The 72,089-nt window shown below is 35.4% G+C and overlaps 4 protein-coding genes and 1 long non-coding RNA gene across 5 annotated transcripts; 4 read left to right on the top strand and 1 right to left on the bottom strand.

The window, feature by feature from the left end:
* The first annotated feature begins 32,939 nt into the window (after positions 1-32,939).
* Positions 32,940-38,769, top strand: LOC127103706 (uncharacterized). The gene is made up of 2 exons (XR_007794793.1): positions 32,940-33,061; positions 38,662-38,769. It is a non-coding gene; the product is annotated as an uncharacterized LOC127103706 (long non-coding RNA).
* Positions 38,770-40,499: 1,730 nt separating this feature from the next.
* On the bottom strand, positions 40,500-42,411 carry LOC127104814 (uncharacterized). Its single transcript, XM_051041968.1, has 2 exons — positions 41,982-42,411; positions 40,500-41,812 (listed from the first exon to the last, which is right to left on the bottom strand). Exons 1-2 carry the CDS (start codon positions 42,145-42,147, stop codon positions 40,500-40,502), a joined length of 1,479 nt encoding a protein of 492 aa, XP_050897925.1. The 5' UTR covers positions 42,148-42,411.
* A 12,302-nt stretch (positions 42,412-54,713) lies between these two features.
* On the top strand, positions 54,714-55,049 carry LOC127104813 (cysteine proteinase inhibitor 5). Its single transcript, XM_051041966.1, has one exon. It carries the CDS (start codon positions 54,714-54,716, stop codon positions 55,047-55,049), a length of 336 nt encoding a protein of 111 aa, XP_050897923.1.
* A 12,613-nt stretch (positions 55,050-67,662) lies between these two features.
* On the top strand, positions 67,663-67,998 carry LOC127104812 (cysteine proteinase inhibitor 1). Its single transcript, XM_051041965.1, has one exon. The coding sequence runs from the start codon at positions 67,663-67,665 to the stop codon at positions 67,996-67,998; it is 336 nt and encodes a 111-aa protein (XP_050897922.1).
* Positions 67,999-70,830: 2,832 nt separating this feature from the next.
* LOC127104811 (cysteine proteinase inhibitor 1-like) lies at positions 70,831-71,166 on the top strand. Its single transcript, XM_051041964.1, has one exon. The coding sequence runs from the start codon at positions 70,831-70,833 to the stop codon at positions 71,164-71,166; it is 336 nt and encodes a 111-aa protein (XP_050897921.1).
* The last annotated feature ends 923 nt before the right edge of the window (positions 71,167-72,089 follow it).

The raw sequence follows: 72,089 nt of genomic DNA, 5'->3' as shown, positions 1-72,089 counted from the left end.
ATTGAGGGGCTAAGGTGAAGCTGATGAAAGGTGATGAGGGGCGTGCCTCATTGCTTCTATCTCTGGTCAGAGAGAGCATCAGACAAGGGAGCGTGGGTCCAGAATGGGGGGACCCTTCTACGCTCAAGACATAGACTCGACTGTACAATGTACAAGATCTTGGGTTGGGATCTCAATGCTACAACCATGTAATGGGAGCAATGAGAAGACTCACAGAATAGTGGGGGGTAGACTGCATACCCCTACCTTCCACCAATTGCCTTATGTAAAGGACTTTCACCTGCTTGGCACGAAAAATAAACAACCACAATCATTGCCTCTTAAGGAGGACTTCAGACAGTTGCCCGGCCCGGGTAACAGCCGGGTCTCCAGACTACATGAAGTTAAGAAAGTTATACCTCAGTGCAAATTGCTTATCAAGCAAAGCAATGCAAGTTCTTAAGAGAACTGAGCAACTAGGGGTACCTGGAAACAGTCAAACAGAATCAGCATCCCAACATAAACAAAACAACAACATTATGATCAATTAACAATCCCAATGATGTGCAATCAAACAACAAGGTGCATAGCACAAAGCTCAATGTGAACCAACATCCTACAAAACAGCCACATTAGTTTACAAGTCAAGTAAAATATCCCAAATGTGAAACAATTCCTTTAACCATTAACTTCTTAACCTGAAAAGCCAAAAACAAGTTCAAATGTAAGTGACAAGACCACTAGGAGTAGCCTAGGGTCCAAAAGAAGTAAAAATCCTAAAACAGCAACCAATTAATGATCAAAGTCAAGCTATTTCAATAACAAAGGGATCCCAATTGGTCCCACACCCTAACTATGCACACATTTCAATTTATGCAACATATAAGGCAAAAGATGCAATGTTAAGTCATATATGAATGGCCAGCAAGATCACATACAAATAAATGCCAAAAAGGATCAATAAAATCCACAAAAATCATGTCATAAACAGGGGACATCCAACAAGCTTCACGTCAATTTTCAAGTCATTTGGACTAGTGGATCAATAGGAATTAATTAAACATGACAAAGCATGCAAAAACAACATCAGATGAGGCCCAATAATATGCATCAACTTCAATCTAATGGTAAACAGTAATGGTACATTGGAAATGGATGGGACCAAAGCTAAATGATAGCTACACATGTCAAGGACTACCCTATCGAATTTCATGGTCATTGGATTAAGTATGTGCATTTGGCGACATGTAGACTAAAGGTTACACAAGTGAAGCTCTAAAAGGCTAGGCAGCAAGGAAAAATATTAATCAAATTGAAAATGGATTGTAAAAATCCACAAAATTCACAGGGAATTCTAACATGTTAAAGATATCATATGCAAAAAATTAGGGCCATTGGCCAGAGGGAAGCATGGCAAAAAATTTGGTGAACATGGCATATCAAATGGTGTCACATATTTCCACATCCAATTTCATTAATTCATATCTAAAAAACCAGAAGGCCAAAAAATACAAACTATATCTCAAAAATTCCAGAAATGAGTCAGGAATCAATATCTAAAATTTCAATTAGTTTGGATTAAGCATGTTGATTCTATAATTAAAATGGTAAATCATGTGAATTTGGCATACATCATGGATATCTCTATGGCAATTTATTTTTCTACCAAGCACAATCTTATTTCTGATTTTTATAAAATAATAGAGAAAAAAAGATGATTAACAAAAAAATCCTGAAATTATTTGGATTATTATTGGTGAGTTTATGATTTTTTGAAGTTTTTAAATAATTATTTAATATTTATTTAGATTTAATAAGGATTTAATTTAATTAAATTGTGACAACAATGGCAATGCTGTAATAACAGATGCAGAAGCCAAAACGGTGCCGTCCTCACTAAATGACGTGTCAGCTTATGATTTGTTCTGGCGATCCAAAAACGCGAAACCAAATTGAAACGGACGGCAAACAGGATCAAAGCAGGGAAATCTCCAGAAAATATGAACATTCATAGCGTGTTCGTCGTGTTCGTCCGTTCCAGATGAGGTCATGGCCAAATCTTGATGAAAATGCATAAATCGTATACCGATCGAACCAGTTTTTCATCAGGAATACAATTATACAAACGATTTCGTCTATAAATCAACATACAGCATGAATCGATGGAAAGAAAGAATGGGGACGAAACTCAAATCGCGGATTTCTCAATCATCTCTCAACGAATTTACAATCCAAAAGCTTCAGATTACTCTACAATCAATACTCTACCAAATCCCTAACATAATTTAAGCTATTGTGAAATTCGATTCCCAACCTTGGTGAAGTGCAGTACCGGTTCCGCGCGATCTGGAGCTTAGCGATGCGAAACAGATAAAGAGGATCGTCCAAGAATGCTTGCCGTCACGTTCTTGCAGCTCGAGGTGCTTGGATCAACACGAATTCGTGGACTATTATGGAAGAAGCAGCTTTTTGCAACAGCTCGATACGGTCACGATTTTGCTTTGATCTTGATCAACAGAAACTCAGTGTTACCTGCAAAATGAAGATCAACAGAAAAGTTCCACAAAAGTTTATAGGATTGGATGAATTAGTGCACAAGGTTCTTGGTGAAAAGTGGAGAAAATGAGAGAATGTGTGAATTTCGCTTTTTTGATTTTCTGTTATGATTCTGAAAATGTGATTGTGAAGTTGTGATTAACCCCTTTTTTCTGTTATGGTTTAAGTTTATATATGGAAGCACTAATCCAACTATAATCATAATTAAGCAAAAAAAAAGGTGATTAGTGAATGAAGCTTATGTGCATTTTGCTCTTTCACATTATGCAGGTTAATTCTTATTTATGCAGTGAATTGGTCATTGAAATGCAGAATTTTGTTTTCAATTATAATGCAGAATTTTTATGTGGAATTTTTATAATGCAGAATTTTAATTTAATGCAGAATTTTAATTGTATTTGATGCAGAATTTTTGGTGGTACAGAATTTTGTTCATGGCTGGCTCACGTTTGGAGCTTGGTTAACGGCGTCGGCATTGGCTTGTGCGTACTAGCTGCGTTTTGCTTGTGGCTTACCGGCTTGGCTTGTGCGCTTGCGTTTAGATAGCATGAAGTGCGTTTGGAGCTGCTGTACTTTATTATTATTTTCTTCTTTTTCTTTGCAAGTTAACATTGGATTTGGACTTGTGGTTCTCTTGTGAATTTTGGATGAACAACATTGGAAGTGGATAATTGTTTTATGAATGGACCAAATGACTTGGGTTAAGAAATGTATTAAAATTGGAAAATGGTTTCGAAAAAGGGATCAAGTTGAAATGGGTTGTCTTAATAAAATGGATTATAGTAAAAAATGGATATGAAATTGGATAATGATTAAATTGGAATAAAAGTGGTTTTGAGGGATATGGAATTTGGATAGCCGTTAAAAAATGGTTAAATGGATTTGGTTAGTTAGAAATGGATATGGTAATGAATGGGTTCTAAAAATAAAAGTGGATTTAGATTTTGATTAAATGGATATGGGTTAAATCAAATGGATACAAATGGATTAATGAACTTGGATTAAAATTGGATAAATGGGCTTAATGGGCTTATGAGATTTTCAAGATGAGATATGGATATAAAAAAAATGGTTAATGGGATAAACTTGTGGGCTTAACAAAAGGAAATGAATGGGCTTAATGCAACCACAGTTAAATCCCCAAAACCGATTCAACTTTTCAGTAATCAACTCAGAGCATCCAACTCAACTTGAATTTCCAATATTAGTTCGGAGAAAGGACGAAATGATTTCTTCTTCAAGATAAGTATTTGCAATGACAAATGACCTTCTTTGGGACATGAAGGAAGCGTCTCAAACCATCTCTCCACCTCCTAGCCCTCAGTCGACTCACAATTGACTTTTATAGGCCTCAGATTACTTGATCATGCACTGTGGACTTTGAGCCTTCAACACTTGGCCAAGTTGCATCAAAATGAACCTTGGATCATGTAAGCTCTCTAGAACACCCCCAGAGCCTTTATCTTAAAAAAACCCTCGCTCTCTTGCACAGATGGATTCTCCCGTTCAATTTTGAGTGATGAAACGCAATGCACTATGCAATGTGAATGCAATGTTTATGCAATGTTAATGTGATGTTAATGACCCAAAAAAATGAAATGAATGTACAAAATGGTAGGGTGCAAATTTGAGGTGCTACAGCTGCCCCTATTCAATCAGCTGGGAACCCGAACGGATGAGAGCAACGGCTGTCAGACTCTCAGGGTAAACAGGGATTGAATACCAAGAACCGTAGAAATTTGCACACTGCTGGGAATTATTTTTCTTGTTTTTGTTGTTTTTTTTTTCAGAGGTACAAGCACATCCAAGCATCGACACACGATGAATGGGAACAGAAATCATCTCAACTAGACGCCAACGGACAACTAGGAAAAACTCAACGTTTACCGAGACCAACGGAGAGGTAACCAATCATCATCGGATGAATGGAAAGAGATATACAACCATACGTCAGCGGACGGAATGGGAAAAACTCAACGTTTACCAAGACCAACGGAGAGGTAAATCAACTCTACTGGGGATAACCAGGAAAGGATACAACCATACGTCAGCGGACGGAATGGGAAAAACTCAACGTTTACCAAGACCAACGGAGAGGTAAATCAACTCTACTGGGGATAACCAGGAAAGGATACAACCATACGTCAGCGGACGCAGTGGGAAAAACTCAACGTTTACCAAGACCAACGGAGAGGTAAATCAACTCTACTGGGGATAACCAGGAAAGGATACAACCATACGTCAGCGGACGCAGTGGGAAAAACTCAACGTTTACCAAGACCAACGGAGAGGTAACCAGACATCATAGGATGCATGGAAAGAGATATACAACCATACGTCAGCGGACGTAATGGGGAAAACTCAACGTTTACCAAGACCAACGGAGAGGTAACCAGACATCATAGGACGAATGGGAAGACTCGACCAGACGTCATAGGACGAAAGGGAGAAGCTCGACGTTTATCGACACCAACGGAGAAGGAGAAAACTCAACCAGACGTCATAGGACGAAAGGGAGACTCAACGTTTATCGACACCAACGGAGAAGGAGAAAACTCAGCCAGACGTCATAGGACGAAAGGGAGACTCAACGTTTATCGACACCAACGGAGAAGTAGATCCACTTGGGGAAAGGTACAACTAGACGTCATAGGACGAATAGGAAAAACTCGACGTTTATCGACACCAACGGAGAGGAGGAATATTCTGAGGGGAATCATCTGGTATTACCAAATGATCTGCGGGGGACAATCAACTATACGTCATAGGACGCACAGGAAAAACTCGACGTTTATCGACACCAACGGAGAGGAGAAAACTTTTGGGGACGACCCTGTGGGGAAAGATATCAACTATACGCCAACGGACGCGTAGGAAAAACTCGACGTTTATCGACACCAACAGAGAGGAGAAAACTTCACTAGGGAAGGGATAGCGACGTTATGAACATCGAAAGAGGATGTTTACCGACATCAAAAGAAGACCAGACACTACGCATGACTGGGAAATCACCGAAAGATGGTGTTTACCGACACCAAAGAAACGACACACGCGGGTGCTGACAGGATACTGACGTCTCTGGGCAAGGCCACATACTGGCAGGGGGTCTCACTGGGGGGACACGTGCTTTCCTTTCACCAACGGATGAGGAAATAAACCTCTGTGGGGATCATTAATCCTGAATGCTGTCAGGAGCAACTGTAGCAAACGTGCTGTACAAGTTAAACGAACATCCGCCTCTGCCGGGGATACGGTCTGACAGGTTTCGGAACACATGAATGCATATGTTTGAATTTTTCTATGGCGTAATGCTCCACATTGAATGGAAGTGCTACGCGTTTTGAGGATGCAATGATTACTACATGCAAAATGCAAATGCACCTGGCTATGGAGCCAAAAGATCAGGTACTCCAACCTGGCGGAGAGACTCTGACTGAGGAATACTCTGCAGGGAGAGCCTTCATCTGGGAATGCTTTGCGGAGAAAGCACCGACTTCTCACCCATGCTAGAGAACCAAAACTGTTGCCGAGAATAAGATAGACTTCGCTGGGGATATCCTTCACAGGATCCAATCCACTCGGGGACTCCACTTGGGAAGCACTCAATACTCCGCTGGGGAAGTAGACCAAGCAACTCTTCAGGGATAGTACTCGCCAGGGAGTAACAAGACATCTTTACCGGAGATTGATATACCACTTCGCTGGGGGAAGACTTAACCAAACCTCAGGTAGGACCACTCTGCCTTGGGGAATAACTTCTACTCCCCTGGGGACGATCCACACAACCCACAGGTAGACTAAACTCAGCTAGGGATGCAAATACCGATCCGCCACGAAAACTCGTCCCATCCACAAGTAGGATGAACTCTGCTGGAGAAATATTTCTTTGAAACCCGCTCCACTCGGGGAACACTGAGGAAAAACCACACCATTCTGCTGAGGAGAACAACTCTGGTGGGGATGATAACACATCATATCATACTGGAGATAGACCTTCACAACCCTGCTGGGAGAAGCTCTCACGGCCGTGCTGGGGATAACACATCACAAACCCAACTGCTGGAGAACAACATTCTCATGACCAACTCCGCCGGGGGAACTCCTGGGGAAACGTCTGCCAGGCACTCAGTGGGGATCTCAACTGGGGGAAATCTGCCAACACAGGCCTGCTGGGGAAATGCAGTCCTTACATCTGCTGAGGAAAGAAGATACCATCCACAGACACCTCTGCAGGGGAATACAGCTCGGACAGATATCAAACTTGCTCCGAGAATAACTTGCTGGGGAGATGATCACAGAAGGCGACCTGTAAAACAGCAGAACACAATGCCCCAGGGGGACATGGACAAGATATGCTCAAGTGTCCTCAACATTCAAAATGATTTTCAAATGTTTTATCCTTCTGCAGGTTATTGTTAAGCCTTCATGTTTTATTATATGCAATGTTTATCAAAAATTCGGACGTTTTTGCAAACAAAACAGTAAAAATAAAAACAAGAGAGCTATTTATCTGAATAACAACTTTTATTGATTGAAAATGTGCCCGAAAAGGCAAATACATTGGGAAGCAATCCCTAGAAAGAGGTAATTGCGCACAAAAGGAAAATAAACTATCCTAATGGCAATGTGAATACGGCATCCACCATTTCCCAATTCTGTTATAACCCACAGATCATCAGTTTTCCTCCCAACTCCTTGCTTTCTGAGAAGAATGACTGGACCGATCACATCTTTCAAGATGGCAGCTGACGAAGCGCTATGAGGTACAGATACCTCAGACTGTAGTCTTCGCCTTGATCCCTCTCTTGGCTGGATCGCCCTTTCGGGTTTTCAATCCACCGGGATACCCATTTTTGCCTAAGCCTCCCTTGCGGGTTTTCGACTTATCGGGTGTACAAATTCTTTTCATTTATATCCCTAATTTTTGCCCGAACCTTTTCTTTCTGTTTTTGGTTCGCCGGGATGCCCTTTTTTGCCTGGACTCTTTTGTTCTTTTTATCCAGCGGGTCTATTTACGCGAAGTATTTTTTGACTACATCTGAGTTAACAGGGGATGGAAAATCTTCACCGTCCATTGTTGTAAGCATCAAGGCTCCACCGGAGAAAACCTTCTTCACAACATATGGACCTTCGTAATTAGGAGTCCACTTGCCCCTGTTGTCGGTACCGGGAGGAAGGATCCTCTTCAAAACTAGATCTCCAGTTTGAAATGTCCGAGGACGCACCTTCTGATCAAAGGCTCGCTTCATCCTTCTCTGATATAACTGCCCATGGCACACAGCTGCTAGCCGTCTCTCTTCGATAAGGCTTAACTCATTAAACCGTGTACGAATCCACTCGGCTTCGTCAAGCTTGACATCCAATAATACCCTCAGAGAAGGGATCTCCACTTCAACTGGTAGGACTGCTTCCATACCATACACAAGGGAGTACGGGGTTGCCCCGGTCGACGTACGCGCTGAGGTACGGTACCCATGCAAAGCGAAAGGCAGCATCTCGTGCCAATCCTTGTACGTGACGACCATCTTCTGCACAATCTTCTTGATATTCTTGTTAGCTGCCTCTACAGCACCATTCATCTTTGGTCTGTAAGGAGAAGAATTGTGATGTTCGATCTTGAAATCTCTGCAAAGCTCTTTCATCATCTTGTTATTGAGATTTGAACCATTGTCAGTGATGATTCTCTCGGGAACCCCATAACGACAGATGATTTCCTTCTTGATGAACCGGGCAACCACTTGTTTGGTAACGTTAGCATAGGAAGCTGCTTCCACCCACTTGGTGAAGTAATCAATCGCAACCAAGATGAAGCGATGTCCATTCGAAGCAGTAGGCTCAATCCTCCCAATCATGTCAATGCCCCACATGGCAAACGGCCAAGGCGAGTTCATGACATTCAACGGGCTTGGTGGTACATGCACCTTATCAGCATATATTTGACACTTATGACATTTCCGAGCATATTTGAAGCAATCAGATTCCATAGTCATCCAGTAATATCCGACTCTCAACAATTTCTTGGACATTGCATGACCACCAGCGTGGGTACCAAACGAACCCTCGTGCACTTCCTGCATCAACATGTCTGCTTCGTGTCTATCCACGCATCTGAGCAAGACCATGTCAAAGTTCCGCTTGTACAGCACATCATCCTGATTCAGATAAAAGCTTCCAGCCAGCCTTCTCAGGGTTTTCTTGTCATTCTTCGATGCACCCTCAGGATACTCCCGTGTTTTGAGGAAGTTCTTGATGTCATAATACCACGGTTTCTCATCAATCGCAACAACAAACTCGGCTGCGAACACATACGCAGGCCTCTCGAGTCGATTCACAGCAATATGTGGCACATGATTCCACCAATGAACTTTTATCATGGAAGATAAAGTAGCCAAAGCGTCAGCCATCTGATTCTCATCCCGAGGGACATGATACAACTTCACCTTCTTGAAGAACGTCAGTATTCTTCTGGTGTAATCTCTATACGGAATCAAATGCGGCTGGTTCGTATTCCAATCTCCATTGACCTGATTGATCACTAGAGCAGAATCTCCAAATATGTCAAGCGTTTTGATCCTCAGATCAATGGCTTCTTCTATCCCCATGATACAAGCCTCATACTCAGCTTCGTTGTTGGTGACATCAAAAGTCAATCTGGCAGAAAAAGGCATATGAGCACCTTTAGGATTGATCAGCACTGCACCAACACCATTACCATTCACATTCACAGCCCCATCAAACATCAGTGTCCACTTGTCATCAGGATCCGGTCCTTCCTCGACAAGCGGCTCGTCACAATCTTTCATCTTTAGATACATGATGTCTTCATCAGGGAATTCAAACATCATAGGCTGATAGTCGTCGATCGGTTGTTCGGCGAGATAGTCTGACAAAACACTACCTTTGATAGCCTTCTGAGACGTGTACTGGATATCATACTCAGTTAAGATCATCTGCCAACGGGTAACACGTCCGGTGAGAGCCGGCTTCTCAAAGATGTATTTGACTGGATCCATCTTAGAAATCAGCAAGGTAGTATGGTTCAACATATACTGCCTCAGTCGGCGAGCAGCCCAGGCCAAAGCACAGCAAGTTTTCTCAAGCTGTGAATATTTGATTTCACAGTCGGTAAACTTTTTGCTAAGGTAGTATATGGCATGCTCTTTTCGACCAGACTCGTCATGCTGACCCAATACACACCCCATCGAGTTCTCGGTAACTGACAGGTACATTATCAGCGGTCTCCCTGGAACCGGAGGGATCAGGATTGGAGGGTTCTGTAAATACTCTTTTATCTTGTCAAAAGCTTTCTGACAATCATCATTCCATTTGATGGCCTGATTCTTTCTAAGCAATTTGAATATCGGTTCACACGTGGCAGTTAGGTGAGATACAAACCTTGCAATGTAATTCAATCTCCCCAAAAACCCACGAACCTGCTTTTCGGTTTTCGGTTCAGGCATCTCCTGAATAGCTTTGACTTTCGCTGGGTCAACCTCGATCCCTTTCTCACTGACAATGAAGCCTAACAACTTCCGTGATCTCACACCAAACGTACACTTGTTTGGATTCAGCCTCAGTTTGAACTTGACCAACCTGTCAAACAACTTCTGTAAATTTACCAGATGCTCCTCTTCTGTCTGCGACTTCGCAATCATATCATCCACGTACACTTCAATCTCTTTGTGCATCATGTCATGAAAGAGAGTCGTCATTGCCCTCTGATAGGTAGCACCGGCATTCTTCAGCCCAAATGGCATCACCTTATAGCAGAACGTGCCCCAAGGTGTAATGAATGTCGTCTTTTCCATGTCCTCTAGCGCCATCTTAATCTGGTTATAGCCCGAGAAACCATCCATGAAAGAGAATACCGAGGATTGAGCCGTATTATCAACCAATACGTCAATGTGAGGTAATGGGAAATCATCTTTCGGACTTGCTCTGTTCAGATCCCGGTAATCGACACACATCCTGACTTTGCCATCCTTCTTTGGCACAGGAACGATGTTGGCTACCCACGGTGGGTAAGTTGTTACTGACAAGAAACCAGCATCGAACTGCTTCTGAACCTCTTCCTTGATTTTCACTGCCATATCAGGACTTGTTCTACGAAGCTTCTGTTTGACCGAAGGACAATCATCTTTGAGAGGTAGTCTATGAACCACAATATCAGTATTCAGCCCAGGCATATCTTGATAAGACCAGGCGAATATCTCCATATACTCTCTCAGCATCTCAATCAACCTGTTCTTGACCTCAGGTTTCAAAGCAGCCCCAATTTTGATCTCTCTTCTGGCGTCCTCAGTACCAAGATTCACAATCTCCAATTCCTCCTGATGAGGTTGGATGACCCTTTCCTCCTGCTTCAACAATCTAGCCAGTTCTTTCGGGAGTTCACTGTCTTCATCACTCTCCTCTTCAGCTTGGTGGATGGGATTGTCGAAACCATACTGAGCCATAACAGATTTGTTCATAGTGGATGCCATAAGATCATTTCTGCATGTTTAATGCTTTATTTTAGAAAAAGAGTTCAAAAAAGTCACAAAAACAAAAACATTGCCATTTTTTTTTTTTTGAAAGATGAAAAACAAAAATAGAAAGACAGGGATCACAAAATTGTTTGCAAAACGTCCTTTATTAATGATAAGCAATGAAAACATGTGGCCCTACAATGAACCACTACGTCTTGGGCAGAACGTAGGGTTTTGTGCAGAATGAGAAAAAAAAAAAGAAAATTACTCTGTCTGAAGAGTAACTTGGACTATATCCTCGGCAGTCCAGTTGTTAATCACTTCCCCTGGCGCACTCGGGCGGACCCAGCAGTCGAGATCACAATCGCTGTCGACATCTTCACCCTCAGTAGCAAAGACATCACCATGATTCATCAGCCCAGCGCTGGTGAAGGTACTTGGACCTGCTGCCCCCTGCTCTGCTCGGAGAGGCTCATAACCGATGCCAAACTTATCTTCTTTGACAGGCAAGTCCACCATCTTGCCCCAGCCCTCAGCTCTACCAGAGTCCACAACCTCCTTAGCTTGCTTGTAAGAAGTGATCGAAGCACCTGGCTTCTTCTGCTCAGCGTAGGCCACCTTCTCAATAGCCACCGTCTCGAACGCCTAGCACAATGTTTCGTGGATCTCGCCATCCACCTCAACATATTTGAATGAGGACAGATGACTCACCAGAATGTCCTCTTCGCCACACACGGTCACAATCTGACCGTTCCAGACGTATTTGAGCTTCTGGTGGAGAGTCGATGAGACTGCTCCTGCTGCATGGATCCATGGACGTCCCAGAAGGCAACTGTAAGCAGGCTGGATGTCCATGACATAGAAGACAATGTCAAACTCCTCCGGACCTATCCTTATAGGCAAAGTGATTTCACCAAAGACAGAACGCTTGGATCCATCAAAAGCACGAACAACTAGGTCACTCGGCGTCAGTACAACCCCTTCAACCGGTATCTTCTTCAGGATTTGCTTCGGCAGCACGTTCAACGAAGAACCGGTGTCCACCAGGACATGAGACAGCACAGCCCCCTTACACTCCATGGTGATGTGCAAGGCCTTGTTGTGATTCCGCCCCTCAGGTGTCAAATCAAGATCTGTGAACCCTACACCGTGTCGGGTACTCACATTAGCTATTACACCTTCCAGTTGATTGACCGAAATCTCCTGAGGTACATACGCCATATTTAACATTTTCAGCAAGGCGTCTCTATGTGCCTCAGAGCACAACAGCAGAGAAAGGATAGAGATTTTGGAGGGAGTTTGATTGAGCTGATCTACAATCTTGTAGTCACTCTTCTTTATTAGCCTCATGAATTCTTCCACATCCTTCTCAAACGAGCCCCCAGGCACATTTGTTTGAGCAGGAACTTCATCAACAACGGCCTGTTTGCCCTTAGCTTTAACAGATGCTTCAGCATTGGCATCCCTCAATTGTTGAGGCGCAAACAGCCGACCACTACGGGTAAAGCCTCCGGGTCCACCCACATTGTCCACAGCAGGACTCACAACGACCGGAGCTTTACTAGCAGGTGCAAAAATCGTCACGGGCGCTTGATTTGAAGGCTTGACCCTGTTCTCAGCCCTCCTGTTGCTTCGGTAGGCATTGTCATACCTCCAAGGCACAACATTATTATTCTCGGCCCTTCTAACCGGAGCGACGATTGTTGTAGGAATATTGGTGGAAACTGGTGTGGAGATGGTAACTGGATTACCACTGGTTGTAGGCGCACGCCCTTCAGCTGGCTTGAAGAAGATAGTGACAGTAGACACTGCCCCTTGATCTTTGTCATCGGCCCTACCAAACTGAACATGGCCCTGATCCATCAAACCCTGGATACCAGCCCTCAGTAGATCACAACCGTTCTCAGCCTCCGCACAGCCCACACAGTCTCTATCACAGCCCGGATGAACACCACTATTCAGCAGACGGTCTTTAACTACCAGCAAAGAAGTCTGAATCTCTTCAACACTGATCACCAAATCCTCGGATTCAGCCCCTTCAATATAATTTACCCTATGAGCACCATGCGCGGGCATAGGGTTGTTCACAACATTCGGCACAGGGGAGAAATTGATCGTCTTAGAATCGATCAAATCTTGGACTTTGTGCTGGAAAGCCCGACACTTCTCTATATTATGCCCGGGTGCTCCAGAATGGAAATCGCACCGGACATTTGCGTCATACCCAGGTGGCAAGACAGTTGGTGGAGCCATAGTTCTCAACTCCACGAAACCCAATCTGAGCAACTCAGGTAGAAGCTCAGCATATGACATAGGTAGCGGGTCAAACCTTCTATCCGGCTGCAGCCTCTGCCTCGGCTGATAAGGACGTTGTTGCTGTTGTTGTTGTTGTCTTGGTTGTTGCGGAGGTTGACGTTGTTGAGGTGCAGGAATGGTCACTGCAGCAACCTGCCTGTATTGATGCTGATTTCTGTTCGGACCTCGGCGGTGCTGAACAGCATTGGTTTCACCTTCTCTACGGTGAGGTGCCCCAGAGAAGGGTTTCTTTGATGAAGCGGAACCCACATCGTTGATCTTTCCAGCTTTGATCAAACTCTCGGTTCTCTCACCGCAGATTACAACATCAGAGAAGCTTCCGAATGGGCAACTCCCCATTCGGTCCATGAACACTCCCTGCAGTGTGCCGATGAACATATCAGTCAACTCCCTTTCCAGCATAGGGGGTTGAACTCTGGCAGCAAGCTCACGCCACCTCTGGGCGTATTCTTTGAAGCTTTCATTATTCTTTTGGCACAGACTCTGCAGCTGAGTCCTGCTCGGTGCCATATCCATATTGTGTTTATATTGTCTGAGAAAAGCTTCTCCCAGATCCCTCCAGCATCGGACAGAGTCTCGCTTGAGTTCCATGTACCAATCCAGAGATGCCCCAGACAGGCTATCTTGAAAGAAGTACATCCACATTTTCTCGTCATCTGTATATGCCGAGATCTTCCGATAGTAGGCCTGCACATGAGTGCGAGGGCAAGAAGTACCGTTGTACTTGTCAAAGATGGGCGCTTTGAATTTGTGGGGAATCCTCAGACCTTCAACCAACCCCATGTTCGTGACATCGAACCCAAGAGAGTTCTGGCATTCCATCGCCCTAATTTTCTCAGCCAGGGAATCGACCTTACGATCCCTATCTTCCATTCTAGCAACATCACCATCGTCTTCACCCATCATTGTGAACATGTCCTCTTGTCTATCAACAAAAGGAGCTGGATGACGCGCCGGAGCCCTGGTAGCTCTGGCATTAACCTCTGCAGCAAGAGGCTGACCATCAACCCTTATACCCCTGAGTTCTTCTCCAGTGGCGTAACCATAAACAGGAGCAGCAGCAACGTTGGCATTTTCGAAACCAGGTGGAGCAATAGGTGAACCATGGTTAGACGCCTGAATAACCGTTTCCTGTCTCTGAACCAAAGCACGGAGCTCCTCCTGACCCTGAGCAACCCCTTGCATCATCGTCAAAAATTGGGCCATGTTCGCCCTCATCTCAGCCATCTCAGCCTGAACCTGATCCATGCTTCTTCGCTGATTGAGTCTTGTGGAGTACCGGTGTGGTCGCTGATCAGCTATCCTGCCTGACACAGGAACCAGAGTGAGAAGTCGGCTTAAGAACACCTGTTATGCAAATGTTATGTGTATGATGCTAATGCATATGATGCACATGATAATGATCATCTCTCAGGCATTCAAAGAGCCTGATTCATCTCAAGAAATGACAACCTGCAACAACGCAAAAGCAACAGGGAGATATAGAGACATCATACAACTGAGTAATGAATACAAAGTGAAACCAAAATCTCGTCTATAAATGAGCAACTGGATCATACAACAAAGATCCAAATATCCAACAAAGTACAACAAATGAATCCCACCCAACAAGCCTGGGGGTGATTCACAACATAACATCAGGAAAATACAAGCTAAGACAAGCTACTTCCAGGAATGAGCGTCTTCAAGTAGTGACACTGGTCTATCAACAGTTCGCACTCTGAACATTCTGGCAAGGGAGTGATCTTCTCCTTCAACTGTCTTCTAAGCTCAATGACCTCTGCCCCAAGCTGGGTCTCTGATGCAAGTCTCTGGTCGACTTCCTTCTTCATCTGGATATCTTTGTCTCTGAGCTGCTTCTCCAAGTCTCTGATCTTCTTTTAGTAGTTGACTTCTGCTCTCTGCAGTCTCAAACACTCTCTGTGCTCTGTATCTAGCAAATTCTCCATCTCTGAATAAGATCTCTTCTTCCCTCTCGCTCTACTAGCATCTTCTCCTTGCACTTCCCTGAGTTGATGGGCCAAGTGCAGCTTGTCAGCTTTAGCTTTGTACAGTTCCATCTGAGTGTCTTGCTCTTTCTCTCTCAGACGACGACTCTCCATCAGGGCTTGCTTATAGTGCCCAACAGGCACACTATCAGCAAGTATCAAAGGTGGTTGCTCGTGCAACGGCTCCATCCTATCATAGGGTAGCAGCAAAGTTTCCACTCTCTTCTTTACCCAATCGGTGTAATCGGGCATCGCAATGGCAAACTTCTTCCCTAAGACGGATCCATCCTTCACTCCTACATCTCTCCAGGCTTTCCCTATCTGCTCCAACTTAGCAGGGTCATCCTTTTTCTCAAAACAAAAACTCCCAGCTATCTCAGCTTCGAGCGGTCTTTCACTCATAACAAACCCTAGCTGGCGAAGAGAAAGAACTGGGTTGTAGTTGATGCAACCTTTGGTCCCTATGAGCGGCACGCTCCGGAATTCACCACAACTCATGATGACATCCTTCACATCCATCCGGTATGACTGCCACCTGATGTCGTAGGAAGTGAGCGACATGACCCTCTGAGTCCACTTCAGAGTGCTCTGGGTATCCACAAATGGTCCACTGGCTGGCAGAAGAGACATGAACCATTTGAATAGGAGAGGCAGGCAGCACCTGATGGCTCCTCCCTTACCATGCCTGCTGTGAATGGCATAGTAAGTATCTGCTAGAAGAGTAGGGATTGGATTCCCTCTGATGAAAATGCTGATGGCAGCATGGTCAATGAAATTCGGCATACTGGGAAATAGGATGATCCCATAGATCATGGCAGCTAGCTGTGCGTGAAAAACTTCCCAATTTCCCTTTTCTGCTGCAACTCGGGCTACTCTCAACAGGAACTTCAATGGCAGACCTACAACCTCTCCACAGGGCTTCCAATTCTCACCGACCTCCTTGTCACTCAACCGGAGAGCTCTGGAAATCAATCTGAAATCAACCTTCTTCGGGATGTCCAAGAAGGGAGTCTGATGCTGAATAGGGATACTCAATAGGATAGAATACTCTTCGAGAGTAGGTGCAAGCTGATAATCCTGGAAAGTGAAGCACCTGAGCTCTGGGTCATAAAACTGAAGTAGTGTCTGCAGAGGCACTGGATCTACTACTGTCTTCAGCACTGTCAAGATATCACCATACCGCCCAGCAAAACTCTTCAGTCGGTCGTCTGTCACGAGGCTACCCAACTCAACTAGCGGAGTCAACGGCTCACGGTGGAAACTGTAGGAACAGGTCTTCCACTTCGGCTCGGGAACTGTTGCCATTGCTATCAATGAATCAAACTCTGGAATGTACCTGAGAAATGATATGCATGCAAGGATTAGCTTTTCTCCTTTTCTTTTTCCTTTTTATTTTTAAAATTTTTTTTCATTGCATTTTTTTTGAAAAATAAACATGCTATGATGCACATGATGCAGACACGACTGGCAAGCTGTGCATCTCTGAACACAGGATCGAAGCTTCGGCTCGAAATCTGAACAACAATCCATCTGAAACCCAAAGTCAACTGGTCAACCGTCATCTGAACCCAATCTGAGAAACTGAGTCACCAACAGGAACACACTGAGTCACCAACAGTCACCATCAGTCGCCAACAGTCACCATCTGTACCTGTTAAAATGATCATTCCCTCCCCACTCACGGGTGTCATCTAGGCCAGGGTAAGGTCGAGAGAAACGCAGCATAAATAACCTTTCGCAGAATACCATCATATACACACCTGAAGTATGTAACGATGATACCCCACCAGGGTCTGAACTGCTCGTGATATCAATGTTCCGCTAAGTGGCGCCATACCACCCGCTTCCCATGAATCACTCTATTCCTAGGTTTCCTAGATTGCACTCATAGCCTGGGTATTGGGCCTTTTACCTCAACTGACTCCCCCCCGCACAGAGAAAAACAGACAGCCAGCCAGTAATGAATAATGAATATGAATGCAAACATCAATGCACACAATCAATGCAAACAATAAATGTACATATATACAATGAATGCAATAAAATACAACAAGCAGAAAGCAACCAAAACCCTAATCCTAGAGAGCGCTAGGAGAGACTCGCTCAGGGAAGATGGACCAACATAGGTCAACTTCTCTATTTCCCCAGCAGAGTCGCCAGCTGTCGCATTACGCGAAAAACCGGCGGGAAAACAAGAACAACAAAGCCGCCACCGTGCGTTATTTATCCCAAAAGAGGGAAAGGAAACGCTCAGAGTAAACCTGGAAAAGATGTGGTCTCGCGACCAAAGAGAATGGGATCGGGAGTCGGTTATGCGAAGGGAAGGTATTAGCACCCCTACGCATCCGTCGTACTCGACGGGATCCACGCACAATAAGAAGGAAAATGGTTGCTAAAACACTGCTCACACACACATCTACACAGGCTGAAAGAGACACAAGAAAACAGACAAGACTGACTCGGCAGGATATCGCATCCTGGGCCTACTTAGTCTATCAAGCATAGACATCAGAGTCAAAGTAGTTCGACTGGGGGAAAACATGCTCGCTAGGATGTCGCATCCTATGCATACGTATCTCCTTTGGACGGAGGAGAATCAGAGCATTCGTAGCTCGGCTAACACGCACACAAGCAAACACAGGCAAAGGCAAACGTGGAGTCTGAATGCCAATTACTGGACTTACATCAGCATCCGAACCAAAAACACACACAAGGAGGCAAACGTGGAGCCTGAATGCCAATCACTGGGCTTACATCAGCATCCGAACCAAAACACACACTGGAACCCGAACGCCACTCGATGGACTTACATCAGCTTCCAAGCACACAACAAGACACAGGATGTGGAATGCCAATCGCTGGGCTTACATCCATCTCCTAACACCCACACAGGAAGAAGAAGGGTCTCGATTGCAACTAGGGCAAGAGAAGGGGAAGGTCTCAATCGCAACGAGGGCGAGAGAAAAGAATTAGTGTTAGTTGTTAGTCAAACTCGACAAGACATCGCATCTCGTGCCTACGTATCTCATCTGGACATGAGAATCAGAGTTGCCGTAGTTCGGCTAAACTATTCCTGTTGGTTTGTGTTTTTTAAGTGGACGATGTCACTACGCAATCTACCGGATGCTCGACCTTTGGAGACTTACTCACCTGTAGTAGAAGGAGTTGACGTATCCTTAAGAGGGGATAATGTTTGTTTGTGTTTTAGGAAAGCTCAAGCAAGAAAGGAAGTCCTATACGAAGGAACCGTGCTACCTTAATTGACATGCAAACGAGACTACGCGGAGTCTAGCAAACCTAGGGGATACAATCACACCACACAAACATATACAGCATGAAATAAACACACCAACAAGGGGCTCAAACATCAGGGCTAGGCTTTAGTCGAGGGGTCATATCAACCTCAACAAACAAGCCTCTGTATCGGGGTCAGGTTAGCTCTTAACCTTGCCATTGAGGGGCTAAGGTGAAGCTGATGAAAGGTGATGAGGGGCGTGCCTCATTGCTTCTATCTCTGGTCAGAGAGAGCATCAGACAAGGGAGCGTGGGTCCAGAATGGGGGGACCCTTCTACGCTCAAGACATAGACTCGACTGTACAATGTACAAGATCTTGGGTTGGGATCTCAATGCTACAACCATGTAATGGGAGCAATGAGAAGACTCACAGAATAGTGGGGGGTAGACTGCATACCCCTACCTTCCACCAATTGCCTTATGTAAAGGACTTTCACCTGCTTGGCACGAAAAATAAACAACCACAATCATTGCCTCTTAAGGAGGACTTCAGACAGTTGCCCGGCCCGGTAACAGCCGGGTCTCCAGACTACATGAAGTTAAGAAAGTTATACCTCAGTGCAAATTGCTTATCAAGCAAAGCAATGCAAGTTCTTAAGAGAACTGAGCAACTAGGGGTACCTGGAAATAGTCAAACAGAATCAGCATCCCAACATAAACAAAACAACAACATTATGATCAATTAACAATCCCAATGATGTGCAATCAAACAACAAGGTGCATAGCACAAAGCTCAATGTGAACCAACATCCTACAAAACAGCCACATTAGTTTACAAGTCAAGTAAAATATCCCAAATGTGAAACAATTCCTTTAACCATTAACTTCTTAACCTGAAAAGCCAAAAACAAGTTCAAATGTAAGTGACAAGACCACTAGGACTAGCCTAGGGTCCAAAAGAAGTAAAAATCCTAAAACAGCAACCAATTAATGATCAAAGTCAAGCTATTTCAATAACAAAGGGATCCCAATTGGTCCCACACCCTAACTATGCACACATTTCAATTTATGCAACATATAAGGCAAAAGATGCAATGTTAAGTCATATATGAATGGCCAGCAAGATCACATACAAATAAATGCCAAAAAGGATCAATAAAATCCACAAAAATCATGTCATAAACAGAGGACATCCAACAAGCTTCACGTCAATTTTCAAGTCATTTGGACTAGTGGATCAATAGGAATTAATTAAACATGACAAAGCATGCAAAAACAACATCAGATGAGGCCCAATAATATGCATCAACTTCAATCTAATGGTAAACAGTAATGGTACATTGGAAATGGATGGGACCAAAGCTAAATGATAGCTACACATGTCAAGGACTACCCTATCGAATTTCATGGTCATTGGATTAAGTATGTGCATTTGGCGACATGTAGACTAAAGGTTACACAAGTGAAGCTCTAAAAGGCTAGGCAGCAAGGAAAAATATTAATCAAATTGAAAATGGATTGTAAAAATCCACAAAAATTCACAGGGAATTCTAACATGTTAAAGATATCATATGCAAAAAATTAGGGCCATTGGCCAGAGGGAAGCATGGCAAAAAATTTGGTGAACATGGCATATCAAATGGTGTCACATATTTCCACATCCAATTTCATTAATTCATATCTAAAAAACCAGAAGGCCAAAAAATACAAACTATATCTCAAAAATTCCAGAAATGAGTCAGGAATCAATATCTAAAATTTCAATTAGTTTGGATTAAGCATGTTGATTCTATAATTAAAATGGTAAATCATGTGAATTTGGCATACATCATGGATATCTCTATGGCAATTTATTTTTCTACCAAGCACAATCTTATTTCTGATTTTTATAAAATAATAGAGAAAAAAAGATGATTAACAAAAAAATCCTGAAATTATTTGGATTATTATTGGTGAGTTTATGATTTTTTGAAGTTTTTAAATAATTATTTAATATTTATTTAGATTTAATAAGGATTTAATTTAATTAAATTGTGACAACAATGGCAATGCTGTAATAACAGATGCAGAAGCCAAAACGGTGCCGTCCTCACTAAATGACGTGTCAGCTTATGATTTGTTCTGGCGATCCAAAAACGCGAAACCAAATTGAAACGGACGGCAAACAGGATCAAAGCAGGGAAATCTCCAGAAAATATGAACATTCATAGCGTGTTCGTCGTGTTCGTCCGTTCCAGATGAGGTCATGGCCAAATCTTGATGAAAATGCATAAATCGTATACCGATCGAACCAGTTTTTCATCAGGAATACAATTATACAAACGATTTCGTCTATAAATCAACATACAGCATGAATCGATGGAAAGAAAGAATGGGGACGAAACTCAAATCGCGGATTTCTCAATCATCTCTCAACGAATTTACAATCCAAAAGCTTCAGATTACTCTACAATCAATACTCTACCAAATCCCTAACATAATTTAAGCTATTGTGAAATTCGATTCCCAACCTTGGTGAAGTGCAGTACCGGTTCCGCGCGATCTGGAGCTTAGCGATGCGAAACAGATAAAGAGGATCGTCCAAGAATGCTTGCCGTTACGTTCTTGCAGCTCGAGGTGCTTGGATCAACACGAATTCGTGGACTATTATGGAAGAAGCAGCTTTTTGCAACAGCTCGATACGGTCACGATTTTGCTTTGATCTTGATCAACAGAAACTCAGTGTTACCTGCAAAATGAAGATCAACAGAAAAGTTCCACAAAAGTTTATAGGATTGGATGAATTAGTGCACAAGGTTCTTGGTGAAAAGTGGAGAAAATGAGAGAATGTGTGAATTTCGCTTTTTTGATTTTCTGTTATGATTCTGAAAATGTGATTGTGAAGTTGTGATTAACCCCTTTTTTCTGTTATGGTTTAAGTTTATATATGGAAGCACTAATCCAACTATAATCATAATTAAGCAAAAAAAAAAGGTGATTAGTGAATGAAGCTTATGTGCATTTTGCTCTTTCACATTATGCAGGTTAATTCTTATTTATGCAGTGAATTGGTCATTGAAATGCAGAATTTTGTTTTCAATTATAATGCAGAATTTTTATGTGGAATTTTTATAATGCAGAATTTTAATTTAATGCAGAATTTTAATTGTATTTGATGCAGAATTTTTGGTGGTACAGAATTTTGTTCATGGCTGGCTCACGTTTGGAGCTTGGTTAACGGCGTCGGCATTGGCTTGTGCGTACTAGCTGCGTTTTGCTTGTGGCTTACCGGCTTGGCTTGTGCGCTTGCGTTTAGATAGCATGAAGTGCGTTTGGAGCTGCTGTACTTTATTATTATTTTCTTCTTTTTCTTTGCAAGTTAACATTGGATTTGGACTTGTGGTTCTCTTGTGAATTTTGGATGAACAACATTGGAAGTGGATAATTGTTTTATGAATGGACCAAATGACTTGGGTTAAGAAATGTATTAAAATTGGAAAATGGTTTCGAAAAAGGGATCAAGTTGAAATGGGTTGTCTTAATAAAATGGATTATAGTAAAAAATGGATATGAAATTGGATAATGATTAAATTGGAATAAAAGTGGTTTTGAGGGATATGGAATTTGGATAGCCGTTAAAAAATGGTTAAATGGATTTGGTTAGTTAGAAATGGATATGGTAATGAATGGGTTCTAAAAATAAAAGTGGATTTAGATTTTGATTAAATGGATATGGGTTAAATCAAATGGATACAAATGGATTAATGAACTTGGATTAAAATTGGATAAATGGGCTTAATGGGCTTATGAGATTTTCAAGATGAGATATGGATATAAAAAAAATGGTTAATGGGATAAACTTGTGGGCTTAACAAAAGGAAATGAATGGGCTTAATGCAACCACAGTTAAATCCCCAAAACCGATTCAACTTTTCAGTAATCAACTCAGAGCATCCAACTCAACTTGAATTTCCAATATTAGTTCGGAGAAAGGACGAAATGATTTCTTCTTCAAGATAAGTATTTGCAATGACAAATGACCTTCTTTGGGACATGAAGGAAGCGTCTCAAACCATCTCTCCACCTCCTAGCCCTCAGTCGACTCACAATTGACTTTTATAGGCCTCAGATTACTTGATCATGCACTGTGGACTTTGAGCCTTCAACACTTGGCCAAGTTGCATCAAAATGAACCTTGGATCATGTAAGCTCTCTAGAACACCCCCAGAGCCTTTATCTTAAAAAAACCCTCGCTCTCTTGCACAGATGGATTCTCCCGTTCAATTTTGAGTGATGAAACGCAATGCACTATGCAATGTGAATGCAATGTTTATGCAATGTTAATGTGATGTTAATGACCCAAAAAAATGAAATGAATGTACAAAATGGTAGGGTGCAAATTTGAGGTGCTACATCAAGATTCTCACATCTTATATTCTTAGGTAATTCCTTAAGCTCTATTGAGGGTTTCTTAGGACCTGGTATATGGTCAGGGGTAAGTGTTAGGCATTTATAAAGGTTGTCATCCATATATGGTGTAGCTTCCTTAAATCCACCGTCTTCCATTATGGGTGTAAAGGGAAGCTTTATTGTTTTGATAGGTTCTTCCTTATCCAACTCTCTTATATACTCATCAATAATGTCAATGGCGCAACATGAGTCATCTATGGTGGGTGTTTATAGAAATTTGGATAGGATAAACTCAACCTTCTCATCACCTACTTCGAAAGTCATTTATCCTCTTTTAGCATCTATCATGGCTCCAGCAGTTGATAGGAAGGGTCTACCTAGAAGAATAGGGATATCTTCGTCATCTTTGATGTCCATTACGACAAATTCTGTTGGAATATAAAGTTGACCAATCCTAATTGGAATATCTTTTAATATACCGATTGGGTACTTAACTAATCGATCATCCAGTTGAAGGGACATTCTAGTTGGTTGCATATCTCTTAGGTTTAATCTATTGCAGACAGCTAAAGGCATCAAACTTACACTTGCGCCCAAATCCAGATGTTCTTTTTCAATAACATGTCTTCCTAGAACACATGGTATAGAAAAGCTTCCAAGATCTTTCTGCTTCTTGGCTAATTTATCATAAGCAAATGTGTTGCATTATAATGGTTTAGGATCATCAAGCTTGTGCTCGTTTGTTAAAATGTCTTTTAGGAATTTAGCATACAATGGTATTTAGGTAATAGCCTCAGTGAAAGGTATTTCGACGTGAATTTTTCAATTACCTTCACAAACTTCTTATATTGGGTGTCTTGTTTGGTTTGTTTAAGTCTTTGCGGATATGGGAATTGGGGGTTTATAAAGAGAAGGTGGCACATCTATATGATTCTCTTAGTTATCGTTTACTTCTCCCTTATCTTTAATTTCTTCCTCTATTTGTTTCTCTGGTTCTACAAGTTCCTCTACTGCTTGTTTTTCTGGTGTAGTTGCAATGTTTTCTTTTGGTGGCTCTGGCTTGTTATTCAACCTAGGATCTACATGCCCATCATATGTAGTTCCCCTTTGCAGCAAAATAGAATTAGCATGGACTTTAGAGTTAGGTTGAGGTTTTCTAGAAAATGATCCACCTGGTGTAGCCTGAGAAACTTATTGTTGCGCTACTTTAGAGATCTGGGTTTCCAGCATCTTATTGTAGGTTACCACGTGATCGACTTTGTTACCTAGTTGTGTAATCAGCTCATTAATATGAATGTTTTGATTCATAAATTTTTTATTCTGTTGAGTCTGAGCTGAAATGAAGTTTTCCATGATCTTTTCAAGGTTTGACTTCTGAGGGGTAGCTTGTATAGGATGAGCCGCTCTTTGGGCTTGGAAACTTGGTGGTCTTTGAGGTGCATTGTTTTGAGGAAAAGTAGAATTATTGTTCTTGTAAGATTAGTTTGGATGATTCCTCCATCCAAGGTTGTAAGTGTTTGAATAAGGCCTTCCTTAGGCATATTTGACCTGATATAGGTTTGGTTCAGCTAGTAGACGACATTCGGCAAGGACATGCCCTGGGGTTCCATAGATTTTGCATCCGATTTGTATTGCAGCTATGGTATTTGTAGGGTATATGACTAAGCTTTCGAGCTTTTGGGCTAGGGCTTCCATCTTGGCACTCATATGGTATAGGCTGTTAACTTCGTATATACCTCCTTTCATTTCTTTCTTCTCTAATTTCTTCAGGTCATTCCAAGTAGTTATTGAATTGGCTGGGAGGGAATCTAACAATGATCATACTCTGTCTCTGAGGGAAAAAGGGAATAAATGTAAACACATCTCCTCTGGAGCAGCGCTATTGGATTTTTAGTGTGTCAACTAATTAAATGAACACTTTTAGGTCCTGGTTTGGGTTCTCTATTGGGAGACCAAAAAACTGGTTTTGTTGTATGATTTACAACAAAGTGGGTTTCAATTCAAAGTTGTTACCTGTGATTGCAGAGTTAACAATACTTGAATGAGGTTCTTCGTTAGAGGGTAAGGCAAAATCCTTGAGTGCCCTATAGTTTTGATCATCTTCCATTGCTCTTTTAATTCGTTGGAGCAAAAGTCGTGCATGTACGTATCTCTCTGGTTTAGCTATTGGATCTTCTAAAGTTCTGATACTGCGAGTTCTTTGCATTGACCGAAAAAAGGGTGCCTTAATCTAGACGCTGTAACAACAAGGTTATGATATTTTATGTAATTGGTCCCTGGCAACGGCGCCAAAAACTTGATGGGTTGTATCCGCAAGTATACGAAGTCTATCAGAGTAATACAAAAGGTTGTCGAACCCATAGAGACCTAACAATCGATCTATCATTTTCTATTGCTACGGTGTTTATCTAAGGTGATCTGAACAAATATTTAAGTAAGAAAAATAAAATAATAAACTTGAATGAATTCAGATATGTAATACTGGAATGCGACTCTAATTGACCAATGATCCTCTTATTACTCCTAAACTGAACTACCTTCGGGACAATATTTTCTTCCTTGAAAAATAATTAATTAAAAGGGAATCGTCGCTCTAGCGTATTCGGAATCAGATTTTACCCTCGAATTTATATCGTTCGCTCTCGCCTACCCAATGCATTTTCTTTAAAGAAGAAAAACCTTTTCTTGGAAATTCTATTCTTTTACTTAGTTAAAAAGTGGTTTTGGTTTGAAAACTTGACTTTAAAGGGTTCCCGACTTTCACTCGGCCAACCGGATCCTAAATCTATAAGTGCATCCAAAAATAGTTTTAAAATCATTTATATAAATATCAAACCTTCCTAATTAATCAATAAAGTGATCTCGCATTATTTATTAATTAAAAACTTAACAATTTAATCTTGAGTACCAGACGACTTTCGATCTTACTTGGTGTATTTACGGTCCTACTTTCATAGTAACCGAATCAAAATTTATAACGGAAAATTGAAATAAAACCAAAACAGTCCCAAAAGTATTTCTAAAGGGGTAGCATATAGAGTACCGTTGAATCAACGGTCCTCACATTCCAACACTATTAATTTAGCCAGACATATTCATGGTAAACAAAGAAATATGTAGTTGAAACTTGGAATTAAACATATTAGGCATAGAAATTAAGATTAAAGCGTGCAATAGGTAAATTAAACTTGTAAATTAAAGTTATATAAGAGCTTGCAATTAATAAAAATATAATGACTCAATGCAGAAAGTAAAGTTTGAAATAGATAAATTTTGCAAAGTAAGACAAATAAAATTACATATAAAGGAGCAAACGATATAATAAAATTGCTTAGTTATAAAAACATGCTCCAATGGAGACTTGAATTTGGTACAAAAATAAATCAACGAAAAACATGAATACGAAAATAATGTCGGTAAGATTAACTGTTACAAAGTAAATGCTCCAAACTTAATACAAGAACAAGTGCAATAACTCCCCGATGTGAAGAGTTAGAGCTTTCAAATAGTGAATTATATGGCTTATGTTTCACTAAGCATGGAAGACTAAAATATGAGTCCTAATTTGAATATATATTGCTCCAATAACATAGAAAAATCAGGTCAAACTTCTAAATTCGTGTAAGAGAAAGTAGGGAGGAGTGGATGAAATTCCTCAACAGCTGACGCATATCCGGATTTACAGGGTGTGGCGAATGCCACAGGCTTAAAACATGCATACTTGGTCTTGCCATTTTCTTAGACGTGGGATACTTCATCCACGTCATGGCCACCTCTGTGGCGAATACCATGCTGAACATCATGCAGAATGCCATGTTGAACGCCATGTGTGCAAAACATGCTTCTTTGCCTGTTTTTTTTTTGTTTCGTCTCGTTTATTCTTGTAATGACTGTTACTTGACTAGGTACCTGAAACACAGCCAAAACACCAACATAATAATAAAAATAAAGGTAAAATGACAATAAAACATGTGTGAGTTGAGTCAAATATGCAGTGTGTTTTGGTGTTATCATTACCCAAGAAGACATTGACAGTTGGTCTTTGTGTTGTAATCAAGTTTGATTATAATGGATTAAGTCATTATGATAAGGCGAAATCACCTTAGCGGGTGGAATGGAGGTAGCTTTGTTAACAGTGAACCAGGATAAAAATAATTGTGTTTATTATTTTTGTTCTTAGTTTTTTGTCTATTTCCTTGGGTTGCAAAAGCTTAACTTCTTGAAACCCAATTCAAATCCCTGCTTTCTTGTGTTTCTATTACCTTCACATATAGCACCTGTTAACATTAGATTACCTAATGGTAATATAGCAGTGGAAAATGTTATGGAATTTTTTTCTCACTAGCTTTCATAGTGCACAATGTTCTGTTTGTACCTGAGTTTAACCTTAATTTATTGTCAGTTCCAAAATTATGCTTTGATATAAATTATATAGTGAATTTTAATAATGCAAATTTCTCAATTCAGGAAAAAAAGAGCTTAAGGATGACTGGTTCGTCTGATTTAGTTGAAGAATTGATTATCTTGCCATCACACAAGCCTCACATCAAGCCAACATCACCGCATCCCAAGTTTCACCTCACTCTACTTTCATTCCCAAGACAACTCTATGACATTTATGACTAGGCCATTTATCAAATAGAAGACTTAGTAGTTTACATAAATACATGCCTTTTGTAACTATAAATAAGAACTATGTTTGTGATATATGCCATTATGCAAAACATACAAAAATTCATTTTCAACTTAGTGAAAATAAAGCTACTCAATGTTATGTGTTGATCCATTTTGACATTTATGGTCCTTTGTCTATTCCCTTTATACATGGCCAAAAATATTTCATAATTTCTCTTGACGATTAAAACAGATTTACTTGGGTTATTCTTTGTAAAACAAAATCTGAAGTTACTCTTCTTGTCCAAAGATTCTTACTTATGATTGAAAAACAATATAACTGCAAAGTTAAAATTGTTAGGAAAAGTAATGGTCCTGGGTCCCTCATTCTTGAATTTTATTCTTCTAAAGGCATTGAACATCAAACTAGTTGTGTTGAAACTCTCCAACAAAATGGGAGAGTTGAGAGAAAACATCAACACATTTTAAATGTAGGAAGAACCTTACTTTTTCAGTCTAAGTTACCTAAACATATTTGGTCTTATTCCATTCTTCATGCTAACTACATCATAAATCACACAACTAGTCCTTTACTTCATGACAAATCACCCTTATTTCATAAATTTGGATCTGAACCTCACTTAATTGAGTTAAAAGATTCTGGATCCCTCTGTTATGCTACTACCTTACAAAACAATAGAACTAAACTGGATTTTAGAGATAGAAAGGTTGTTTTTTTGGGATACAAGACAAGTTTCAAAGGTGTTGTAATTCTTGACTTAAACACAAAAATACATTTTTGTCTCTCGACATGTTATCTACCATGATCATGGTCCGCCTTATTATGACTCAAACCTCTTCTTCAATTAGACATATCACCATGATCATAATGGTCATACTGACCCAATCATAATTCCTACCGCTACTAATCACCAAGCTAAAATTCCTATTGACCATACATTAATACTTGATGTTCATACATCTCAACAAGACATTATCTCTAGTGATGCTTCTCCTTATCCCATCAACATAAACACACTTCAACCTGAAACCATTCCCGAGCCACATATTTTGAGTAGATCCAATAGACCTACTCAAAAGCCTAGCCATTTATCAGATTTCATATGAAATCTTTCAAAGAAATTAGTTGATCATCATTCTTTAGGTATACTATATCCTGTTGAAAACTTTCATTCATTAAATAATTTGTCTACTACACAACCATATTTTGCTTTGTCTATCCTTGTGTCAGGTGAGCCAGATAGTTGCAAAGAGGCAAGCAAGCATAAATGTTGGGTCAAATTAATGAACTCAGAGCCAGAGGCTTTGAAGCATAACAAAAGTTGGATTTTTGTTGATCCTCCACCACATGTCAAACATATTGGAAGCAAATGGGTTTACAAAGTGAAACATAAAGCTGATGGCTCCATAGAAGGATACAAAGAAAGGCTTTTATCCAAAGTTTATAATCAAATTGAGGGACTTGATTTCTTTGACACATTTTCACCTTTGACAAAGATCAATACTTTCGGGACCTTGTTGGAATTAGCATCGATAAACTAATGGCATCTACATCAACTAGATGTAAATAATTCCTTTCTACATAGAGAGTTATATGAGGATGTATACATGTCAGTGCCACATGGTGTTACAAGTCCCAAACCAAACCAAATGTGCAAATTTCTAAAGACCTTGAATGGCTTAAGACAAGATAGCAGAAAATGTTATGAGAAGCTGATTGGTTTCCTTATTACTCAAGGCTACAAACAATCAAATTCTAACCATTCTCTTTTCACTTGTCACACAAATTCACATTTCACTACCTTGTTAGTGTATGTGGGTGATATAATCCTAGCTTGAAATTCTATGGATGAAATAAGTAAGGTGAATATCACACTTGACACTAAATTTACAATCAAATATCTTGAAAAACTGAAATATTTTCTAGGCGTAGAAGTTGCACATTCTAAAGTTGGAATTAGCATATGTCAAAGAAAGTATTGTTTGGATTTGTTAAAAGACACATATCTTCTTGGCTCCAAGACTGCCAAAACTCCTCTTGATCCATATATTAAATTACATCGAAACTCAAATGCACCTTTTGAAGACATACTCAGTTATAGAAGATTGGTTGGGAAATTGCTCTATCTCACAACCAACCGAACTGGCATTGCTTTCGTGACACATTAGTTTATTCAATTCCTTTCATCACCAACCATTACACACTATGACATAACTTTTAGAGTTGTGAGATACTTGAAAGTTTCACTTGGAAGAGGATTATTTTTCAGAAAAGATTCAAATATATTGCTTATTAGATTTACAAATGCTGATTGGGCCGAATGTTTGGATACTAGGAGATCTACTTCATGCTATTGTTTCTTCATTAGTTCTTCCTTAACTTCTTGGAGGGCTAAGAAACAACAAACTATTTCCCATAGCTCTTCTGAAGTTGAATATTAGGCTCTATCTTTTGAAAATTGTGAACTTCAATGGCTTCTCTATTTTTTACATAATCTAGGAGTCCAATGTAGTAAGCCACATGTAATATATTGTGATAACCAAAGTGAAATTCATATTGCAGCTAATCTTGTTTTTCACTAGCGCACAAAGCATTTTAAGATTGATTTTCATTTCGTGAGAGACAAGTTACTGCAAGGAGTATGAAAATTGCTACTTGTAAAATCTCAAGCCCAACTTACTGACTTCTTCACAAATCCAAAACCACCCCAAAACTTCAATCATTTTATTTCCAAGCTTAACATGCTTGACTTGTATCATGCTAAGCTTGATGGAGGATGTTGAAGTTGAAGCTCTCGTAGGCTGAAGCTTTCAGAAGCAAAAGCTCTCAGAGGCTACAACTTTCAGAAGCTAAAGCTCTCAGAGGCTGAAGCTTTCAAAATCTGAAGCTATCAGAGGCTAAAGCTTTGAGAAGAGGAAGTTTTTAGAGGATGAAGCCTTCAGAGGCTAAGGCATTCACTGAGGCCTTTAGAAGTTGCACAAGCTTTCAGAAGTTGAAGCCTTCAGAAGATGCATTCATATGTTGCATTGAGAAGCTGCTTTCAGAAGCTACATTCAGAAGTTGAACACCATAGGTTTGTGTAGTCTTGCCATGTTATATTCCACTTAAGCTAAAGTTTGTTACAGTTAATTAGAGTTAGTTAGAGGTTGTTAGATCCTAAACTTCTATATAACTACTGGTTGTAACTAACTTGATCAAGTGAATGAATGAAAATTTGCTTCCATCTATCTCTTTTCTCTATTTTCACCTCTAGGTTAGAAACACTTCTTCTTTTGCTGAACTTACATTCCATATACTTTATATTACTTCTGCTTAGGCAGAAGCCATGTGTTTCTAAGGCTCGTCTCAAAAACTCTAACCTCCCATTTAAATCCTCATTTAGTCTGTAAGTAAACTATATCATATGGAAAAAGCATACATGTTGGTGCCACCCTTTTAATGTATTATGTGAGTACACTAAAAATGAAAGTAAAAAGGTAAGGAGACCATCCTCCATTTCAGTCACACCTATCTTGAATTCAGTGGTTTATATCCCTTTCCATTTCTTCATTATTTTTTTATGGGCCAATTAAATTTAAATCAGGTTATTTATATAATGATATGGCCTTCAACTTTTACCTCTAGATTAAAAATATGTTTCATTTTCTTGAACTTACATTTCATTAATTAATTTTGTATCGATGAAAAATATTTGTTTCGTATTTGTTTATGCATCAACAATAAATTTTTGTGTCGTGTTTTTTTATATTAACAGATAATGATTGTCTTTCACTTTTTTATATATGAATGTATTTTTTGTCTCTTATTTACTTATGGATTAATACCATTTTATCCCTGTCATATAGGCGATGTAATTTTTTATATAAAACTAACCTTGAAATATAAATATTTTGTTTTTTAAATCTTGATGGGAAATGACACAGGTGCCTATATAATTCTTTTTATTTTTAATTATTTTAAATGTCATATTTGCGTGACATTTTATTTATTATTATTTTAAGTTTGAAAATTTTAAAAATTGCATAATTTTGAGGACAAGAGGACTTGATCCAATGACCTTCATATTTATTACCAGAGGCACCTACCCTAAGTCAACTTGTATGTTGTGATTAGCTTTGCTACGAAAATGAGTATATTACATAATGTTTTGTCATATTTCATATTTCATTATACTACTTTTTAAAACTATTTTATATTTAATAATAAATTATATATTTTGGAATTTAAATGCATAATTTTTTTAATGTTATTAAAAATTAATTTTAATTTTTTATTGATTTTCTTTTTTAATTATTTTAATTTTAACAACTATTAAAATCCTCATGGCACGAGTTAATTTCCAACTGGAGCAAGGTGCTTTAATTCTTAATGTTAACAAATTTAATACTTATGAATATATTTTCTTATTATTTCTGAATTTAAATGTAACATTATTTAAAAATAATGAACTTATAAATTAGAAATAATGACCCTTATAAATCAGAAAAATATATTCCTTGAAATTCATACATTTAAACACATTGAATAAGAAATTATAATTAGAAATAACTTTCCATTAAACACGTGTAATAACTTTCCTTTAAATACACTTAAATTATAAATAATCCGAAATAATTTTGGAACATATTGAAATTCATATTCATATTTAAACACATTTTAATAACTTGCATTCATTTTTTTTTAATAACATATATTCATATTTAAACAAAATTAATATTAATTTTTAATAACATTAGAAAAAATACATAAGTTTAAACAATATTATATTTAAATTCAGGAATAAATAATTTATTAAATATTAAATAATATTTATAGAATAATATCATATTATTAAATATAAGATTACAAAACTATGTACTTATCTATATGATAGTTTTGTAATATATAAATTTAAAATAAGTTATTTTAATGTTAATTAATTTAAAGTTAATATATAAATAAGTATATATTATTTTAAAATATAGATAAGTATTATAGATAAGTTAAATAAATTATAATTTCATTTTAAAAATATTTTCACCTTTTATAATTTCAAAATTAATAAAAGAAAAGAAAATCACATGGATTTTTAAATAAAAATAATAATAATAAATTCACGCCATCATTTTATCATTAATACAAATTAAAATATATAAAAAAAGGTTGAATGACATTAAATATAATACTTTTGACTATACTTTTCTATTAAACTAATTGTAGGTTTATTAAATATTATATATTATTAAAGAGATTTTATTTAGTTGGTAAAAAAAATTGTTTTATTTTCATGAAATAAAATCAAATGAAATTTTTGATTTAATTCAATGAATAAAAGAGTATATCACCAAACATGGCATACCTTTTGTACATTATATATAACTACTCCTCCATATCAGAGTTTAACTCACACCATCTTGATTTCTCAAGTTAACAGACATCATGAGATTCCAATCCCTTAGTCTCGTCTTCCTTATTTTGTTTGCTTCTGCCACTCTGAATCAAGCTATACCAGGAGGTTGGACTCCCATAAAGAACATCACTGATCCATATGTGATTGAAATAGCCCGTTTCGCAGTTGTCGAGTACAACAAGCAAAAAGGAGTAACATTGGAGTTTGAGAAACTTATCAAAGGTGAATCACAAGTTGTTGCAGGGACCAACTACCATCTCACTCTTTCTGCCAAAGACGGTTCATCTTCTAACAATTATGAAGCTGCTGTGTCGGATCAGCCATTGAAGCACTTAAGGAACCTCACTTCCTTTAAACGTGTTTGAATTATTATATATGGCTTATGTTGTGTTGTTATAGCATTGTTCTCATGTATGCCTTATTATCATATCAATAAAACATTATATTTCTTATATCGTAATGAATTATGGATCTAGTTCTATAACATCATCGTCTAATCATCTCTGCAAACTTTCTTGTTATTATTTTATGAAAAATTTATTTGATTTATATTTGCATTTGATTTGAAGCGGATATATTTTGTGTTCAAATATTTATCTTGTGTTTTCTTTATGCTTTAATGATAAATATTTGTGTTGTATTATTATTTTTTATATTAATCAACAAAAATTATAGTATTTGTGGTGTTTCTTTACTATTACAAATATTAGTTGTGTATTTTTTATTGTATTTTGTAGTGACACTACATCATTATCAGAAGAAGATTTTAGAGACGTATATGCATGTTTGGTGTTTTTTTTCAATGCGTTTTATAGGTAAGGTTGATCATACATAAGTTTGTAATATAAGTTTACTATTTTTTTTTATGTTGGATGTAAATAATATTTAGGCTGGTTACATTTTGGTATAGTTATATTTTGTAATTATATGTTTGTTATATGTTTGAGTTTGATGGAAATATTTTATAGTCATATTTTGGTTACAAAGATATGCATATTTGCTGATTTTATTGTGGTAAAATATAGCGTATAAGTACTAAAAAAAGGGGACATAAATGGAATAATAAAAAAGAATATTTTAAAAAAAAGTCTTTCATCATAGTTGAATAAGACACCATGGTGATAGCTAGAGTGTCAATTATTATATATCATGCTATGATTGGGAATCAAGTCCACGACCTTAATATGTTTCACCACGATTGTTTGAGATAACCTTTGTGATATGTAGCGTGCGACATAGTTTGTCATCGCGGTCATATGCTTGTGCTGGAAAGCAACATACTTACTATTATGCCTTACCCTACCATAGTTGGTCAACCGTGATCGTATATCTTTTCCAACCATGGTGAAAGAGCATTTACGCAGTAGTAACAATTTACCCATATCATATGTCATATGAGAACTCTAGGAATAACACTTTAAAATGAGGACCTAGTTATAAAAATTCTTAGATGCCTAAATTCTTACGCGTAAGGGAAGCAAACATGTTTTTTCTCCTTTCTGGTAAAAATCGTAAGGTACGCGTATAATGCAGGTTCATACGCGTATTACATGAGTACATATGCATATGGGAAGATGCTTGCACTTTTTTTTCTTTCTTTCTCTGATTCCTTGTTCTGGCCATGTCCTGCGTCCGATCCTTGATTCCTTGTGCCTTTATACCTAGATCCAACATGCCACACATACCAAAAGCATAAAAATAGATAACAGAAACTCAAACCAAGAAAATACTATTAAGACACAAACTGACTCGAATTACCCAGAATTAAGCTGAAACTTCTACAATTTACCTGGTTTCTTGATGTATAACTGATGAAAATTCTAGCACAAATGGTGACTAATCAACACTGAAGATCACTTTTTCATTCATTTTCATCTCTAGTTTTTCTTGTTTGTCAATGTAATATCCACTTGTAAAAACTTGTTTGTTTTTGAATAATAATCATAATGAATTGAATATGCATGTTTTGAATCAATCCATTCGTGTTCACTCATATCTTTTTTTCAATATCATACTTTTGTTTAAGAAAAATCAAAAGAGAATGATGAAATTAAAGTACACGAGACTACTGGTTGTATGCTTTTAAATAAAACCTTGTTGACGATGTAAGACATTGTTTCAAATCCATAAACACCGGAGGTATAAGGAAGATAATCCCTAGTCAACGCTTTAGGCCTTAGAGTAGGGGTTTCTTTCTGTACATAAAACCCTCAGTCTTAACTAGGGGTAGGGTAGTCTTCATCTAGTTTGACCGTGCATTCAAATTTCAAAAATGAGAGTATCCCATCTAAGGATCAACCATATAATATCCCTCAGGCGAGGATTGAATCACATATCCCTAATGGTTGTCCCTTACCAAAAAAAGGAGCGAGGCATTCATAACCCTTTCAACAAATCAAGCAAATGTCACATAATTTTTTCTCAAAAGAGAAGAAAAATGAGAAATACAAAGAAATCAAAAGCAAATGAAAAGTCTGCTAAGTCGAAAACTTGAAAATACGTGACTTAGGAGAAAATAAGGGCATCCCGATGGACTGCAAGATTAAAAAGGGATAAGTCCTGGCAAAAATAAGGGAAAGCAAAAAAAAAAGAAAAAAAAAGGAATCAAGAATCCTCAACAAGAGAAAATTCGGGTGGCTACAAGAAAAAGTAAAAGGTGGGTGATTGTCACTCTCAAAATCTCATGGGTTCCTTAACCATCACATCTACTATTCAAAATCCATTTTGAAAATGAGCATTTGTGTTGAGCTAGCTGAACGTAGGACTGAAGAACATCAAGGAGAATGGGTGGGTTAGAAAAGGTTTCGAGCCTTGTATCCTTTACTTCTAAAATCGTGAACCAGGCCACATCATAACCCTCAAAAGACCTAATTGAAGCATGGCTTATTTCGAAAAGCATACTACAGTAGGATCATGTAAAACTGACTCTTAAAGATTTGCTTATCATTTATATTGGTATTGATATGACATATTAACTAATGATTCATTCATTATATGTCATAATTTTAGTGACCATATTTGGATTTCAAAATTTACATAAACATAACGTTAGAATTATCATTTGAAAAATAAACAGTTTTACTTGCGAACAAGCATTTGACATCAAGAAAGTTTCCATAATGGGAAGTTTGATCATACCAAAGGGTAAAACGCCTGAACATTCCCTTGAGAAGAAGTGAATACCACTTCAAGACTCATTCAATCTGGGGCAATCATATCGAGAAGACAAATCTCTCCAAGCTTAGCTAACCAGGGATAAAGTCACTTCAAGGCTCATAATGGGGCATGCCACCTCAAGAGCACAAGAAGTCAAACACTCCCGAAAATGGTTGATCAAGGAGATACAGTTTTAAGACACTGGGGAAAGCCAAATCAAGATCTTCCCATGACAAGACTGCTTCATAATTTGGGATTGGGGAAATTCATGCAGACACCCTACAGTCTGGGGAAGAGGTAGGCTACTAAGGTACACGTTTTCTCCCTATTTTAAAACAGCGCAAAGGTGTGACAACAACTGTTGAGCCTGAAGTTGGCATCAGAGAATCACGTCTTTATGACCTTTATCCTAGTCTTAAATCTCCCACCTCCCGCCACATGAGCATCTGGTTAACCATTGCATAATTCATCACCATGTGGAATCATGTCACTTCGCTCATAGCATGAAGCCTTGAAAATGAACAAGCAAAGCTTTGTGTGTTGCTTTGATTACCTGGAAAGTGCTTGATATATGAGAGCATCTCAATGAATGCCCGATCAGATCACACACTTTCCTCCCCAGCAGGATCAAGTGAACATATCCAGTAGTGGTGGTAACATAAAGCATTCCTTCATTACATGTTCTTTGGTGCGGCTATCGGCGAGTCGAAGTCTACTCTAAACCAAAAAAATCTTACCCTTGTGGATATCATTCATCTATCATAAAATAACCCATGTTTCTATGTAGAATACATAATTTCATGTATTATGAAAAATTAAACATACATTCCATATAGCATGCATATCATGCTTTTCCTTTTCGACTGATATATTTCCCCAACAGAGTATTTTAGTCAATTCCCAAGAGATGAAGCTATAAAAGTCTACCTGTCATTCCATATTCCCAATACACTTACCTTCTCACATTACAACCATTCTCAGTGGGAAAATTTTCGAATATTTTGGTATTTAATCCTCTTCTACCTTGAATACCCGAAAAGGTGTCGCAATTCGCGCATTCAGGGGTACGATGATTAAATAGGGGCAACTGTCATACCCCAAAATTTGCCCTCCCCTTTTTACTTTTCATCTGACGTTTGGTTTGAGATTCATCTGTACTCATTCATATCAAATACGTATGCATCATTCATTCATGTTAGCACTCTCAAACATACATTATAGATTCAAAGTTTGTGGTTATTTATTTTATACCTGACAAAAGCTAGGGTTTGCTTGAGGATCAAGCCCTAGAGATTGTGGTGGTGCAATCAATATGGAATCAAGGGGTGAAACCTTAATTCTTATTGCTTGGGACCATGGTTCATAAATATTACAATCATGATATTTACTTATGCGCAAAACCCTAGTTCTTGGTCTTTGGTACTCATGGATCATGTGGTTTGCCTTTTGAGCCAACGAAAGGTAAGGAGACCCTCCTCCACTTCAGTCACACACATCTTGAATTTAATGGTTTATATTCCCTTTATTTTTTCATTATTTTTTTATGGGCCAAAGAAATTTAAACCGGGTTATTTATATGATGATACAATCTTCAATTTTCACCTATAGGTTAAAAACATGTTTCCTTTTCTTGAACTTACATTTTATTAATTAATTTGTGTATCGATGAAAAATATTTGTCACATATTTCTTTATGCATCAACAATAAATATTTGTGTCCCATTTTTTTATATTAACAAAAAATGATTGTCTTGCACTTTTTTATACATGAATGATAACTTTTTGTCTCCTATTTTGTTATTTATTAATAATAAATATTGACTATTTATTTTTATTGTAAAAAAAGTAATTGTTCTATATTTTTAGAATTATATAATTTGTACTAATAAATTAAATGGCACAGAACAAATATTTTGTCACTAATAAATATTAAATTAAACAAGGAATAAATATTTCATTGAGACAAAGAAAGAAAGTGCATGTCAAATATTATAAAATATAGGAGAAAAATATTTATCATTATTACTTAAAAAAATTGAAAAAAAATAATTTTATCATTTATTAAGATAAAATCAAAAACATAGAACAACCTATTATACAAATGTTTTATATAAATAAATATATATAAAAAAACAGAAACATTGTATGACATTTTTTAGAATAACATTATTTATAATACTTTTGACAACATTTTCCTTGAATGACATTAAATATAATACTTTTGACCATACTTTTCTATTAAACTAATTGTAGGTTTATTAAATATTATATATTATTAAAGAGATTTTATTTAGTTGGTCAAAAAAAATTGTTTTATTTTCATGAAATAAAATCAAATGAAATTTTTGATTTAATTCAATGAATAAAAGAGTATATCACCAAACATGGCATACCTTTTGTACATTATATATAACTACTCCTCCATACCAGAGTTTAACTCACACCATCTTGATTTCTCAAGTTAACAGACATCATGAGATTCCAATCCCTTAGTCTCGTCTTCCTTATTTTGTTTGCTTCTGTCACTCTGAATCAAGCTATACCAGGAGGTTGGACTCCCATAAAGAACATCACTGATCCATATGTGATTGAAATAGCCCGTTTCGCAGTTGTCGAGTACAACAAGCAAAAAGGAGCAACATTGGAGTTTGAGAAACTTATCAAAGGTGAATCACAGGTTGTTGCAGGGACCAACTACCACCTCACTCTTTCTGCCAAAGACGGTTCATCGTCTAACAATTATGAAGCTGCTGTGTCGGATCAGCCATTGAAGCACTTAAGGAACCTCACTTCCTTTAAACGTGTTTGAATTATTATATATGGCTTATGTTGTGTTGTTATAGCATTGTTCTCATGTATGCCTTATTATCATATTAATAAAATATTATATTTCTTATATCGTAATGGATTATGGATCTAGTTCTATAACATCATCGTCTAATCATCTCTGCAAACTTTCTTGTTATTATTTTATGAAAAATTTATTTGATTTATATTTGCATTTGATTTGAAGCGGATATATTTTGTCGTTCAAATATTTATCTTGTGTTTTCTTTATGCTTTAATGATAAATATTTGTGTTGTATTATTATTTTTTATATTAATCAACAAAAAATATAGTATTTGTGGTGTTTCTTTACTATTACAAATATTAGTTGTGTATCTTTTATTGTATTTTGTAGTGACACTACATCATTATCAGAAGAAGATTTTAGAGACGTATATGCATGTTTGATGTTTTTTTTCAATGCGTTTTATAGGTAAGGTTGATCATACATAAGTTTGTAATATAAGTTTACTACTCCCTCCGTTTCTTTTTAAGTGTCGTTTTAGAAGATTTTTTTTGTTCCTATTTAAGTGTCGTTTTGATGTTTTAATGTTACAATTTGTCAATTATACCCTTACTATTTAAATAACTCAACTTTATATTTTCCATAAATTTTTCTTTCTTAATATATGTAATAACTCACTCCACATTTTCCATAAAATTCTCTTTCTTAATACGTACTCTCATTCCCATACATAACTCCCATTCCTATTCAAAGTATTGGCTGGTCAATAAAAATTAAATTCAAATGATAGCTTCCAATGTTACATAGAAAAATGTATTAGCATTAAATTTTGTCAAAGGAACAAATTTACCAATTGAAGACTTAAAATTCTATAAAAAGGATCAGTAGCATTGTTTAAATTATCAAGTGCAAAACAAAAGAGCTCTGGTGGAAACAACAAAAGACTCCATGGATGTTCAAAAAAAAGAAAGAGTGGAAGACTCATTGGAGCAAGAAGAAGGAGAAATAGTGGAAGACTCTTTTGACAAGATACAAGAACAAGATGACAACGAAGATGAAGTATTATCAAGAGTTGTATTGGATTTTGATTTAAATGAAGAGGCAGATTATGAATTTGATTTGAACAAATTTCCTGAAGAAGAAGAAGAAAACAGAAAAGAATCTTCCCACCATGTTGAGTTTCGACCTGTGATAAAAAAGATGATAAAAAAACTTCTTCCAAAATTTTATTGAAAAATATTTGTGAACTAAGTATGGAGTATCTATTTTAGATTTGGCTTAAGTGCATAAGGTATAGGAGTTGTTATTTAAGAAGTCATTGTTATTGTTTTTTTTATTTACTCCTTGTTATTGCTTAATAAGTATGGAGAAGAATTCCTTGTTATTGCTTTTTTTATTGATACAATTTAGGAACTGCATTTCTTACGTTCATTCTTATTGTATTTTTTTATTGAATTCCTATATTTGCTAAAGTTTTGGAACTTAACTTGTTACGTGCAGGAACATTATTTTTTTATGGCTAAAGTTTAGGAATTTAAAAAAAAAAACTCTATTTGAAATTTTCAAATGTGACTACATCCCAATTACAATAAGTATTACTCCATGTTTAAGTAATTTTTGACTTCTTGTACTAATATTGGATCACACTTAATTTGAATTGGTAGTTGTCCTACTCTTTCAAGCCTTTCCTTATTTACATGAGGAATTTTATATTTATTGGAACCTTTCTCTTTCATGATCTCTATCATGCATAGTTGCAATGATACAAATATACGATTGGACTTAATTGAAGGAAAATTTTCAAATGACTTCACCACTGCACTGATAAGTTCATCAATAGTTTTCGGTGCTTCCTTGTATTGCAATGATTGTATAGCCGAGAAAAAACCAAGGTCTAAGATATTCAAATCTGGAGAGTTTGCAGGCTGACACATTAAACGAATATCAAACCCATCCTTGGTGGCAGCTTCACGGAATAAAGGATCATCATGGTTTATATGCGTCCTTGCGTTATCCTGCTGGATAAATATTGTTGACTCAAATTCATCTCTTGGCCATTTTTCTCTTATAGCGGGTAGAACTTTGTCAATAAGGAATGATCTTACCACATCTCTATTTACCGTAGTTATTGCTTTTGTTACCATTGTTCCCGCAACTCTGTTAATACTTGACCTTATAGCCGGTTCATGGGTAACAAACGGAAAAACACCAATTTTACCCGAAAAAGTTTCATTTTCTTCTGAGTCAAATCGTGGTCGAGTTTGAGCAACTAAGAACATAACTTTGGCAATGAAATTTTTGCTCTTACATGTCCGATATGGCTCATCTTCATCTGGGAGCAAATAATACTTCTCGGATTTTTTAGTCATATAAAACCATTTTTCATCAATATGAATAATATTGTGCATGCTCTTAAACATTGGATCATGTGGTGTACCTTCAAGCATTGATAAACAAAATTCCAGCCTAGATATTTTGTTTTCTTCTTTCAACAGTGGTTTTATGGCATTTGAATTACGCCGTATAGCCCCTGATTTTATAAGCCTGAACACCGATGTTGGATTGGTTTTCAACGCAAAAGCTAAAGATCGAATGTTTGTTCTTTGACTAAAAGGAAGTTCACGAATTTGATTCTCATCAATTGAAATTCTCTTACGTCCACAATTTTTTGTCTTCCTATGAGAGACATCACGTGTTTCACTTTCTTTTGCTCTTTTCCAAATACGTTGAACAGTTCTTAGAGGAACCGAATTTGATGAAGCCACCTCATTTGTAGCTCCTTTACGTAATTTTCCATCAACGCTTTTTTGTAGTAGCTCATGATAAATATACATGCGTTCTTCATTGCTTAAGATTCTTAATCTCTTTTTTTCTCTAGGTTCTGCTTCAACATTTTCTGCAATATACACTGTAAATTTTTAAAAAACAAAACGATTACTAGAAACAAGCAAAACTTAGATTTGAATTACGCCACAATATGATTCCACCATTATTTTACATAAAAACATGAGATAAAAACATGAGATAAATTATAGGAATTAAAAGTAACCAAACACACATGAAATTAAAAAATATACCTGTGTCATTGTTTGTTTCAACCTCCTCTTGTAAGTTATCTTCACAGGACTCATCAATATTATTGGTTGCTTCAAACTCCTCTTCTAAGTTATCTTCATCAAACTCATATAACTCAAATATATGTTGGTTTGTTAATGATGTTTCTGTATCACTATCTAAATCCATATTTTATGAGTTGTAAATATTTTGAACTTATAATATGAAACCATACTATATGTACTACTGGTTTTAATTTTTCGGTGGGAAACTTAAGTTTTTATTAAAATAATTGGAGGGAATATTTTTTCCTTTAGCCATTCATTGAAACAATAAGCAATAAGTTTTCCTTTAGCCATTAATGAAAATGCAAGCAGTACGTATTCCTATAGCAAGCAATATTAATTCCAAAAATTTAGGAGTAGTTGAAAAATGCAACGGAAGAGAGAGAGAGTTATGTGAAGAAAATTATGGAATTAGTTATTTGAAGTAAATAATTTAATGAGTACTTATATTAATGAATTTTATTTAGAAAGAGAAAGTATATGGTGGATTAAAATGAGGGTACAATGGGAAAAAAATTATAACAATTCATTTATCTTGGTTGGAGAGCTTTATGCTAAAACGACACTTAAAAAGAAACGGAGGGAGTATTTTTTTTATGTTGGATGTAAATAATATTTAGGCTGGTTACATTTTGGTATAGCTATATTTTGTAATTATATGTTTGTTATATTTTTGAGTTTGATGAAAATATTTTATAGTCATATTTTGGTTACAAAGATATGCATATTTGCTGATTTTATTGTGGTAAAATATAGCGTATAAGTACTAAAAAAAGGGGACATAAATAGAATAATTAAAAAGATTATTTAAAAAAAAAGTATTTTATCAGAGTTGAATAAGACACTATGGTGATAGCTAGAATGTCAATTATTATATATCATGTTATGGTTGGGAATCAAGTCCACGACCTTAATATATTTCACCACGGTTGTTTGAGATAACCTTTGTGATATGTAGCGTGCGACATAGTTTGTCATCACGGTCATATGATCGTATCTCTTTTTTCACAGTGGTGAAAGAAGATTTACATAGTAGTGGCAATTTACCCATATCATATGTCATATGAGAACTCTGGAAATAACACTTTCAAACGAGGAACTAGTTGTAAAAATTCTTAGATGCCTAAACCGTAGTTGGAAACTCAATAGTCATTAAGGATTTAACAACTATGGACACACAAACACTTTTTTTAAAATTACAGGTACACGAGATGGAACTTAAAAGACTTGTCATAGATGATGAACGAGAAAAGAAAAATAAAAGTCTAGCACTCATAGTAGAGGAATCTGACTCTAATAGTGACATGTCCCTTATAGTAAAGAACTTTAAAAGATTCTTGAGGCATGAAAAGAAACAAAGAGAGGAACAAGAAAATGATAGGGAGAAAGCCTCATTCATCCCAACATGTTACTTATGTGGAAACAAAGGACACATCGGGCCAAAATTTCCTTTAGCAAAAAACTAAAACTAAAAACAAATATAAGAAACCTCATAAAAATGGAAAGAAAGATTATGCTTCATGGGAAGACAGTGATATGGAAACCTCATACAATGAAGAAGAAGCCAATATCTATCTCATGGTAAATCATCAAGATTCTGAGGTAACCTCATACTTTTCTTATCATAATGTTTTTTGCATTTGTAAGAAACTAACAAAAGAAACAAGCAAATTGGAACAAATTGTCTCCACATCCAAGGATATTATTTCCTCTCTTGAACTTAAAAATAAAAACCTTGAGAAATAAATATAAATCCTTACAAAAAGACAAATTGAACTTGACAAGTATAATGAATGTGATACTTTGAAAAATGAAATTTTCGATCTTCAAAAGACACTTGTCAAGTTCACCAAGAGAAGAGATACCTTGAATCTTCTATTAGGAACTCAAAGAGCATCGTACAACAAAGCCTATGTACGAAAACTCTTGTAAAAGATTAAGATATTTCTAACAAGTTATTATGGTTTGACTGTCGAAACTAATTTGCTGAATTTTCACAGGAAGATCCTTGTCGCCTTAATTAAATTGATAGACTTCCAAAAGTATATCCTTTTTGCCATACGGTGGTAATTAAATTGTTGGACTTCCACAAGAAGATCCCTGCCATCCTATGGGGTAATAAAACTATTGAACTTTCACGAGAAGATCCTTCCTGCCATATAGAGTAATTAAATTGTTAAGCTTCTATATGAAGTTCCTTGCCATCATATGGGATAATTAAATTGTTGGACTTCGATAGGAAGATCCTGGTCGTTCTACGGGGTAATGAAATTGTTGGAATTCCACAAGAAGATCCTTGTCGCCCTACAGGATAATTAAACTATTGGACTTCCACAAGAACACTACTACAAATAATAGATTTTATGACAAAACTTTCACCCACCCAACAAAAAATCGACATAACCAAGACGCGCTATGTTTTGTTTAAAAAAAAATTAAATACCACATAATTCCTCGGTTTCTAAATATAATTGAAGGGAAAATAGTTACAGACCGGACATGCTTCGAATCCCAACAATAGCAGTTTATATTTTTATTTCTTTAAAATGGTGTCTTTTTTTTATGTTATAAATTAGTGATCTAATCCTTTAATTATCTTTAATAATTGAGGGATTACATAATCAGATTTTAATATAAAAGCATTCGCTAATCAGATTTTATCATAAATCTAACTTATATGTAGTCACTCCAAACTTGTATGCATCAGGCTTTGGGATGGATTGCAAGACAGGAAAAATCTTCTATGTTCTTCTATCTTGAATAAAATATTTTTGGTAAAGTACACTTTTTGATTCCTTAACTATACCCTTCGGTTCAAATTGATCCCTTAATTTTTTTGTGTTAGATTGATCCCTTAACTCTTTAAAATGTGTTAAGTTAGTCTTTTTTTTCTAATTAGCGGCGGATTTAGCGACCGATTTTTGAATTTTTCTGTCGCTAATTAGACGAAAAGGACTAACATGATAAGTTTTAAAGAGTTAAGGAACCAATCTGACACGAAAAAAAATTAAGGGACTAATTTAAACCTAAAGGCATAGTTAAGGGACCAAAAATGATATTTTGTCAATATTTTTTTTGCTCTTGCATCCATCACAACATAATGGTGTTAATGTTGTTGTTTTTATTTTTGGAATAACCTTCCTATGTTGTCAATTAAAGAAAACATTCCAAAATTTATTGTTTTTCTCGGTTGACAATATTGAGGAATTTATTCTTAAACATGTTGTAAATTGCAAGTACATGTATCTTGTTATCTTTCTTGTGAAAACATTTGTCATGAAAACATTTGCTCAAGATAATGAAATATTTGAACAGATCTCTAGGATGGATTGCAAGTGTAAAAATAAATTATCATGGTAGGAACAAATAACTTATCAAAAATTGGATGCATGCAATCCATTGAACTTGAAAAGAATGCACACAAATGATATACAACAAAATCTGGATAATAACAAAGATTTGTTGTCCTCCAAGAATAACTTGAAAATATTTGTTGTTCTCCAAGAATTCATTGTTAAAATCTAGATTTGTATAAATAATTTATTTTAATATTCTGTGTAAATAATTTATTTATTTTTAAAAAAAACTTACATCTCTTATTTTTTTTTATAGAAACCGAGAGGTATGTGGCGTTTGGGATGAAACATATTTTTTTTTGTATTTTTTATTTAAGCAGAAACACGTTTTACCTCGGTTTTAAGTAATAATCAAGGGAAAATATAAGCGTGTTTATTTCTTTCTTTCTTCGTTCTTAAACAAATCTTTGTGGTCTATTTAATGAGTATCAACGCTCAAAACACTTCCATTAGTGATTCGCATGAAACCTAAAAATATTATAAAAGCATCATGAATATTAAAAATTGATAATGAAACATCTATAATATAAGAAAAGAAGATGTTGTGGAAAATACAACTTTCCCCAATTTATAATTCTGCCATGTCACCAATTTGAGGGTAATTTGTGTCCCAAATTTACTTTTTGCAAACAAACTACCATAATTTGCATTATTAGGTTACTAGTTATTCTATTTACTTCCATCTTACCTTATATTGCAACTTCGTTTGCTTTGGTTGGTTACAAAGACACTATCTGATTCAACTTTATCACATAAACTAAAGTTCAACCTTTTCATAGATTTCAGTATGTGTTCGCTTTTGTGTTCGTGTTCATTTTTTTTCTTCATATTTTGATGTTTGTGAGCTACTCTGATTCTCTTATGGTTGTTGTTATATTGATGTTTTGTGAGCAACTATGTTTTATTTTTTTAATTTGTTATGTGAAATTGTTATTTTTGACGTTTGTGAGCAACTATGTTTATGTGGTTCGATTCTGTTTGCGTCCATATTTGTGTATGTCTTTATGTATTACTAATTTTCATTTAACTATTTTCGTAGGAACTGTGAAATGGCAAGGCCATTTATTGTTAAGTGTTTTGAATGGAAGACAAACATTAGGCCACAAGTTAAGTACAATCGACAACCCAAGTACTTAAGAAATGGTGTGCACAAGTACGTACACCCCATTCTTTTCCATCCGGTTTATTGTAAAACTTTGAAAATGACTTGATTTTGGATCAAGTGCTTCTAGTTGAATATGAAGATTATGAATTAAATGGATGATGTACTTGACGTTGGATCAAGCACATGCGTCACATTCAATTGAATTTGATTTTTAAAAACACTTGACGTTTAATCGAGTTTATTTATGTTCTTTTCGAAAATGTTCTTTTTAGATCGCTTTTGATTATTTCTTAGTTAACAAGTGATGAGAGGAATAAAATGGAAAGTGATAAAAGTGTTATATGTTCATGGGAGTGGGGTACATTTTGTCCAAATATGGGGGATAATCATACACCGTACATAAAATTAAATCATGCACATGAGAATAAATCAAATGGTAAGAAGAAATCAAGCAACATTCACAACCATGACCCATGCACACAAACAAAAGCAAAAGAAAAGGAAATAAATTATAATGTATTCTACTTAAAAATTAATTCCTAAGACTAATCATGATTAATTTTTAGCATCAAGCATTAACATGCACCAAAGTAAAAAAGGGATTAAAAGGTAATAATCATATATTTCAACCTCTAAGATTAACATTAGTTCACAACTACACAATTAAGTTTTAACCAAAAATCCAATGGACATGTTATTTAACTTCTACAATCTAATTGAAGATTATTCTAAAAAATTAATGGGTAATTCTCTAAACTAGAGTGCATTCTAATTATCATTTCTAAAATTCTAAACGTATTTTAAATCGTAAGAAAATATAAAATCTAAAAATCTAAGTGTTAACATTATTTTTCGAAGTATTTTCCCTGTAATATGTGATAAAAGATTTTATTAAAAAGAATATTGAAAAAACCAAGTAATAATAAAAAAGAAAAAAAAAAGAATAGGCAAGGGGTGTGTTGTCATTAGTAGGATGTATGAATCATTTAGATTGGGCTTGACAAAGCAAAGCCCAACACAAGGCAGTGTCAATCCAGGAGGGAGTATACGCAAGAAATAGTGGGTTTATGAAGGAACTTCAATGGGCCCAAGGGCCCTAAGCCTATATCAAGGAGGCCAATAGAGTGGGGAGATGTCTGGATATCTCAATCATGTTTCTTGTTTGAAAACGCGTTATCAGAATGTGAGACAAGAGTTAAAAACTCAGTCGCGCCGGAAATCACCTCTGGCGGCGGCGGAGGTCAAAAACCTTTAATCAACCATCAAATCAATCGTCCTAGTCCCCTCTTCCACAATCCACAATTCGTTTCCATGATTCTTCTCTCATCCCTCAAACCAAAGAAAAACACTTATGAGCCATAAACTACTAAAATCAGAAATCAAACGTTGAAATGGAGCAATTTGGAGTCCAAACCCTAGGGGTTTGGATCCACGGACAAGAACCACAACGCAGTAACACAATTAGCATGAATTGAATGATGAAGACGAAGTAAAAATCAGTCTCTTTTTTCTTCTTGTTGTCATACCCCCAAAAATTTCCCTCCCCTTTTCACTTTTCATCTGACTTTTGGTTTGAGATTCATCTGCACTTATTTATACCAAATACAAGTGCATCGTTCATTCATGTTAGAACTCTTAAACATACATCATAGATTCAAAGTTTGTGGTTAATTATACTTTACAAAAGCTAGGGTTTACTTGAGGATCAAGCCTTAGAGATTGTGGTGGTACAATCAATATGGAATCAAGGGGTAAAACCCTAATTCTTATTTCTTGGGACCTTTGTTCATGAAAATTGCAATCATGGTATTTACTTATGCATAAAACCCTAGTTCTTGGTCTTTGGTACTCATGGATTATGTGGTTTGCCTTTTGAGTTTGGGTTTGATCTTGAAACCCTAATCTTGGGGCCATTTGTTGGAGATTTGATTGTGGAGCTTCTTGTTTGGTTTGAGTTCTTTGATTAGATGGTTTGCATCATGAAACCCTAATCATGGATATTTGGTATTGGTGGACAGTGTGGTCTTGTGATTGACTAAAAACCTAATTCATTGGAGTGTGGTTCTTGATCATTATGGTATGCATCATCAAGTGTACTATTATTCTTTAGAATAACTCATCAAGTTGACCATTGGATTTACATACCTACATGCTTGATGATCCATCTAATCCAAGGCATTTTTTAAGCTTTCATTCAAGTCATGTTGCATTCTAGTTTCCATTCAAGTCCATTGATTCTAGGTCTATGGTGCATTCAGTCTATTGCTCCATGCTTCATAGTCCATTGGCTCATGATTCTTAATACATTCAAGGTCCTCATAAATGGCATGTTTCATTCAAATGTCATAGTCCATTGGTTCAAGTTATTGGTGCATTCATTGTTTCATTTTTGGTCCATTGGGTCTTGTTCCATTATGCATTCCTATTCCATTGACTTCATGCTTCGTGGAGCATTTATTGTGCATTAGTCCATGTTCCATAGTGCATTGGTTCTTGTTTCCTAATCTATTGGTCTTTGATTCATGGTGTATTCCAAGTCCACTTGTTCCTGATTCATGGTAAATATTCATAGTCCATTGGTTCATGTGTTATCATGCATTCATAGTCCATATTGGTCAAGTTTTTAAAGACCATGGTTCATTCATTTCAAACTATGATCTAAATATGAATTTGGGGAAAAGTCATAATTTGAATCAAAGGCATGTTTCGTTGAATCAAAGGGATATTTCCATTCAAATTTTCTCATTTAACCATACAAGTATCATTTTACAAGGTCCATATAAAAAATACAAAAAAAAAACAAATTTGACCTACAATTAACTTTTGTTCAACTGTTGACTTTTTTGTCAACCAACTAACCAAAGTCAACTGACCTAAAATTACACATTCCTAATCCTAATGATCCATTGTGTCGTCATTCCTTGCATTCATTCCATTTGATTCCATGGTAAAACCTTTCTTTATGAGCCAGTAAACCTTGGATTTCTTCAACTTCCCACCATGAACCTCCATGCCAAGCTTCAATCATGACCATGTCTCTAAGCTTGTTTCAGTCGTGCATACAATTATTGAATTAATTGCAACATTGCACAATATACCATAAGATAAAGACAATCTATATTCATCAAATGCATGGTAAAGCCTACATACAAGCACATGATTGGTATTCATTCAAGTATAACTGTTGCAACCCTTGATTTATAACAAGCTAAGACATAACATGCATCAGTTCATATCTCTCTTGTACAAACCAAAGCCAATAATGCATTAAATAGTACCAACATAACATAACATAGTAGGCTAATTAGTCATAGCACATTATCAAGACAGATCCAACACCAATGCATAAATGCTAGCAGCTCATACCACATTCCAAGCAATAATGCATCATAGCAGAAATAACAAACATTTATGTATAAGTAGGCTATGAATTCACATTTAAATATGTTTATAACATCCATGTAAACATCACAACAAACCAATACATAAGAAACAACAACAGCAGACAAGTATAACAAGGTAGCCACAATGCAAGCATCACTTAACAGTAATTCATACATCATGGCAGGCCATAAAATCTAAGCAGCATTGCAGACCTACTACGTTGCATCAACCATCATTCATAGCAGGAAATAATGCAACATATCTAACTCAACAACAATTCAAACCTACCATAACCAACAACAAGCAACAATGGAACATCACAAAGACACTCACATCATAACATAATTTATGCAACCTCAGTTCACTCAATCTAGCTGTCACAACTCCACCTCCTAAATTCCTAACTTATTGCTGCATCACCACTTAATCCATAACTAACTCAACTAACCTCATGCCTAACCTAACTAACTACCTACCAAAAATTTCTAACAGAAAAAAACCACCTAACTAACTAACAGAGTTGAGTTCAGTCTGTCATAACAATTCTCTAACAACCTTAACAGTTTTTCCTAACAAACTTCCACACTCATTTTCGAGGCCAACTAACTAACCACCTCTAATTGGTTTGGTTTATCTACTCATAAAAAGAAAAGAAAACATAGTAAAGATTCTTGTCATTACACAAATCTTAGATGAATTGGTCTTCAATCGCAGAAAACTCTTGAAAATCTGAATCCACCTTGAAAATCTGAATTATCCAGCCTTAGAACATGTTTTTTCTTAGTAAAATCGTCCAAACCTTGTAAAATAGTGTTAAGGAGTTAAATACTCAAAATTTGGGCTTTCTGAATATTTGGGCTTTAATACGCGTAATGACCAGTGTCATACGCGTATTGCCTTATTCCTTGAAGACATACATTACGTGTACGCCAATATAGTGGCCTCTCAAGCATGCCCTTACACGTACGGTACGCGTATGGACAAAAGCTTGTTTTTGTTCCTCTTCCTAGTGAAACTCGCATGGTACGAGTAATAGTCATGGTCATACGCGTAACACCTTTGTTCTTACGCGTAAGGGAAGCAAACATGTTTTTTCTCCTTTCTGGTAAAAATCGTAAGGTACGCGTATAATGCAGGTTCATACGCGTATTACATGAGTACATATGCATATGGGAAGATGCTTGCACTTTTTTTTCTTTTTTTCTCTAATTCCTTGTTCTGGCCATGTCCTGCGTCCGATCCTTGATTCCTTGTGCCTTTATACCTAGATCCAACATGCCACGCATACCAAAAGCATAAAAATAGATAACAGAAACTCAAACCAAGAAAATACTATTAAGACACAAACTGACTCGAATTACCCAGAATTAAGATGAAACTTCTACAATTTACCTGGTTTCTTGATGTATAACTGATGAAAATTCTAGCACAAATGGTGACTAATCAACACTGAAGATCACTTTTTCATTCATTTTCATCTCTAGTTTTTCTTGTTTGTCAATGTAATATCCACTTGTAAAAACTTGTTTGTTTTTGAATAATAATCATAATGAATTGAATATGCATGTTTTGAATCAATCCATTCGTGTTCACTCATATCTTTTTTTCAATATCATACTTTTGTTTAAGAAAAATCAAAAGAGAATGATGAAATTAAAGTACACGAGACTACTGGTTGTATGCTTTTAAATAAAACCTTGTTGACGATGTAAGGCATTGTTTCAAATCCATAAACACCGGAGGTATAAGGAAGATAATCCCTAGTCAACGCTTTAGGCCTTAGAGTAGGGAAAGCAAAAAAAAAAAGAAAAAAAAAGGAATCAAGAATCCTCAACAAGAGAAAATTCGGGTGGCTACAAGAAAAAGTAAAAGGTGGGTGATTGTCACTCTCAAAATCTCATGGGTTCCTTAACCATCACATCTACTATTCAAAATCCATTTTGAAAATGAGCATTTGTGTTGAGCTAGCTGAACGTAGGACTGAAGAACATCAAGGAGAATGAGTGGGTTAGAAAAGGTTTCGAGCCTTGTATCCGTTACTTCTAAAATCGTGAACCAGGCCACATCATAACCCTCAAAAGACCTAATTGAAGCATGGTTTATTTCGAAAAGCATACTACAGTAGGATCATGTAAAACTGACTCTTAAAGATTTTCTTATCATTTATATTGGTATTGATATGACATATTAACTAATGATTCATTCATTATATGTCATAATTTTAGTGACCATATTTGGATTTCAAAATTTACATAAACATAACGTTAGAATTATCATTTGAAAAATAAACAGTTTTACTTGCGAACAAGCATTTGACATCAAGAAAGTTTCCATAATGGGAAGTTTGATCATACCAAAGGGTAAAACGCCTGAACATTCCCTTGAGAAGAAGTGAATACCACTTCAAGACTCATTCAATCTGGGGCAATCATATCGAGAAGACAAATCTCTCCAAGCTTAGCTAACCAGGGATAAAGTCACTTCAAGGCTCATAATGGGGCATGCCACCTCAAGAGCACAAGAAGTCAAACACTCCCGAAAATGGTTGATCAAGGAGATACAGTTTTAAGACACTGGGGAAAGCCAAATCAAGATCTTCCCATGACAAGACTGCTTCATAATTTGTGATTGGGGAAATTCATGCAGACACCCTACAGTCTGGGGAAGAGATAGGCTACTAAGGTACACGTTTTCTCCCTATTTTAAAACAGCGCAAAGGTGTGACAACAACTGTTGAGCCTGAAGTTGGCATCAGAGAATCACGTCTTTATGACCTTTATCCTAGTCTTAAATCTCCCACCTCCCGCACATGAGCATCTGGTTAACCATTGCATAATTCATCACCATGTGGAATCATGTCACTTCGCTCATAGCATGAAGCCTTGAAAATGAACAAGCAAAGCTTTTGTGTGTTGCTTTGATTACCTGGAAAGTGCTTGATATATGAGAGCATCTCAATGAATGCCCGATCAGATCACACACTTTCCTCCCCAGCAGGATCAAGTGAACATATCCAGTAGTGGTGGTAACATAAAGCATTCCTTCATTACATGTTCTTTGGTGCGGCTATCGGCGAGTCGAAGTCTACTCTACACCAAAAAAATCTTACCCTTGTGGATATCATTCATCTATCATAAAATAACCCATGTTTCTATGTAGAATACATAATTTCATGTATTATGAAAAATTAAACATACATTCCATATAGCATGCATATCATGCTTTTCCTTTTCGACTGATATATTCCCCAACAGAGTATTTTAGTCAATTCCCAAGAGATGAAGCTATAAAAGTCTACCTGTCATTCCATATTCCCAATACACTTACCTTCTCACATTACAACCATTCTCAGTGGGAAAATTTTCGAATATTTTGGTATTTAATCCTCTTCTACCTTGAATACCCGAAAAGGTGTCGCAATTCGCGCATTCAGGTTTAAGATGATTAAATAGGGGCAACTGTCATACCCCAAAATTTGCCCCCCCCTTTTTACTTTTCATCTGACGTTTGGTTTGAGATTCATCTGTACTCATTCATATCAAATACGTATGCATCATTCATTCATGTTAGCACTCTCAAACATACATTATAGATTCAAAGTTTGTGGTTATTTATTTTATACCTGACAAAAGCTAGGGTTTGCTTGAGGATCAAGCCCTAGAGATTGTGGTGGTGCAATCAATATGGAATCAAGGGGTGAAACCTTAATTCTTATTGCTTGGGACCATGGTTCATAAATATTACAATCATGATATTTACTTATGCGCAAAACCCTAGTTCTTGGTCTTTGGTACTCATGGATCATGTGGTTTGCCTTTTGAGCCAACAAAAGGTAAGGAGACCCTCCTCCATTTCAGTCACACACATCTTGAATTTAATGGTTTATATTCCCTTTATTTTTTCATTATTTTTTTATGGGCCAAAGAAATTTAAACCGGGTTATTTATATGATGATACAGTATTCAATTTTCACCTATAGGTTAAAAACATGTTTCCTTTTCTTGAACTTACATTTTATTAATTAATTTGTGTATCGATGAAAAATATTTGTCACATATTTCTTTATGCATCAACAATAAATATTTGTGTCCCATTTTTTTATATTAACAAAAAATGATTGTCTTGCCCTTTTTTATACATGAATGATAAATTTTTGTCTCCTATTTTGTTATTTATTAATAATAAATATTGACTATTTATTTTTATTGTAAAAAAAGTAATTGTTCTATATTTTTAGAATTATATAATTTGTACTAATAAATTAAATGGCACAGAACAAATATTTTGTCACTAATAAATATTAAATTAAACAAGGAATAAATATTTCATTGAGACAAAGAAAGAAAGTGCATGTCAAATATTATAAAATATAGGAGAAAAATATTTATCATTATTACTTAAAAAAATTGAAAAAAAATAATTTTATCATTTATTAAGATAAAATCAAAAACATAGAACAACCTATTATACAAATGTTTTATATAAATAAATATATATAAAAAAAACAGAAACATTGTATGACATTTTTTAGAATAACATTATTTATAATACTTTTGACAACATTTTCCTTGAATGACATTAAATATAATACTTTTGACCATACTTTTCTATTAAACTAATTGTAGGTTTATTAAATATTATATATTATTAAAGAGATTTTATTTAGTTGGTCAAAAAAAATTGTTTTATTTTCATGAAATAAAATCAAATGAAATTTTTGATTTAATTCAATGAATAAAAGAGTATATCACCAAACATGGCATACCTTTTGTACATTATATATAACTACTCCTCCATACCAGAGTTTAACTCACACCATCTTGATTTCTCAAGTTAACAGACATCATGAGATTCCAATCCCTTAGTCTCGTCTTCCTTATTTTGTTTGCTTCTGTCACTCTGAATCAAGCTATACCAGGAGGTTGGACTCCCATAAAGAACATCACTGATCCATATGTGATTGAAATAGCCCGTTTCGCAGTTGTCGAGTACAACAAGCAAAAAGGAGCAACATTGGAGTTTGAGAAACTTATCAAAGGTGAATCACAGGTTGTTGCAGGGACCAACTACCACCTCACTCTTTCTGCCAAAGACGGTTCATCGTCTAACAATTATGAAGCTGCTGTGTCGGATCAGCCATTGAAGCACTTAAGGAACCTCACTTCCTTTAAACGTGTTTGAATTATTATATATGGCTTATGTTGTGTTGTTATAGCATTGTTCTCATGTATGCCTTATTATCATATTAATAAAATATTATATTTCTTATATCGTAATGGATTATGGATCTAGTTCTATAACATCATCGTCTAATCATCTCTGCAAACTTTCTTGTTATTATTTTATGAAAAATTTATTTGATTTATATTTGCATTTGATTTGAAGCGAATATATTTTGTCGTTCAAATATTTATCTTGTGTTTTCTTTATGCTTTAATGATAAATATTTGTGTTGTATTATTATTTTTTATATTAATCAACAAAAAATATAGTATTTATGGTGTTTCTTTACTATTACAAATATTAGTTGTGTATCTTTTATTGTATTTTGTAGTGACACTACATCATTATCAGAAGAAGATTTTAGAGACGTATATGCATGTTTGATGTTTTTTTTCAATGCGTTTTATAGGTAAGGTTGATCATACATAAGTTTGTAATATAAGTTTACTATTTTTTTTATGTTGGATGTAAATAATATTTAGGCTGGTTACATTTTGGTATAGCTATATTTTGTAATTATATGTTTGTTATATTTTTGAGTTTGATGAAAATATTTTATAGTCATATTTTGGTTACAAAGATATGCATATTTGCTGATTTTATTGTGGTAAAATATAGCGTATAAGTACTAAAAAAAGGGGACATAAATGGAATAATTAAAAAGATTATTTAAAAAAAAGTATTTTATCAGAGTTGAATAAGACACTATGGTGATAGCTAGAATGTCAATTATTATATATCATGTTATGGTTGGGAATCAAGTCCACGACCTTAATATATTTCACCACGGTTGTTTGAGATAACCTTTGTGATATGTAGCGTGCGACATAGTTTGTCATCACGGTCATATGATCGTATCTCTTTTTTCACAGTGGTGAAAGAAGATTTACATAGTAGTGGCAATTTACCCATATCATATGTCATATGAGAACTCTGGAAATAACACTTTCAAACGAGGAACTAGTTGTAAAAATTCTTAGATGCCTAAACCGTAGTTGGAAACTCAATAGTCATTAAGGATTTAACAACTATGGACACACAAACACTTTTTTTAAAATTACAGGTACACGAGATGGAACTTAAAAGACTTGTCATAGATGATGAACGAGAAAAGAAAAATAAAAGTCTAGCACTCATAGTAGAGGAATCTGACTCTAATAGTGACATGTCCCTTATAGTAAAGAACTTTAAAAGATTCTTGAGGCATGAAAAGAAACAAAGAGAGGAACAAGAAAATGATAGGGAGAAAGCCTCATTCATCCCAACATGTTACTTATGTGGAAACAAAGGACACATCGGGCCAAAATTTCCTTTAGCAAAAAACTAAAACTAAAAACAAATATAAGAAACCTCATAAAAATGGAAAGAAAGATTATGCTTCATGGGAAGACAGTGATATGGAAACCTCATACAATGAAGAAGAAGCCAATATCTATCTCATGGTAAATCATCAAGATTCTGAGGTAACCTCATACTTTTCTTATCATAATGTTTTTTGCATTTGTAAGAAACTAACAAAAGAAACAAGCAAATTGGAACAAATTGTCTCCACATCCAAGGATATTATTTCCTCTCTTGAACTTAAAAATAAAACCTTGAGAAATAAATATAAATCCTTACAAAAAGACAAATTGAACTTGACAAGTATAATGAATGTGATACTTTGAAAAATGAAATTTTCGATCTTCAAAAGACACTTGTCAAGTTCACCAAGAGAAGAGATACCTTGAATCTTCTATTAGGAACTCAAAGAGCATCGTACAACAAAGCCTATGTACGAAAACTCTTGTAAAAGATTAAGATATTTCTAACAAGTTATTATGGTTTGACTGTCGAAACTAATTTGCTGAATTTTCACAGGAAGATCCTTGTCGCCTTAATTAAATTGATAGACTTCCAAAAGTATATCCTTTTTGCCATACGGTGGTAATTAAATTGTTGGACTTCCACAAGAAGATCCCTGCCATCCTATGGGGTAATAAAACTATTGAACTTTCACGAGAAGATCCTTCCTGCCATATAGAGTAATTAAATTGTTAAGCTTCTATATGAAGTTCCTTGCCATCATATGGGATAATTAACTTGTTGGACTTCGATAGGAAGATCCTGGTCGTTCTACGGGGTAATGAAATTGTTGGAATTCCACAAGAAGATCCTTGTCGCCCTACAGGATAATTAAACTATTGGACTTCCACAAGAACACTACTACAAATAATAGATTTTATGACAAAGCTTTCACCCACCCAACAAAAAATCGACATAACCAAGACGCGCTATGTTTTGTTTAAAAAAAAATTAAATACCACATAATTCCTCGGTTTCTAAATATAATTGAAGGGAAAATAGTTACAGACCGGACATGCTTCGAATCCCAACAATAGCAGTTTATATTTTTATTTCTTTAAAAGTGGTGTCTTTTTTTTATTTTATAAATTAGTGATCTAATCCTTTAATTATCTTTAATAATTGAGGGATTACATAATCAGATTTTAATATAAAAGCATTCGCTAATCAGATTTTATCATAAATCTAACTTATATGTAGTCACTCCAAACTTGTATGCATCAGGCTTTGGGATGGATTGCAAGACAGGAAAAATCTTCTATGGTCTTCTATCTTGAAAAAAATATTTTTGGTAAAATACCCTTTTTGATTCCTTAACTATACCCTTCGGTTCAAATTGATCCCTTAATTTTTTTGTGTTAGATTGATCCCTTAACTCTTTAAAATGTGTTAAGTTAGTCTTTTTTTTCTAATTAGCGGCGGATTTAGCGACCGATTTTTGAATTTTTCTGTCGCTAATTAGACGAAAAGGACTAACATGATAAGTTTTAAAGAGTTAAGGAACCAATCTGACACGAAAAAAAATTAAGGGACTAATTTAAACCTAAAGGCATAGTTAAGGGACCAAAAATGATATTTTGTCAATATTTTTTTTTCTCTTGCATCCATCACAACATAATGGTGTTAATGTTGTTGTTTTTATTTTGGAATAACCTTCCTATGTTGTCAATTAAAGAAAACATTCCAAAATTTATTGTTTTTCTCGGTTGACAATATTGAGGAATTTATTCTTAAACATGTTGTAAATTGCAAGTACATGTATCTTGTTATCTTTCTTGTGAAAACATTTGTCATGCAAACATTTGCTCAAGATAATGAAATATTTGAACAGATCTCTAGGATGGATTGCAAGTGTAAAAATAAATTATCATGGTAGGAACAAATAACTTATCAAAAATTGGATGCATGCAATCCATTGAACTTGAAAAGAATGCACACAAATGATATACAACAAAATCTGGATAATAACAAAGATTTGTTGTCCTCCAAGAATAACTTGAAAATATTTGTTGTTCTCCAAGAATCCATTGTTAAAATCTAGATTTGTATAAATAATTTATTTTAATATTCTGTGTAAATAATTTATTTATTTTTAAAAAAAACTTACATCCCTTATTTTTTTTATAGAAACCGAGAGGTATGTGGCGTTTGGGATGAAACATATTTTTTTTTGTATTTTTTATTTAAACAGAAACATGTTTTACCTCGGTTTTAAGTAATAATCAAGGGAAAATATAAGCGTGTTTATTTCTTTCTTTCTTCGTTCTTAAACAAATCTTTGTGGTCTATTTAATGAGTATCAACGCTCAAAACACTTCCATTAGTGATTCGCATGAAACCTAAAAATATTATAAAAGCATCATGAATATTAAAAATTGATAATGAAACATCTATAATATAAGAAAAGAAGATGTTGTGGAAAATACAACTTTCCCCAATTTATAATTCTGCCATGTCACCAATTTGAGGGTAATTTGTGTCCCAAATTTACTTTTTGCAAACAAACTACCATAATTTGCATTATTAGGTTACTAGTTATTCTATTTACTTCCATCTTACCTTATATTGCAACTTCGTTTGCTTTGGTTGGTTACAAAGACACTATCTGATTCAACTTTATCACATAAACTAAAGTTCAACCTTTTCATAGATTTCAGTATGTGTTCGCTTTTGTGTTCGTGTTCATTTTTTTTCTTCATATTTTGATGTTTGTGAGCTACTCTGATTCTCTTATGGTTGTTGTTATATTGATGTTTTGTGAGCAACTATGTTTTATTTTTTTAATTTGTTATGTGAAATTGTTATTTTTGACGTTTGTGAGCAACTATGTTTATGTGGTTCGATTCTGTTTGCGTCCATATTTGTGTATGTCTTTATGTATTACTAATTTTCATTTAACTATTTTCGTAGGAACTGTGAAATGGCAAGGCCATTTATTGTTAAGTGTTTTGAATGGAAGACAAACATTAGGCCACAAGTTAAGTACAATCGACAACCCAAGTACTTAAGAAATGGTGTGCACAAGTACGTACACCCCATTCTTTTCCATCCGGTTTATTGTAAAACTTTGAAAATGACTTGATTTTGGATCAAGTGCTTCTAGTTGAATATGAAGATTATGAATTAAATGGATGATGTACTTGACGTTGGATCAAGCACATGCGTCGCATTCAATTGGATTTGATTTTTAAAAACACTTGACGTTTAATCGAGTTTATTTATGTTCTTTTGGAAAATGTTCTTTTTAGATCGCTTTTGATTATTTCTTAGTTAACAAGTGATGAGAGGAATAAAATGGAAAGTGATAAAAGTGTTATATGTTCATGGGAGTGGGGTACATTTTGTCCAAATATGGGGGATAATCATACACCGTACATAAAATTAAATCATGCACATGAGAATAAATCAAATGGTAAGAAGAAATCAAGCAACATTCACAACCATGACCCATGCACACAAACAAAAGCAAAAGAAAAGGAAATAAATTATAATGTATTCTACTTAAAAATTAATTCCTAAGACTAATCATGATTAATTTTTAGCATCAAGCATTAACATGCACCAAAGTAAAAAGGGATTAAAAGGTAATAATCATATATTTCAACCTCTAAGATTAACATTAGTTCACAACTACACAATTAAGTTTTAACCAAAAATCCAATGGACATGTTATTTAACTTCTACAATCTAATTGAAGATTATTCTAAAAATTAATGGGTAATTCTCTAAACTAGAGTGCATTCTAATTATCATTTCTAAAATTCTAAACGTATTTTAAATCGTAAGAAAATATAAAATCTAAAAATCTAAGTGTTAACATTATTTTTCGAAGTATTTTCCCTGTAATATGTGATAAAAGATTTTATTAAAAAGAATATTGAAAAAACCAAGTAATAATAAAAAAGAAAAAAAAAAGAATAGGCAAGGGGTGTGTTGTCATTAGTAGGGTGTATGAATCATTTAGATTGGGCTTGACAAAGCAAAGCCCAACACAAGGCAGTGTCAATCCAGGAGGGAGTATACGCAAGAAATAGTGGGTTTATGAAGGAACTTCAATGGGCCCAAGGGCCCTAAGCCTATATCAAGGAGGCCAATAGAGTGGGGAGATGTCTGGATATCTCAATCATGTTTCTTGTTTGAAAACGCGTTATCAGAATGTGAGACAAGAGTTAAAAACTCAGTCGCGCCGGAAATCACTTCTGGCGGCGGCGGAGGTCAAAAACCTTTAATCAACCATCAAATCAATCGTCCTAGTCCCCTCTTCCACAATCCACAATTCGTTTCCATGATTCTTCTCTCATCCCTCAAACCAAAGAAAAACACTTATGAGCCATAAACTACTAAAATCAGAAATCAAACGTTGAAATGGAGCAATTTGGAGTCCAAACCCTAGGGGTTTGGATCCACGGACAAGAACCACAACGCAGTAACACAATTAGCATGAATTGAATGATGAAGACGAAGTAAAAATCAGTCTCTTTTTTCTTCTTGTTGTCATACCCCCAAAAATTTCCCTCCCCTTTTCACTTTTCATCTGACTTTTGGTTTGAGATTCATCTGCACTTATTTATACCAAATACAAGTGCATCGTTCATTCATGTTAGAACTCTTAAACATACATCATAGATTCAAAGTTTGTGGTTAATTATACTTTACAAAAGCTAGGGTTTACTTGAGGATCAAGCCTTAGAGATTGTGGTGGTACAATCAATATGGAATCAAGGGGTAAAACCCTAATTCTTATTTCTTGGGACCTTTGTTCATGAAAATTGCAATCATGGTATTTACTTATGCATAAAACCCTAGTTCTTGGTCTTTGGTACTCATGGATTATGTGGTTTGCCTTTTGAGTTTGGGTTTGATCTTGAAACCCTAATCTTGGGGCCATTTGTTGGAGATTTGATTGTGGAGCTTCTTGTTTGGTTTGAGTTCTTTGATTAGATGGTTTGCATCATGAAACCCTAATCATGGATATTTGGTATTGGTGGACAGTGTGGTCTTGTGATTGACTAAAAACCTAATTCATTGGAGTGTGGTTCTTGATCATTATGGTATGCATCATCAAGTGTACTATTATTCTTTAGAATAACTCATCAAGTTGACCATTGGATTTACATACCTACATGCTTGATGATCCATCTAATCCAAGGCATTTTTTAAGCTTTCATTCAAGTCATGTTGCATTCTAGTTTCCATTCAAGTCCATTGATTCTAGGTCTATGGTGCATTCAGTCTATTGCTCCATGCTTCATAGTCCATTGGCTCATGATTCTTAATACATTCAAGGTCCTCATAAATGGCATGTTTCATTCAAATGTCATAGTCCATTGGTTCAAGTTATTGGTGCATTCATTGTTTCATTTTTGGTCCATTGGGTCTTGTTCCATTATGCATTCCTATTCCATTGACTTCATGCTTCGTGGAGCATTTATTGTGCATTAGTCCATGTTCCATAGTGCATTGGTTCTTGTTTCCTAATCTATTGGTCTTTGATTCATGGTGTATTCCAAGTCCACTTGTTCCTGATTCATGGTAAATATTCATAGTCCATTGGTTCATGTGTTATCATGCATTCATAGTCCATATTGGTCAAGTTTTTTAAAGACCATGGTTCATTCATTTCAAACTATGATCTAAATATGAATTTGGGGAAAAGTCATAATTTGAATCAAAGGCATGTTTCGTTGAATCAAAGGGATATTTCCATTCAAATTTTCTCATTTAACCATACAAGTATCATTTTACAAGGTCCATATAAAAAATACAAAAAAAAAAAAATTTGACCTACAATTAACTTTTGTTCAACTGTTGACTTTTTTGTCAACCAACTAACCAAAGTCAACTGACCTAAAATTACACATTCCTAATCCTAATGATCCATTGTGTCGTCATTCCTTGCATTCATTCCATTTGATTCCATGGTAAAACCTTTCTTTATGAGCCAGTAAACCTTGGATTTCTTCAACTTCCCACCATGAACCTCCATGCCAAGCTTCAATCATGACCATGTCTCTAAGCTTGTTTCAGTCGTGCATACAATTATTGAATTAATTGCAACATTGCACAATATACCATAAGATAAAGACAATCTATATTCATCAAATGCATGGTAAAGCCTACATACAAGCACATGATTGGTATTCATTCAAGTATAACTGTTGCAACCCTTGATTTATAACAAGCTAAGACATAACATGCATCAGTTCATATCTCTCTTGTACAAACCAAAGCCAATAATGCATTAAATAGTACCAACATAACATAACATAGTAGGCTAATTAGTCATAGCACATTATCAAGACAGATCCAACACCAATGCATAAATGCTAGCAGCTCATACCACATTCCAAGCAATAATGCATCATAGCAGAAATAACAAACATTTATGTATAAGTAGGCTATGAATTCACATTTAAATATGTTTATAACATCCATGTAAACATCACAACAAACCAATACATAAGAAACAACAACAGCAGACAAGTATAACAAGGCAGCCACAATGCAAGCATCACTTAACAGTAATTCATACATCATGGCAGGCCATAAAATCTAAGCAGCATTGCAGACCTACTACGTTGCATCAACCATCATTCATAGAAGGAAATAATGCAACATATCTAACTCAACAACAATTCAAACCTACCATAACCAACAACAAGCAACAATGGAACATCACAAAGACACTCACATCATAACATAATTTATGCAACCTCAGTTCACTCAATCTAGCTGTCACAACTCCACCTCCTAAATTCCTAACTTATTGCTGCATCACCACTTAATCCATAACTAACTCAACTAACCTCATGCCTAACCTAACTAACTACCTACCAAAAATTTCTAACAGAAAAAAACCACCTAACTAACTAACAGAGTTGAGTTCAGTCTGTCATAACAATTCTCTAACAACCTTAACAGTTTTTCCTAACAAACTTCCACACTCATTTTCGAGGCCAACTAACTAACCACCTCTAATTGGTTTGGTTTATCTACTCATAAAAAGAAAAGAAAACATAGTAAAGATTCTTGTCATTACACAAATCTTAGATGAATTGGTCTTCAATCGCAGAAAACTCTTGAAAATCTGAATCCACCTTGAAAATCTGAATTATCCAGCCTTAGGACATGTTTTTTCTTAGTAAAATCGTCCAAACCTTGTAAAATAGTGTTAAGGAGTTAAATACTCAAAATTTGGGCTTTCTGAATATTTGGGCTTTAATACGCGTAATGACCAGTGTCATATGCGTATTGCCTTATTCCTTGAAGACATACATTACGTGTACGCCAATATAGTGGCCTCTCAAGCATGCCCTTACACGTACGGTACGCGTATGGACAAAAGCTTGTTTTTGTTCCTCTTCCTAGTGAAACTCGCATGGTACGAGTAATAGTCATGGTCATACGCGTAACACCTTTGTTCTTACGCGTAAGGGAAGCAAACATGTTTTTTCTCCTTTCTGGTAAAAATCGTAAGGTACGCGTATAATGCAGGTTCATACGCGTATTACATGAGTACATATGCATATGGGAAGATGCTTGCACTTTTTTTTCTTTTTTTCTCTAATTCCTTGTTCTGGCCATGTCCTGCGTCCGATCCTTGATTCCTTGTGCCTTTATACCTAGATCCAACATGCCACGCATACCAAAAGCATAAAAATAGATAACAGAAACTCAAACCAAGAAAATACTATTAAGACACAAACTGACTCGAATTACCCAGAATTAAGATGAAACTTCTACAATTTACCTGGTTTCTTGATGTATAACTGATGAAAATTCTAGCACAAATGGTGACTAATCAACACTGAAGATCACTTTTTCATTCATTTTCATCTCTAGTTTTTCTTGTTTGTCAATGTAATATCCACTTGTAAAAACTTGTTTGTTTTTGAATAATAATCATAATGAATTGAATATGCATGTTTTGAATCAATCCATTCGTGTTCACTCATATCTTTTTTTCAATATCATACTTTTGTTTAAGAAAAATCAAAAGAGAATGATGAAATTAAAGTACACGAGACTACAGGTTGTATGCTTTTAAATAAAACCTTGTTGACGATGTAAGGCATTGTTTCAAATCCATAAACACCGAAGGTATAAGGAAGATAATCCCTAGTCAACGCTTTAGGCCTTAGAGTAGGGAAAGCAAAAAAAAAAGAAAAAAAAAGGGAAAGCAAAAAAAAAAGAAAAAAAAAGGAATCAAGAATCCTCAACAAGAGAAAATTCGGGTGGCTACAAGAAAAAGTAAAAGGTGGGTGATTGTCACTCTCAAAATCTCATGGGTTCCTTAACCATCACATCTACTATTCAAAATCCATTTTGAAAATAAGCATTTGTGTTGAGCTAGCTGAACGTAGGACTGAAGAACATCAAGGAGAATGAGTGGGTTAGAAAAGGTTTCGAGCCTTGTATCCGTTACTTCTAAAATCGTGAACCAGGCCACATCATAACCCTCAAAAGACCTAATTGAAGCATGGTTTATTTCGAAAAGCATACTACAGTAGGATCATGTAAAACTGACTCTTAAAGATTTTCTTATCATTTATATTGGTATTGATATGACATATTAACTAATGATTCATTCATTATATGTCATAATTTTAGTGACCATATTTGGATTTCAAAATTTACATAAACATAACGTTAGAATTATCATTTGAAAAATAAACAGTTTTACTTGCGAACAAGCATTTGACATCAAGAAAGTTTCCATAATGGGAAGTTTGATCATACCAAAGGGTAAAACGCCTGAACATTCCCTTGAGAAGAAGTGAATACCACTTCAAGACTCATTCAATCTGGGGCAATCATATCGAGAAGACAAATCTCTCCAAGCTTAGCTAACCAGGGATAAAGTCACTTCAAGGCTCATAATGGGGCATGCCACCTCAAGAGCACAAGAAGTCAAACACTCCCGAAAATGGTTGATCAAGGAGATACAGTTTTAAGACACTGGGGAAAGCCAAATCAAGATCTTCCCATGACAAGACTGCTTCATAATTTGTGATTGGGGAAATTCATGCAGACACCCTACAGTCTGGGGAAGAGATAGGCTACTAAGGTACACGTTTTCTCCCTATTTTAAAACAGCGCAAAGGTGTGACAACAACTGTTGAGCCTGAAGTTGGCATCAGAGAATCACGTCTTTATGACCTTTATCCTAGTCTTAAATCTCCCACCTCCCGCACATGAGCATCTGGTTAACCATTGCATAATTCATCACCATGTGGAATCATGTCACTTCGCTCATAGCATGAAGCCTTGAAAATGAACAAGCAAAGCTTTGTGTGTTGCTTTGATTACCTGGAAAGTGCTTGATATATGAGAGCATCTCAATGAATGCCCGATCAGATCACACACTTTCCTCCCCAGCAGGATCAAGTGAACATATCCAGTAGTGGTGGTAACATAAAGCATTCCTTCATTACATGTTCTTTGGTGCGGCTATCGGCGAGTCGAAGTCTACTCTACACCAAAAAAATCTTACCCTTGTGGATATCATTCATCTATCATAAAATAACCCATGTTTCTATGTAGAATACATAATTTCATGTATTATGAAAAATTAAACATACATTCCATATAGCATGCATATCATGCTTTTCCTTTTCGACTGATATATTTCCCCAACAGAGTATTTTAGTCAATTCCCAAGAGATGAAGCTATAAAAGTCTACCTGTCATTCCATATTCCCAATACACTTACCTTCTCACATTACAACCATTCTCAGTGGGAAAATTTTCGAATATTTTGGTATTTAATCCTCTTCTACCTTGAATACCCGAAAAGGTGTCGCAATTCGCGCATTCAGGTTTAAGATGATTAAATAGGGGCAACTGTCATACCCCAAAATTTGCCCTCCCCTTTTTACTTTTCATCTGACGTTTGGTTTGAGATTCATCTGTACTCATTCATATCAAATACGTATGCATCATTCATTCATGTTAGCACTCTCAAACATACATTATAGATTCAAAGTTTGTGGTTATTTATTTTATACCTGACAAAAGCTAGGGTTTGCTTGAGGATCAAGCCCTAGAGATTGTGGTGGTGCAATCAATATGGAATCAAGGGGTGAAACCTTAATTCTTATTGCTTGGGACCATGGTTCATAAATATTACAATCATGATATTTACTTATGCGCAAAACCCTAGTTCTTGGTCTTTGGTACTCATGGATCATGTGGTTTGCCTTTTGAGCCAACAAAAGGTAAGGAGACCCTCCTCCATTTCAGTCACACACATCTTGAATTTAATGGTTTATATTCCCTTTATTTTTTCATTATTTTTTTATGGGCCAAAGAAATTTAAACCGGGTTATTTATATGATGATACAGTATTCAATTTTCACCTATAGGTTAAAAACATGTTTCCTTTTCTTGAACTTACATTTTATTAATTAATTTGTGTATCGATGAAAAATATTTGTCACATATTTCTTTATGCATCAACAATAAATATTTGTGTCCCATTTTTTTATATTAACAAAAAATGATTGTCTTGCCCTTTTTTATACATGAATGATAAATTTTTGTCTCCTATTTTGTTATTTATTAATAATAAATATTGACTATTTATTTTTATTGTAAAAAAAGTAATTGTTCTATATTTTTAGAATTATATAATTTGTACTAATAAATTAAATGGCACGAAACAAATATTTTGTCACTAATAAATATTAAATTAAACAAGGAATAAATATTTCATTGAGACAAAGAAAGAAAGTGTATGTCAAATTATAAAATATAGGAGAAAATATTTATCATTATTACTTAAAAAATTGAAAAAAAAATAATTTTATCATTTATTAAGATAAAATCAAAAACATAGAACAACCTATTATACAAATGTTTTATATAAATAATATATATAAAAAAAAACAGAAACATTGTATGACATTTTTTAGAATAACATTATTTATAATACTTTTGACAACATTTTCCTTGAATGACATTAAATATAATACTTTTGACCATACTTTTCTATTAAACTAATTGTAGGTTTATTAAATATTATATATTATTAAAGAGATTTTATTTAGTTGGTCAAAAAAAATTGTTTTATTTTCATGAAATAAAATCAAATGAAATTTTTGATTTAATTCAATGAATAAAAGAGCATATCACCAAACATGGCATACCTTTTGTACATTATATATAACTACTCCTCCATACCAGAGTTTAACTCACACCATCTTGATTTCTCAAGTTAACAGACATCATGAGATTCCAATCCCTTAGTCTCCTCTTCCTTATTTTGTTTGCTTCTGCCACTCTGAATCAAGCTATACCAGGAGGTTGGACTCCCATAAAGAACATCACTGATCCATATGTGATTGAAATAGCCCGTTTCGCAGTTGTCGAGTACAACAAGCAAAAAGGAGCAACATTGGAGTTTGAGAAACTTATCAAAGGTGAATCACAAGTTGTTGCAGGGACCAACTACCACCTCACTCTTTCTGCCAAAGACGGTTCATCTTCTAACAATTATGAAGCTGCTGTGTCGGATCAGCCATTGAAGCACTTAAGGAACCTCACTTCCTTTAAACGTGTTTGAATTATTATATATGGCTTATGTTGTGTTGTTATAGCATTGTTCTCATGTATACCTTATTATCATATCAATAAAATATTATATTTCTTATATCGTAATGGATTATGGATCTAGCTCTATAACATCATCGTCTAATTATCTTTGTGCAAACTTTCTTGTTATTATTTAATGAAAAATTTATTTGATTTATATTTGCATTTGATTTGAAGCGGATTTATTTTGCCGTTCAAATATTTATCTTGTGTTTTTTTTATGCTTTAATGATAAATATTTGTGTTGTATTACTATTTTTTATATTAATCAACAAAAATTATAGTATTTGTTGTGTTTCTTTACTATTACAAATATTAGTTGTGTATTTTTTATTGTATTTTGTAGTGACACTACATCATTATCAGAAGAAGATTTTAGAGACGTATATGCATGTTTGGTGTTTTTTTTTCAATGCGTTTTATAAGTAAGGTTGATCATACATAAGTTTGTAATATGAGTTTACTATTTTTTTTATGTTGGATGTAAATAATATTTAGGCTGGTTACATTTTGGTATAGCTATATTTTGTAATTATATGTTTGCTATATTTTTGAGTTTGATGGAAATATTTTATAGTCATATTTTGGTTACAAAGATATGCATATTTGTGGGTTTTATTGTGGTAAAATATAGCGTATAAGTACTAAAAAAAAGGGACATAAATGGAATAATAAAAAGTAATATTTTAAAAAAAAAGTCTTTCACCATAGTTGAATAAGACACCATGGTGATAGCTAGAGTGTCAATTATTATATATCATGCTATGATTGGGATTCAAGTCCACGACCTTAATATGTTTCACCACGATTATTTGAGATAACCTTTGTGATATGTAGCGTGTGACATAGTATGTCATCACGGTCATATGCTTGTGCTGGTCAACCGTGATCGTATCTCTTTTCCAACCATGGTGAAAGAGCATTTACGCAGTAGTGACAATTTACCCATATCATATGTCATATGAGAACTCTGGGAATAACACTTTCAAACGAGGACCTAGTTATAAAAATTGTTAGATGCCTAAACCGTAGTTGGAAACCCAATAATCATTAAGAATTTAACAACTATGGACACACAAACACTTTTTTTTCAAAAGCCCAACCGAGTTCAGCCTTCACACCCCCATGGCCATAATCTCCCTAATCACCCCATTAATTATTGGTTTAATTTTAGTTAATTTGTTTCTAATGCCAGTTTTTTTAATGTTGGTGCTAATTGTTGATCTTGTAGAATTAGGATTATTCCCTTTTTTAGAAATGTTAGGATTTAGCACAATTTTAGTGATGATTAGATTAAGGATAGTAATTAGGATTAGGTGATTAGAGTTAGAGATTAGGTTTAAATCAAATTTTTAGATTAGGTTTAATTTCCTGATTTTCCATAATTAATTCAACATTAGCTTAGCCATGCCATAAGTAGAATTTAGTCATTAGGTTTTGATGTTTCTTTTTGTGGATTTTATTTGGATTTTATATGGTTATTGGTTGATTTTGCCATGATTTTCCCATTTGGTTAATTTTTCATTCGATTGGACTTTTGTATGTTCATATCCATTAGAATTCCAATCGTATCTTGGATTGTGAACTTTCCATTTGATTAATTGGGATCCTAATTCGTGTTTAATTTGACATTTAATCAATGTCTTTGGTTTATGATCATTTTGATTAAATTGAAAATTCCATTTCAATTTAGGTGATGAATATTTGGTATGTCTAATTTCATTTGTCGTGATCATAGGATAGATCTTGATTAATCCATTACCTTTTGAATTGATTCTAACCATTGTATGTACTTACACCATTCTTACTCATTCAACTTTATCTCATGCTAATTCATTTCTTACCTTGTGTTGTCACTCCTATTTTTTTTATATTAACGAAAAATGATTGCCTTGCACTTTTTTATACATGAATGATAACTTTTTGTTTCCTATTTTGTTATTTATTAGTAATAAATATTGATTATTTATTTTTATTATAAAAAAAATAATTGTTCTTTTTTTAGAATTATATAATTTGTACTAATAAATTAAAAGACACAGAACAAATATTTTGTCATTAATAAATATTAACTTAAACAAGGAATAAATATTTCATTGAGACAAAGAAAGAAAGTGCATGTCAAATATTATAAAATATAGGAGACAAATATTTATCATTATTACTTACAATTTTGAAAAAATAAATATTTACCATTTATTCAGATAAAATCAAAAACATAGAACAACCTATTATACAAATGTTTTATATAAATAAATATATAAAAAAACAGAAACATTGTATGACATTTTTTAGAATAACATTATTTATAATACTTTTGACAACATTTTCCTTGAATGACATTAAATATAATACTTTTAACCATACTTTTCTATTAAACTAAGCGAAAAAGGAATATGCATTGACAATGTAAAATATTTTTACACTGCCAACCAATGACACCAATGTATCCTGCCACATCACACTTTTATTTTTAAAATACTGTTATGATTTGACAATATAAAATATTTTGATTGGATGTCAGTGTAATATTTCTTTACACTGACAGTTCACTACCTTTAACCTCTTAAACTAATTGTAGGTTTATTGAATCTTATATATTATTAAAGAGATTTTATTTATTTGGTCAAAAAATAAATTTATTTTATTTTCATGAAATAAAATCAAATGAAATTTTTGATTTATTTCAACGAATAAAAAAGTTTATCACCAAACATGGCATAACTATTGTACATTATATATAACTACTACACACCACAGAGTTTGACTCACACCATCTTGATTTCTCAAGTTAACAGACATCATGAGATTTCAATCCCTTAGTCTCCTCTTCCTTATTTTGTTTGCTTCTGCCACTCTGAATCAAGCTATACCAGGCGGTTGGACTCCAATAAAGAACATCACTGATGCATACGTGATTGAAATAGCCCGTTTCGCAGTTGTCGAGTACGACAAGCTAAAAGGAGAAACATTGGAGTTTGATAAACTTATCAAAGGTGAATCACAGGTGGTTGTAGGGACCAACTACCACCTTACTCTTTCTGCCAAATACGGTTCATCTTCTTACAATTATGAAGCCGCTGTGTGGGATCATCCATTGAAGCACTTAAGGAACCTCACTTCCTTTAAACGTGCTTGAATTATTATATATGGCTTATGTTGTGTTCTTATAGCATCGTTCTCATGTATGTAGTATTATCATATCAATAAAAAAGTTAAATTTCTTATATCGTAATCGATTCTGGATCTAGTTCTATGATATCATCGTCTAATAATCTTTGTGCAAACTTTGTTTTTATGATTTTATGAAAAATTCATTTGGTTTATATTGTCATTTGATTTTAAGAGGATTTATATTTGTCGTTCAAATCACTATTACAAAATAGACCTTTCGTAACACCCATTTTACATCGGTCTTCCGATTAACCGTGGTAACAATTTATTTGTGCTTTTTTTTTATTTACTAAAAGACATTTCATAATGGTCGTAGGTACCAACCGTGATGAAAAGTAGGTCATGAGTTCGAATCATAACACCTAAAATTTTATTTTTATTTATTTTTAAGTCACTTTTCACCACGGTTGAAGCTTCCAACCATCGTAAAAAGTGGCGCCTAATCATGAACTCGAATCATAACACCTACTATTTTGTTTTTATCTATTTATTTAAAGACATACAATAATGATTGTTTAAAGTAACCGTTGTGATAGGTTGAGACATACAACAACGATTGTTTAAAGTATCTGTTATAATAGGTATAATTTTATTTTATTTATTTATTAAAGTAAGCATGTTTATTGAGTTTCTTCACCATTTTTAAACAAATCTTTGCGGTTCATTTAGTGAGTATCAACGCTCAAGATATTACCATTAGTTATCGAGTGAAACCTAAAACTTAGATGAACTTCCAACTTAGACGAACTTCATCTTCTACCTCCAAACATCTTATTCCATTTACGACACTTTACTTCTCCACTAAACCAAGCTCGAAAATATCATTTCTTCTATAACCAAAACTCAAAAACATCATTTCTTTCACTAACAAATTTCAGAACTCCATCA

Source organism: Lathyrus oleraceus, chromosome 7 (assembly GCF_024323335.1).
Source record: "Lathyrus oleraceus cultivar Zhongwan6 chromosome 7, CAAS_Psat_ZW6_1.0, whole genome shotgun sequence".
Classification (NCBI taxonomy): Eukaryota; Viridiplantae; Streptophyta; class Magnoliopsida; order Fabales; family Fabaceae; genus Lathyrus; species Lathyrus oleraceus.
This window is presented reverse-complemented; position numbering and strand designations above follow the sequence as displayed.

What these genes read in the sequence shown, in the direction of transcription:
- LOC127104814 (XM_051041968.1), bottom strand. Translation starts at nt 42,147, where the DNA reads ATGGATTTAGATAGTGATACAGAAACATCATTAACAAACCAACATATA. An exon ending in TGAAACAAACAATGACACAG is followed by an intron (nt 41,813 to 41,981) that starts GTATATTTTTTA and finishes AAAAATTTACAG; the next exon opens with TGTATATTGCAGAAAATGTT.
- LOC127104813 (XM_051041966.1), top strand. Translation starts at nt 54,714, where the DNA reads ATGAGATTCCAATCCCTTAGTCTCGTCTTCCTTATTTTGTTTGCTTCT.
- LOC127104812 (XM_051041965.1), top strand. Translation starts at nt 67,663, where the DNA reads ATGAGATTCCAATCCCTTAGTCTCCTCTTCCTTATTTTGTTTGCTTCT.
- LOC127104811 (XM_051041964.1), top strand. Translation starts at nt 70,831, where the DNA reads ATGAGATTTCAATCCCTTAGTCTCCTCTTCCTTATTTTGTTTGCTTCT.